The 72,089-nt window shown below is 37.1% G+C and overlaps 1 long non-coding RNA gene across 1 annotated transcript; it reads left to right on the top strand.

The window, feature by feature from the left end:
• The first annotated feature begins 26,911 nt into the window (after nucleotides 1–26,911).
• LOC140849625 (uncharacterized) lies at nucleotides 26,912–51,127 on the top strand. The gene is made up of 3 exons (XR_012131741.1): nucleotides 26,912–26,963; nucleotides 35,661–35,718; nucleotides 50,999–51,127. It is a non-coding gene; the product is annotated as an uncharacterized lncRNA (long non-coding RNA).
• The last annotated feature ends 20,962 nt before the right edge of the window (nucleotides 51,128–72,089 follow it).

Genomic DNA, 72,089 nt, shown 5'->3' with positions numbered 1-72,089 from the left:
AGAGTAAGATCTGTCGAAACTGTTGAAAAGTTGTCAACTGCTGAAAATGCCCATGTGCACATGATTTATAGGTGAAATTGATTTTAATGGAATATATATTGGGATATGTAATCTGTGTATGACTAAAGTATACCTCCTTGGGGAGTTCATATTACATATTTCTACCAAAATAATGTTCCAATCATGTAAGTCTATACAACTGTGAACCCACAAAATAGAGCTGCATTATGTTAGCTTGGAAAATTTCAAAGGTTTTGTTGTCCCTTTTTTTTAAACTCTTTATTGATGAACTATACTACGGTTGCATTTCTTCCATCTCACATAATATATGCAAGATAAGTGCCAATTCATGGCACCTGGAGTTTTATTGATTGCTTATATTCACAATTGGCTCAATCATGAGGATTATAGAGGGTGAAAAATGATAGAAAGAGTGATAAACAGTCAAACAGCCAGGAACTATCATTAGCCCAATCTCTTCCTGTTGACTAAAGATCGTACTTTAGTTAATGAGGATACAGATTAATGATACACAAACAGCTCATCCTTTGTTATTTTTCCAACTAACTTAGAGGGAAAAGAGCCAACCTAATTATAAAAACTGATGGAACTACATAAGTATTTGGCTGATTATTCTAAGCATTTTTAAAAATCCTCAGTGGTCTGGAGCCAAGATGACGTAGAGGTGGGGGCAAAACAACATATCTGAAAGCGCACTAAGCCACCGCCATTGTTATAGGGACCTGAGGCATCTGGGCATCTCTGATCAATCACATGTGATGTGAGGAGCTAAAAACCTAGGATCTGCATTGATATTAGGCTTACTAATCTCTGAGTTCTCTACACACCTTGTGGTCATAGAGCTGCAATACTACACATTTTTTTGTATGATTATGAACTTATTCTGGTCAGTGTCTTTTTCTTCGATTGAAAGTATTTTAGTGGTTATAGTAGTTCCTTCTATGAAATATTAAAACAACACTTTTTTAAAGATCACCTTAACTTAAAATCTTGCTTCATGCAAATGAGAAAGCAAGACATACACACACACACACACACACACACACACACACACACACACACACACGCACAGTCTTCTGCAGAAATTACTTAGATCAGATTTTCTTCATCTTGCTAGTGTCATCTCATCTCTACTAAATAAAGTGAGATAGGAGCACAAAGCCCTTCTCAATAGGCTTCAGCTGCCTGTGCCCAACCAGCAGCCTCCTCTCCATGCATTCACCCTGCTGGCATGTGACAGGTACACCGTTTGAGCCTTTTTTCCCTCGCTTGCTTAGAGGATGACTTCTATAGAACACATCAACATACCCTCTGGTGTCTAGCTGGATATGGCCAATGAAAGGAAGCAACATGAAATCAAATGTAGGAAGTGCAGAAGGTCAGGTTGTGTGTTCTGTACACCACCCCTGACACCTGCCACTGCCCCATCTTGGACCACAGTTTGGACAGTGCTGTGTTCCTCTTGTTCTTCCACCCAAGACCTCAGGTGCTTGGAAAGTTCCTTTCCTGTGTTTGCAGTGTTTGTGAGTTCCAGTAATACTCTCCAGCCTCTTTGGTCCAATGGCTTCCACTGTTGCCAGTGCCTGGATGTTTTCATCATTCTTTTCAGTTTCTTAAAATTCAGCCCACATCTCTGTAAATAGTCACTTCATTAAGTTTTTTTCAGTTAGTTCTTTGAATGTGCCCTGTTTACTGCTAGGAATTTGACTTATAGATTGCTTTTAGAAGTTTACTGCATCTGTCCTCTTGACAACATTTTGTTGAATCCTCTTGTAACATTTTTTTAGAACCTATTTTAATCATCTGTTTACATATTTTTCTTTCACCTTTGACCCTGAGTTCCTTAATGAAGAGGTCATGCATTAATTATCAATATACCCTTAGGAACTTACTCAGTGCATGCTAAATAAATGTGTGATAAATGAATGAATGAATGAATAAGTGAATGCACAAATTCATAACTCCATTCTATGGTGACCCATTTTAGCTAAAAATTTAAGCCATATCAAAGCCTTCTTTCTCTGAGACTGTTGCTTGATTTAAAACAACAGGATCATCACTGTGTGAGCCAACTGATAGTAAGTCCAGAAGAAAAGACTTTGACACTGAATCTGCTAACATTAAAACCAAAATCTGTGCCCCAGGCATTTAGGCCAGTACCTGGGAAAGGCTCGCGAGAGAGCGCTGAATGCCAGCATGTAATAATATTCCACAGGTTGCGAATAGGGTTTATCTGGAGCTATGTTCCAGTAAACAAAAAAATAATTAATGTGCATATTCTGTGTGTTATTTTTATGGTAAAGCAATGTAGAGGACATCCATATTATTTATGGGTTTCCAAGGAAAGGAGAACTCATTTACACCTAAACCAGATGCACAGCAAAAATTCGATGGCTGCAAATCCTGTATCCTGTTATTGGCTTTCCATTGGAGAGATTCACAAAAGGACAAGTCAATTCAGATGCCACCAAGTGATCTAATTTGTTCAAAAGGTACATTGTTGATCCCAGTATTTCACAATTCACCCCAGATGTTCTGAAAATCCTGTAACTGCTGACAAATAAATCTTGACAGCGGTATGTTAATACAGATAACTGGGAATTACTTAATTTGTCCAGTCATTGGGAGCTGTAGCCTGTAGTCCCACTGAGTAGTCATGGCCAATGGCTGAAATGAGATTTTTCTTAAGGAGTAAGGCTTCTTTCTACATCAAGGCTTTCTTCTTTCCGTCCAGGTCTTGTTCATTTAGACATTTCTCTTCTATAGCCAGTAAGACAATGGATTGAAACCAACTGGAGAGTGTCAAGATTATCCTGGATTGATCATTAGCAACATTAAAGCAGAACTTGATTTAAACACAGTTTATATTGTGTTTTTCCTACACATCGCCGTTGTCTTATGTTTTTTTCGTAAAAGAATCTTACTTTGGATAGAGTAGCCACCTCTCTCTCTCTTAAATTGCTGGGTGCCACAGTGGAAGCTCAGCTCTTCTTTAGCTTCAGGAATGAGCTTAATTCATCTAAATCTGTAGTTCTCAATGAGGGATAGTTTTGTCCTTCAGGGACATTTGGCGATATCTAGAGACATTTTGGGTTGTCAGAGTGGGGAAGGAGCACAGCATTTACTGAGTAACATCCAGGGATGCTGGTAAACCTCCTGCCATGCATTGGGCAGCTCCCATAAAAAAATTATCTGGTCCCAAATGTCTGTAGTGTCAAGGTTGAGAAACCCTCTTCTAAAGACAGTTCCATCTTTCTTGCTAGGTATTGGTTTAGAAATGATCATAGGACCAAATTCTGGTCAGTGTCTTAAGAGGAGAAAGTGAGTATAATCTTCAGGAGCAGTTCTTCCTCACTCATAAGCAAGAACCACAGGAAGCAGAACAGCAGAGTGAAGAGAGACCAAAGTCCTGAGTCTTCAGAGATGTGCTTAGTTCATGGATCACCCAATTCTAAAGTCTGCCTTGTCCCTCAGCATCTGTTTATGTGAGTTAAGGACACTGTTTTATGCTAAGGTTTCTTTTAACTCATATCCACAAACATCCTGAGTGGTACACATCTGCTCTGTGTGATGGTTTGGCAAGATTCAAGCTGGCTCTGGGGATCTGAGTGTTAATGCTGAGAAAGCAGGAGACAGGCATCAAGTCTAGAAGCAAGTAAAATATGAAGATGAAATGCTCTTTGGATTAAGGCAACGTAGCACCAGAAGTGAGAAGACAAAGGAAAGGAATTGGGCGTGGGCACCAGTTACTCATTCAATGAAGCTTTCTAGACCAACCCCATTTTATTGAAGGTTCAGTAGACAAAGGGGCAAGAAATAATACCAACACAAGCTTGGAATGGAGTAAATCTAGCAATTTCTTTAAGAGAGATACCATCTTAAAGAAATTTCTAAGTTCTCACTTCAGTTATGTTCCTCTTGTAAATCTCCAAAGAATCCTTGGAACTAGCAGTGTGGACGCTGCAGCAGCCCTGATCTGTGACTAGCCTCAGGCCTCTTATCATGGCTTCTTCTGCTTGTCTTTGAAACAAGGGTGTGCTTCTCACTAGCCTGCTCTGCCCCAGCTTAGTTAAAAACAAATTATTTCCTGTTGTCTCGGTGATTTCCAAGATTGCCGTATTAGAGTTGTGGGCTTATGTATCATTCCCCAACTACTTCAATCAGTCTTAGTTCAGCAAATTGTGGCAATATTACAAACTATCATTATTTCAATGCCAGATGTTTCCTAAAAGTGTGAGATTACTTTAGTCAAAGCAGACATATCTAATAGTTTATTTTCTTATCTCCTAGGGATAGACAGTGTTAAACTATGTTGAGACAGAATTATGGTGAAATCCCCTCTGCACTTAGGTTTCACAGCACTGGGAAATAGCACCAGCCTTCATCTTCTACACACTTTTTTTTTTTCTTAAAGAACAATCAAAAACAGTACAGATGAATATATAACCATTTTGTTGAACAAAAAGGAATAAAACCTGAAATAGCACTAAAATAGTTGGAACAAGAATTCAAATTTTTGTTTTAAAGACAATGCTATTAGTTATTGTTATTATAAGAAATACCAGACTTTTTTCTTGACAGCACTGTCCTGGGGACGATCATCACAGGTTCTGGTCCAAGTGTTACACTAACTAGCAAATAGCTTGGGGTTGGTGGGAGAGGTCAGGGAAGCTCTTGGGCCTTAAGTAATGTAAGCTTCAGGGTTTGGGGTGGGTAATCTCAAAGGCCATATTAGTGATACTGTGATGTTTTCATTAAATTATCAGCCAAACCGTTTGTGTGTGTGTATATATATATATATCTTACATATAAAATTTTTATGTAAAGTTGGAGGGAAGATGTTTCTCCCATATTCCAATATTTCCCTTTTGAGTACCCAAATTCAATTTGTATACCTCCTGCCTTTACTCTGTCCAGTTACTTTTTATATTCCAAATTCAATTTGTATACTTCCTGCCTTTACTCTGTCCAGTTACTCATTATATTCCAGGTAGATGAGGTGGTTTCTCCAATTGGTATAACTGATACTAATAAATGGAGCTTTGTGGGTCAGCTTCTCCCTCCTTCCTCCCAGGAGCACGCTGCCTACAAAAGACCATTCTATCTACTTTTGCATCAGTGGGCTCCACTGCTTATAGGAAGGCTTCTGCTCTCGTCCAGCGTTGTCTGTGACTTGGTCTCAATTCTGCTTCATTTGGGAATTAAGTGAGAAGATGCAGTTGAACTTCACTTAAACTGTTTTCTTAAATTAACCTTTATCAGTAATAAATGAGGAATTTCTCAGAAGAAGCCTCCCGGTGTATATGGACTGGAGTCAGCTATTTCCAAACTATAGGGATGTTTCCTCCATAAAACATTAGATTGAGAAGGACTGAACTCCAGCAAACGAAAAGGTGAGACTCTTTCACACCTGTGAAGGAGAGTGGAGGGATGCTGTACAAGAGATTCAAAATGCATGCTTTCAGAAAAAACAATTTAAAGATACCAGTCCTCCCAAAATTAATCTTTAGGAAAAAATTAAATTTCAATATTGCATTTTCTTAAATCTTGATTCAAATTTTAATGTCTATTTGGAAGAATAAACATGTTATCTAGAATAACTAAGTACAATCTGTTAAGAATAATAATTTGGCTTTGCTCCACAAGATATTAAAATGATTTATAGATTAACAATAATGAAACATCAGTGTTTACATAAGAATAGACAGACATATGAAATAGAATAAAAAATAAAAAAAGGAAGCAAAGAAATCCCAGTAGTCTGCAAGTTAGTAAATATTGTGCCAGTGTTAATTTCTTAATATTGTCAAGTGTCCTTAGAATTGTATAAGATGTCAACACTCAGAGAAACTGCACGAAGGATATAATAAGAACTCTGTACTACCTTTGCACTTTTTTATGAATCTAAAATTATTCCAAAATATAAATTTCATTCAAGACCTTATTATATGATAAATATGTTTCAAAATATGATAAAATATATGTTTCAAATAAGTTAACTCAGTAAGTTACAACTTACTGTACACAGACTAGCTATTTATTGGTAAAAGATGAAACCAAACAAGTAACAGAAGTTACATGTGGACTAATGCCATAAAAAGAAACATAAATATCTTTATATAACCTATGAGCTTTTTAGAAAACACTATAAAAAAAGATAAAATATAAACTGAAAAACACTTTCAGAATATGTAAGAATAATTAGTGATGCTCTTAATATACATATAATTATCCCAAGTTAATAAGGAAAAGATGAGTTCCACATGGGAAAGAAGATGAAGAATATAAATAGAAAAATGTTCTAGAGGGAAAAATGTAAATAGCTAATTTTACACACAGAAGTATAATAATTCTTATATCTCAGGAGAAGGCAAATATAATAGCTAAAAATATTTTTTCAACTATAGTATTAGCAAGACAAGAAAGTATGGTACTAAGAGTTTGGAAAAGGGTATGGAGTAAAGATCCTGCTAGAAAGAGTATAAATTAGAAAATAATCCGGCAGCTTGCATAAAATGTCAAAAATAGTATCTTCAATTCATTTCCATGCAACAGTTCCACTTATGGAAATGTTTTCATCCAAAAAAAGTAAGTAGTTGAACAGTAATTGAAGACAAATAAATGTGTATGTGTGTGTGTTTGTGTATATATATGTATATTTATTTATTTATAATTTATAATTATATATACACAATATTATATATATGTTAAGACATGAAGTAACTTAGTAACTTAATGTCTTTAAGTATTATGTATGTGCAATACTGTATACTATGTGTATTATACATACACTATTAAGTAAGTCACCCAGTGACCTACATGGCAGAGCTAGATTTGAACTCAGACGATCTTTTATATCTAAAAGAACCATGAAATTCTACCATGACAAAATTGAAAGGAAAACATCAGAAACTTATATTTTCTTTGATTTCTTTCAATTCTTTCTAGGAGTTCCATGTAACAGAAAAGTTCTATATAATAGGAAAGCAGAGATGAATGTTAGTGTATTTGATGGTTGTAACTTTAATCAGATTTCAGAGACCCATGCCCCAAAGGGTGAAGAGCCACTGGTCTAAACTGATAACCTCACCATCACTTGCTTGACTGGTGACAGTGGACTGCCAGCTGACACTCTGGCCTCTGGCCCCACTCCCTTTCTTTTCACTCTGTTGTTGCCATCTGAAACATCCACTCTCAAACAGTCCCACACTTTTCTCTCTGGCTTTCCAAGACCAAATCAAAGCAGTTACTTCTCTGAGGCCAGGGCACATGAACAGCTGTCACACAAAATATAAGAGGCAATCTTGGAAGGACTTAGTTGCAGTTTTCTCTCATTTACCAACAGTCAAGATGTTCTATTCAGATACTTTGTTTCATACTGAAAAGATTTCTAGTTGATTCAGAGAGCTTGAAATAAATAAAAAAAATTAGCACTTTTAATGATTCCTCTACAACCCATCCTACAATCTAATGCCTTTTCCCGGGTTTTACATACAGTGAAAGGGAACTAACTTAGACATTCACAAAGGTGAGTGTTGTGCTGTATAATGAAGTAAATACGGCAAACATGATTCAGTACAAATAATTGATTCAGTCATTCCCATTTTTATAAAAGTGGAGTTTTTGTTTTACTTTACTCAGATTATAATCACACTCCTTCCTTTATCTGATACTCAATTTAAAATGAACTCTAAAATAAGTTATGCCCCTTTCCATGAAAGCCTATTGATCAAGGGAGAAATTAAATATATAAGGAGAAGTGAGGGAAGAGTTTGGAAGAGAGGGAGATGTCATTGCCACAATTATGCAAATGTGTTTCTGTAAAATAATACTGTTAAGGTCATTTTGTTAAGACCCTGAATATTGTTAATTCTAAATACATATTACATTTTAATCAAACTACCTACTTCCCACTCTTTCCTGATAAATTTACATGCTGACTACATTTCGAGGGCAGTAGGATCCATCCAGCTAGGCTCTCAAATACAATAAGTATCAGGAAATTGTCCTGAATTATTCATGTTAATTATGCTGAACTAAACCCTGTAGATAGGAAAAGGTATTTCCCACTAAAATGTTTGTGTTAGAGAGATTTCTAAATTGATCACAGTCCCTTTTTCTTATGATAAGACCTAAGGGACTCTGGGATGGTCAGAAACTCATGTAATGAATTGAATTCCAACCACCGTCATGCTTTTTCAGCATAACCAACATCACCTGAATCAATTCTGCATTTGTACCCTCAGTTTCATAAATAATCATATCTAAGCTGCAGCCCAAACCAATTATTAATCATTGTTACACATATCTATTCCCATTATAGAGAAAAAAAATATTCTTTGGTTGCATTCTATTTTTATACATTCTATCTAATCTAAGAAATTTCAAAGCACATAAAACACATTATTCATTCATTTATTTTCATTTGTTCATTCACAAATTCATTTAGTTGTTCAGTTGTTCCAGAAGCAATTTATTGAGCAACAACTATGTGTCAGGTACTGTGTTGGCATTTTCCCCTTGCGTCTGATTACATTTTATGCTTTACTTTTTATTGTTGTTTTTTGAAAGTATTCCAGGGACTGATAATTATGCTAATCATCATTCTTATTTAATTACACACTATCATTATTTTATCAATTTTTCTCATTCCTTCTGAACCTGCAATCCCATTTCTAACCTCACCAGTTTCTTTATACAGACCATATGAAGACCCATTCTGTATATACAGATATGTTTTTAATCCATGGAAATGCTGTATTTAGTATTATTTTAGGTACACATAGGCTTTAATGTGGTAACCGGTATTGTACCATATGTCTCATTCTGTTTCAACTTTTTCACCCTACATAATGTGTAATGTGGATTTATTTAGTTGTTTCTGACAACTATGTGATATTCAATGACAAGCTGATTCTATTATTTTTTTAATTATAGTATGATTAACTGAAAAGAATTGTCCATATTTAATGCTCCCATATACATTGCAACATTATTTGCAGTAACAAAGGCATGGAAACAACCTAAATGTCCAAAAAGAGATGAATGGATAAAGACAATATAGTATGTATATACAGTGGAATGTTATTCAGTCTTAAAAAGGAAGGAATCCTGTCCTTTGCTAAAACATGGATGCCCTTAGAGGACATTATCCTAAGTGAAATGAGGCAGACACAGAAGAGCAGTGAACTATATGATCCCATTTATATCAGAAATCTAAACTATTCAAAACACACATTCCACTTTTTATATGATGGACACCAAAGCTAATTTCAACTCTGCTTAGAAAAAATAAGCTTAAGACCAACACCCAGTGAATACCTCTGTATGTCAGTGTAATAGTTTTAGTTACACAGATAGGGTAAAATTGGAAATACTCTATTTCATTGCCTAGGAAGGGCCAGATTGTTTTACAAGTTAATATATTATCAGCATTACAAGAGAATTTCCATTTCTCCACTACTGCCCTAGAAATTGACCATGCATATTTTCCCCAATAGAAAATTGAAGTGGCCTTTTAGTATATTAGTTTAATTTGTATTTCTCTGATAACCAGCCAAGTAGAGCATTTAATTGATTTTAGCCCTTCTGGTATTTCCTTTATGGCAAATTATTCACTCATATTGTTTGCTATTTCAATTCTATCAGATCTTTTGTATTTTCAGTGTTGGTTTTCCTGAGTTTCATGGTTATTTGTAGACAAAGCAAATGTCTATCTCAGTCTGTCACACAGCTTGTTTTATTTTTTTCAGAGAATTTGGGACTAGGAATGTCCTGGTGGTGTGGAATTTAGTGGGGGATATGGGATCTGTTTTCTAAGCAGATTTTGGACCAGTCCTTCTCTTTTTAACCCCATTTTTATCATCACTTCCAAAGGTGACTGGTTTTTCCAACTTATGACACTTTAGGGTATTGATCCCACTATAGATATATTGCTTAATGGAGTTCCCTAATTCAAGTTTAGGATTCAGTTTTTCTCAGGTCCACTAAGTCATTGTCATTATGCATCTGTTTTCTAGCTTCTGACATTTCCGTGCTGAATTGCCTTCACTCATTTTTCAGTCCTTGAGAGTATATGTCTTTTCAAAATCTCTTCTCATTTAATAAGTGTTAGAGGGGAGAAGAGTTAAACATACCTGTGCAATCTGCCGTCTTTAACTAGAACTCTCAACCTGTTTCAACAGCTTTTTAAAATTTGTGTTTCCTGAACTCTCTAGTTTACTGTCTGTTGATAGGTTTACTCTTACCTTTATATTCCTCAGGCACTTAATTCTATAGCAAAATATTTCCATTAAAAGCATAAGGAAACATGTATTAATATTTGCCCCACCAAATTCTGAGTTTTCACTATGTAGCAGAGACTTTTCTAAGAATGATGATGGATGAAAATAATAAGGCTATAAAAATTCTTTTAGACAACTGTGATATAAAATAAAATATACAAATGTTATTTGTACATTTAGATATACTCAGATAATTACCATTCAAAGCAGAATACTGCACAAACCCTGTGAGATTTAGTAAGTTATTTATTCCCCTTTCTATCCATTTTCTAAAGGTATGGGAGAAATGCTGGGGCAGGGGGAGGGAGAGAAACATGCCCAAAGAAAATAGATTATTTTTATGATCCCAAGACCCTTTATTTTGTCAGATTCTTAGTAGACTCAAAAAATGTTTTTGATTATTACATGTGTTCATGTGAAAAATAATTACAGATGTAAAAATATCTAAAAATTATATGCAATTTGTTAAAAAACATCCAGATCAATTCTGTTTTTTTCCTGATTGAGTCTGAACTTTGGCAGTACTAGCATATCTGACAAAACTTGTGACTGCTCTGTGTTGGAAGTTCTAAAACTCAACAGAAATGATATTTCTCAAACACAATTTCAACATTCAAAAAGGAGAAGAACTATGTCTTGCTGCTCAATTCACTCATCCCTAGGACTTCAATCCAATTATGTGTTACCCTAAATAATTTAATCATTAGAAGCCAACACTCCTTCAAGACATTGCCAAAGAGATAGTAAAGGAATAAGCCTGGCAGAATAACACAGTTCCAGAAGCCCCACTGTGCCCTACTTCTTACCAATTTATCAACCTTTGATCAAAAAACAATGACACTTCAGCATAGAAAAAATACAGGCTAATTCAGTCCCCATTTTGCCCTACAGAATATCAGCAGCTCTCTAGAACCCCATTATGACCATATCCTTGAGAATATCTGACATAAGAGCAAATCACTACCACTGTAGGAAGGAATCTGGACAGAACTACTGCTAGATTTACAGTTCTGCTGCAAACCCTGTCATTTTGATCTAGATGAATTTTCTGTCACTAAAACAGAAGGATATCTTGAGAAATCTTAACCTAGTGAACACCAGGAATGCCAATTGAAATGTCAGATTTTTATTTTTATTTTTATTTTTTTAATTTAATTTAATTTTATTTTATTTTGTTATCATTAATCTACAATTACATAAAGAACATTATGTTTACTAGGCTCTCCCCTACCCCAAGTCTCCCCCACAAACCCCATTACAGTCACTGTCCATCAGCATAGTAAGATGTTATAGAATCACTACTTGTCTTCTCTGTGCTGCAAAGCCCTCCCCTTTCCCCCACCCCCCACATTATACATGCTAATCATAATAACCCCTTTCTTCTTCCCCGCCCTTATCCCTCCATACTCTCCCATTCTCCCCAGTCTCTATCCCTTTGCTAACTGTTAGTCCATTCCTGGGTTCTGTGACACTGCTGCTGTTTTGTTCCTTCAGTTTTTCCTTTGTTCTTATACTCCACAGATGAGTGAAATCATTTGGTATTTGTGTTTCTCCACTAGGCTTATTTCACTGAGCATAATACCCTCTAACTCCATCCATGTTCTTGCAATGGTAAGATTTGTTTTCTTCTTATGGCTGAATAATATTCCATTGTGTATATGTACCACATCTACTTTATCCATTCATCTACTGATGGACACTTAGGTTGCTTCCATTTCTTGGCTATTGTAAATAGTGCTGCAATAAACATAGGGGTGCATCTGTCTTTTTCAAACTGGAGTGCTGCATCCTTAGGGTAAATTCCTAGAAGTGGAATTCCTGAGTCAAATGGTAAGACTATATTGAGTATTTTGAGGAGCCTCCATATTGCTTTCCACAATGGTTGAACTAATTTACATTCCCACCAGCAGTGTAGGGGGGTTCCCCTTTCTCCACAATCTCGTCAACATTTGTTGTTGTTTGTCTTTTGGATGGTAGCCATCCTTACTGGTGTGAGGTGATATCTCATTGTGGTTTTAATTTGTATTTCTCTGACAATTAGCGATGTGGAGCATCTTTTCATGTGTCTGTTGGCCTTCTGAATTTCTTCTTTGGAGAACTGTCTGTTCAGCTACTCTGCCCATTTTTTAATTGGATCATTTGCTTTTTGTTTGTTGAGGTGCATGAGCTCTTTATACATTTTGGATGTCAAGCCTTTATCAGATCTGTCATTTACAAATATGTTCTCCCATACTGTAGGATACCTTTTTGTTCTATTGATGGTGTCCGTTGCTGTACAGAAGCTTTTCAGCTTGATATAGTCCCCCTTGTTCATTTTTAATTTTGTTTTCCTTGCCCAGGGAGATATATTCATGAAGAAGTCACTCATATTTATGTCCAAGAGATTTTGTTTTTTTGAGAGGGCATCTCTCATATTTATTGATCAAATGGTTGTTAACAACAATAAAATTCTGTATAGGGGACTCAATGCTCAATGCACAATCATTAATCCATCTCAAGCCTAATTCTCGTCAGTCTCCAATCTTCTGAAGCATAACGAACAAGTTCTTACATGGTGAACAAATTCTTACATAGTAAATAAGTTCTTACATGGTGAACAGTACAAGGGCAGTTATCACAGAAACTTTTGGTTTTGATCACGCATTATGAACTATAAACAATCAGGTCAAATATGAATAGTCGTTTGATTTTTATACTTGATTTATGTGTGGATCACACATTTCTCCCTTTATTATTATTATTATTTTTATTTTTAATAATATGCTGAAGTGGTAGGTAGACGCAAGATGAAGGTAGAAAACATAGTTTAGTGTTGTAAGAGAGCAATTGTAGATGATCAGGTGTGTGCCTGTAGACTATGTGTTAATCCAAGCTAGACAAGGGCATTAAAACATCCACGGATGCAGAAGATTTCTCTCAAAACAGGGGGGTGAGGTTCTAAGCCTCACCTCTGTTGTTCCCCAATTTCTCACCTGATGGCCCCCCTGTAACTGTGCCTGTCTTAGGTTGTTCCTCCCTTGAGGAATCTTACCCGTCTCTGGCTAACCAGTCATCTTCAGGGGCCATACAGGGAGATGTGAAGATGGTAAGTGAGAGAGAAGCCATATTGTTTGAAAAGGTTAGCTTTTTACTTCTTTGCAGATTTATGCCCTGTGGCTTCTGTGCCCAGCATTTGTCTTTAGGTATCTTTACCACTTGGAGGAATTATGATACTCGGTAAATTCGATATGAGGCACGAATTCTATTTAAGGGTTGTAATTAGGAAGGAAGAAGAAAAGCTATAGAGGTAGCAGACGGAAGAAAACATGGGAGGATTGATTATTTCTTGGACATATCTTCTTGTAGAGTAACTTAAGCATGTATAGGTTTTAAACTACTAACTAAATTGTGCACACACAGTAACATAATAGGAATACAGTTACATAACCAAAGCATATCTATAGTTACCAGCCATCTCCAGTGAAGCCAAGAAAAACAGTTAGGCACCCTAGGCTTTTGTGAAAATTTGTCTATGATATGATGGATATTGTCCAACTGTACTTGAACAGTTTGAGAGAAATCAGACAAATTAAAACAACCCATTCCTGGGAACTGTTCACATCCCATATGTTCTTTTAACCGTAGATAGTCTGTAGTCGTAAGATTTTGGCGCGCTACAACTTGCACTTCTCCTAATTCTTGGCTGAGTTCCAACAGTATAGAGCCAGTCAAATTTATTGTTTTACTGTATGCACAGGCGAGCTTAGATATCTCCTTCTTCATTCCAATGGCAAGTCCAGGAAATGGTGGGATGGATGCAGTTAAGACTGCAGCATCTCCTGGATCTTTGTGGAGGTTTTTTGATGATCATCTTCTGGTATGAGTCTTCCAGAGAGTGCTGATGTTGGAAGTTCTTCTTCATATCGTATTTTAGTTCATTTTCTGGGTAGCCAAATTAGGCTTTGATCTTCTGTATAAACACAGACAGACCCTTTGCCCACACTTTGATATGCTCTTTATACCATTGTGTAGAACTCATTGGAGGTCACCACACAGGAACTGTTTTTTGTTCTTTTTTTAACAGGAAGGAATATTATCAGAAAAGTGTACCTCCATAGCCGATCATCTGACACCCTTTAAGTGATCAAAATTAAGGATATTTAAAGCATGAGTTAATCGTTGATTTACCATTAGTTTTATCCTATCAAGGAGTAATCCCCCTTTCTTCCTTCCTTCCTTCCTTCCTTCCTTCCTTCCTTCCTTCCTTCCTTCCTTCCTTCCTTCCTTCCTTCCTTCCTTCCTTCCTTCCTTCCTTTCTTTCTTTCTTTCTTTCTTTCTTTCTTTCTTTCTTTCTTTCTTTCTTTCTTTCTTTCTTTCTTTCTTTCTTTCATCTTTAATCTACACTTACATGAACATGAAGAATATTATGTTTACTAGGCTCTCCCCTATACCAGGTCCCCCCTATAAACCACTATACAGTCACTGTCCATCAGCATAGCAAAATGTAGAATCACTACTTGTCTTCTCTGTGTTGTACAGCCCTCCGCTTTCTCCCTCCCCCCCATACATGCTAATCTTAATACCCCTTTCTTCTTCCCCTCCCTTATCCCCCCCTACCCACCCATCCTTCCCAGTCCCTTTCCCTTTGGTAACTGTTAGTCCATTTTTGGGTTCTGTAATTCCGCTGCTGTTTTGTTCCTTCAGTTTTTCCTTTGTTCTTATACTCCACAGATGAGTCAAATCGTTTGGTATTTCTCTTTCTCCACTTGGCTTATTTCCCTGAGCATAATACCCTCCAGCTCCATCCATGTTGCTGCAAATGGTAGGATTTGCCCTCTTCTTATGGCTGAGTAGTATTCCATTGTGTATATGTACCACATCTGGGTCAAATGGTAGGTCTGTTTTCAGCATTTTGATGAACCTCCATACTGCTTTCCACAATGGCTGAACTAATTTACATTCCCACCAGCAGTGTAGGAGGGTTCCCCTTTCTCCACAGCCTTGCCAACATTTGTTGTTGTTTGTCTTTTGGATGGCAGCCGTCCTTACTGGTGTGAGGTGATACCTCATTGTAGTTTTAATTTGCATTTTTCTGATAATTAGCTATGTGGAGCATCTTTTCATCTGTCGGCCATCTGTATTTCTTTTTTAGAGAACTATCTGTTCAGTTCCTCTGCCCATTTTTTAATTTGGTTGTTTGTTTTTTGTTTGTTGAGGCATGTGAGCTCTTTATATATTGTGGACGTCAAGCTTTTATCAGATCTGTCATTTTGAAATATATTCTCCCATACTGTAGGGTACCTTTTTGTTCTACTGATGGTGTCTTTTGCTGTACAGAAGCTTTTCAGCTCAATATAGTCCCACTTGTTCATTTTTGCTGTTGTTTTCCTTGCCCGGGGAGATATGTTCAAGAAGAGGCCACTCATGTTTATGTCTAAAAGGTTTTTGACTATGTTTTTTTCAAAGAGTTTTATGATTTCATGACTTGCATTCAATTCTTTGATCCATTTTGAATTTACTTTTGTGTATGGGGTTAGACAATGGTCCAGTTTCATTCTCCTACATGTAGCTGTCCAGTTTTGCCAGCATCATCTGTTGATGAGACTGTCATTTTGCCATTGTATGTCCATAGCTCCTTTATCAAATATTAATTGACCATATATGTTTAGGTTAATGTCTGGAGTCTCTAATCTGTTCCACTGGTCTGTGGCTCTGTTCTTGTGCCAGTACCAAATTGTCTTGATTACTATGGCTTTGTAGTAGATCTTGAAGTTGGGGAGTGAGATCCCCCCTACTTTATTCTTCTTTCTCAGGATTGCTTTGGCTATTCGGGGTCTTTGGTGTTTCCATATGAATTTTTGAATTATATGCTCCAGGTCATTGAAGATTGTTGCTGGTAATTTGAGAAGGATTGCATCAAATCTGTATATTGCTTTGAGCAGGATGGCCATTTTGACGATATTAATTCTTCCTAGCCACGAGCATGGGATGAGTTTCCATTTGTTAGTGTCTCCTTTAATTTCTCTTAAGAGTGACCTGTAGTTTTCAGGGTATAGGTCTTTCACTTCTTTGGTTAGGTTTATTCCTAGGTATTTTATTCTTTTTGATGCAATTGTGAATGGAATTGTTTTCCTGATTTCTCTTTCTATTGGTTCATTGTTAGTGTATAGGAAAGCTACAGATTTCTGTGTGTTAATTTTGTATCCTGCAACTTTGCTCTATTCCGATATCAGTTATATTAGTTTTGGAGTGGAGTCTTTAGGGTTTTTTATGTACAATATCATATCATCTGCAAATAGTGACAGTTTAACTTCCTCTTTACCAATCTGGATTCCTTGTATTTCTTTGTTTTGTCTGATTGCTGTGGCTAGGACCTCCAGTACTATGTTAAATAACAGTGGGGAGAGTGGGCATCCCTGTTTAGTTCCCGATATCAGAGGAAAAGCTTTCAGCTTCTCACTGTTCAGTATAATGTTGGCTGTGGGTTTATCATGAATGGCCTTTATCATGTTGAGGTACTTGCCCTCTATTCCCATTTTGCTGAGAGTTTTTATCATGAATGAATGTAGAATGTTGTCAAATGCTTTTTCAGTATCTATGGAGGTGATCATGTGGTTTTTGTCTTTTTGTTGATGTCGTGGATGATGTTGATGAATTTTCGAATGTTGTACCATCCTTGCAGCCCTGGGATGAATCCCACTTGGTCATGGTGTTTGATCCTTTTGATATGCTGTTGAATTCTGTTTCCTAATATTTTATTGAGTATTTTTCCTCTACATTCATCAGGCATATTGGTCTGTAACTTTCTTTTTTGGTGGGGTCCTTGCCTGGTTTGGATATTAGGGTGATGTTGGATTCATAGAATGAGTATGGGAGTATTCCCTCCTCTTCTATTTTTTGAAAAACTTTAAGGAGAATGTCTTCTCTGTGTGTCTGATAAAATTCCGAGGTAAATCCATCCGGCCTGGGAGTTTTGTTCGTGGGTAGTTTTTTGATTACCGTTTCAATTTCTTTGCTCATAATTGGTTTGTTTAACTTTTGTGTTTCTTCCTTGGTCAGTCTTGGAAGGTTGTATTTTTCTAGGAAGTTGTCCATTTCTTCTAGGTTTTCCAGCTTGTTGGCATATAGGTTTTCATAGTAATCTTTAATAATTCTTTGTATTTCCGTGGAGTCTCTCGTGATTTTTCCATTAAAATTTCTGATTCTGTTGATTTGTGTTGATTCTCTTTTTCTCTTAATAAGTTTGGCTAGAGGCTTATCTATTTTGTTTATTTTCTCGAAGAACCAGCTCTTGGTTTTGTTGATTTTTGCTATTGTTTTATTCTTCTCAATTTTGTTTATTTCTTCTCTGATCTTTATTATGTCCCTCCTTCTGATGACTTCAGGCCTCATTTGTACTTCTTTTTCCAGTTTCGATAACTGTGGTTTTACACTATTCATTTGGGATTGTTCTTCCTTCTTCAGGTGTGCCTGGATCGCTATATAGTTTCCTCTTAAGACTGCTTTCACTGCGTCCCACAGAAGTTGGGGCTTTGTTTTGTTGTTGTCATTTGTTTCTATATATTCCTTGATCTCTATTTTGATTTGTTCATTGATCCATTGATTATTTAGAAGCATGTTGTGAAGCCTCCATGTGTTGGTGAGCCTTTTTATTTTCTTTGTAGAATTAATTTCTAGTTTTATACCTTTGTGGTCTGAAACATTGGTTGGTATATTTTCAATCTTTTGGAATTTACTGAGGCTCTTTATGCGAGCTAGTATGTGGTCTATTATGGAGAATGTTCCATGTGCACTTGAGAAGAATGTATATCCTGTTGCTTTTGGATGTAGAGTTCTATAGATGTCTATTAGGTCCATCTGTTCTAGTGTGTTGTTCAGTGTCTGTGTGTCCTTACTTATTTTCTGCCCGGTGGATCTATCCTTTGGGGTGAGTGGTGTGTTGAAGTCTCCTAAAATGAATGCATTGCAGTCTATTTCCCTCTTTAGTTCTGTTAGTATTTGTTTCACAAATGCTGGTGCTCCTGTGTTGGGTGCATATATATTTAGAATGGTTATATCCTCTTGTTGGACTGAGCCCTTTATCATTTTGTAGTGTCCTTCTTTATCTCTTGTTACTTTCTTTGTTTGGAAGTCTATTTTGTCTGATATCAGTACTGCAACCCCTGCTTTCTTCTCACTGTTGTTTGCCTGAAATATGTATTTCCATCCCTTGACTTTTAGTCTGTGCATGTCTTTAGGCTTGAGGTGAGTTTCTTGTAAGCAGCATATAGATGGGTCTTGCTTTTTTATCCAGTCTATTACTCTGTTTCTTTTGATTGGTGCATTAAGTCCATTTACATTTAGGGTGACTATTGAGAGATATGTACTTATTGCCATTGCAGGCTTTAGATTCGTGGTTACCAAAGGTTCATGGTTAGCCTCTTTAGTATCTTACTGCCTAAGTTAGCTCGCTTATTGAGCTGTTATATACACTGTCTGGAGATTCTTTTCTTCTCTCCCTTCTTATTCCTCCTCCTCCATTCTTCATATGTTGGGTGTTTTGTTCTGTGCTCTTTTTAGGAGTGCTTCCATCTAGAGTAGTCCCTGTAAGATGCCCTGTGGAGGTGGTTTGTGGGAAGCAAATTCCCTCAGCTTTTGCTTGCCTGGGAATTTTTAAATCCCGCCATCATATTTAAATGATAGTCATCCTGGATACAGTATCCTTGGTTCAAGGCCCTTCTGTTTCTTTGCATTCAATATATCATGCCATTCTCTTCTGGCCTGTAAGGTTTCTGTCGAGAAGTGTGATGTTAGCCTGATGGGTTTTCCTTTATAGGTGTCCTTTTTCTCTCTAGCTGCTTTTAAAACTCTTTCCTTGTCCTTGATCCTTGCCATTTTAATTATTTTGTGTCTTCGTGTTGTCTTCCTTGGATCCTTTCTGTTTGGGGTTCTGTGTATTTCCGTGGTCTGTTCGATTATTTCCTCCCCCAGTTTGGGAAAGTTTTCAGCAATTATTTCTTTAAATAGACTTTCTATCCCTTTTCCTCTCTCTTCTTCTTCTGGTACCCCTATAATATGGATATTGTTCCTTTTGGATTGGTCACATAGTTCTCTTAGTATTGTTTTGTTCCTGGAGATCCTTTTATCTCTCTCTATGTCAGCTTCTATACATTCCTGTTCTCTGGTTTCTATTCATTCAATGGCCTCTTGCATCTTATCCATTCTGCTTATAAATCCTTCCAGTGTTCGTTTCACTTCTATAATCTCCTTCCTGACATCTGTGATCGCCTTCCGGACTTCATCCCATTGTTCTTGCATTTTTCTCTGCATCTCATCCCATTGCTCTTGCATTTTTCTCTGCATCTCCTTCAGCATGTTCATGATTTTTATTTTGAATTCTTTTTCAGGAAGACTGGTTAGGTCTGTCTCCTTCTCAGGTGTTTTCTCTGTGATCTTGGGCTGCCTGTAGTTTTGCCTTTTCATGGTGATAGAGATCGTTTGCAGAGCTGGTACAAGTGATAGCTGGAAGAGCTTTCCTTCTTGTTGGTTTGTGGCCTTCTTCTCCTGGGAGAATAGCAACCTCTAGTAGCTTGTGCTGGGTAACTGTGCGCAGACAGGGCTTCTGCTTCCTGCCCGGCTGCTATAGAGTTTACCTCCGCTGTTGCTGTGGTCATGGCCTGGCTCGGGCTGCTGCTCCAAAATGGTGGAGCCCCATTGGAGTGGGAGTGGCCGGGAGGCTATTTATCTCCATAAGGGGCCTCTGTGCTCTCTGCTGCCCAGGGGGTTAGAGTGCCCAGAGATCCCCAGATTCCCTGCCTCTGGACTGAGTGTCCTGACCTGCCCCTTTAAGACTTCCAAAAAGCACTCTTGAAACCAAAAGAACAACAGCAACAACAAAAGAAAAAAAAATTAAATAAATAATTAAAAAAACAAAAAGAAAAACGCACGATTTTCTTTGTCCTCAGGCGCCGGTCTCAGGCACCTGCTCACCGGTCTTGCTGCCCTGTTTCCCTAGTATTAGGGTCCCTGTCCCTTTAAGGCTTCCAAAAAGCACACGCCAAAAAAAAAAAGAAGAAAAAAAAAGAAAAAAAAATGGCTGCTCCCATTTCTTTGTTCTTCAGTGTCGCTCTCAGGCACCCGCTCACTGGTCCTGCTGCCCTGTTTCTCTAGTATCCAGGACCCCATGCATACACTGTGTCTGCACTCTGGTCCGGATGGCTGGGGCTGGGTGTTCAGCAGTCCTGGGCTCCTTCTCCCTCCCTGCTGACTCCTCTCCTCCCGCCGGGAGCTGGGGGGAGGGGCGCTTGTGTCCCACCTTGCTGGGGCTTGTATCTTACCCCCTTCGTGAGGCGCTGGGTTCTCGGAGGTGTGGATGTGGTCTGGATGTTGTGCTGTGTCCTCTGGTCTCTATTTTAGGAAGAGTTGTCTTTGTTATATTTTCATAGACAAATGTGGTTTTGGGAGGAGATTTCTGCTGCTCTACCTACGCTGCCATCTTGGCTCCACCGCAAGTTTTTATTTTTAATCTCAAAAGGTACAGTTTCTTTATGTGATCTGATAAATATTTTAGAGAAATCAATTCCCCTGTGTTCCCACCTTCCCAAATAAAATTATTTTCTTTCATATTGTGTGAATCCAGGCTTTTAAAAAAGACCCTAATTCTTTTCAAGAGAAGTATTTAAAGACATCTCTGAGCAACTGATACCTCAGTGAAAGAAAATCAAGAAAGAGTTTCAATATAAAAAGAGAAAACCCCCATCTTTGAGTTCAGAATAGGGCCAGAAGGGGCAGGAGTATTGCTGAGATGCTTGGATACGGAGGATGTGATCTCTTCTATTTGAATGTAAGCAACAGTTTCTGTCACTGATGCTCACCTTGACAGTGTCTCATCTTTATTTCCTAAATGAAAAATGGCTAGTTTGATAGAGTCCCCCAAGCTGGTAAACCAATCAGGTTTAGATCTTTCTGAAGTAGTAGATGCATTATGAAGATGAACTTTTAGAAAAGTTTCCTGATTTTTTTTCACGTCAGTTTGGGAAGTCACTATGATGATAAGATTTCAGGCAGGATTATTGGGCTGGTGGTGGTGAGAACCTGCCATGGAATACAGTCAGGGCAGACGGAACCCCCTGGAGCCCGCAAACCGCACTGTGACGGGTGCTGCCTTCTTCTCTCGAGCATAGGGCCAGTTCTAATGACCAGTGTCCCTGGCCACATCAACACAGTGTGACAATGGTCCAGAGGCCTCATTCTTGGCTTCCCCATCCCTGAACGGCAGTGGAGGTAAACAGAGGTAGACCCAGTAGGAGAAAGTTTGGGTTTCCACACAAAGCTGGGTTACTGAAGAACTTCAAGCTAGACAGCTTCAGACTCATTGGTTAATATGTTATCATTATTATCCACATGGAAAATGGTGACATCTTTCTAAGTTGGTGAGTCAAAGACCAGAATAATGTTCTCAAGGAGACAGTCTGAAGCCTGGGGCAGGTGACTTGATACAGAAGAACTGTCTTGCCACACAGCCAGGCTTTACCTGTTTGTCATCACTGAGGGGAAGGCTTCTCCAAGAGCATGCCAGCCCCCTTACACACCAGCTTCTTTCTAGAAGCTGAAAGATTATGCAAAATGATAGTCACCCTAGCATGTTATTAATGAATCCATTTATTTATTCAATGGCCATAACAAACATGCTTTAAAAAATTGCAATTCATCAAGCACTCTGCTGGGTACTAGGTATAGAAATAAGACTTAAATAAATTCCCCACCCTGAAATAATACTTTTCTGGGGTTATTGGTTAGTCAGCCAAGACAATGTTCTCCCTTATAATGTATGAAAACATTAAGACATCAGTATTACTAGAAAATTTGAGTTTATCAATGCTAAATATAAAATTTAGAGAGAATTCCCCATGAATAATATGAAATCAGATGTTAGGAAAGATGTTTAATGTACTTGGTCCTGCTAGCTGGATTATAAATTAATCCAGCATGGGACATATGAGGTCAATGCTACCTGAAAGTCTGGTGCATTGTTGAGCCTGCTTTTCCTTTTCTTTTAATGGGATCAAGGTTTACATGGTCACTTTAGCCCATGGAAATTTTTTGTATGAATAGTAATAAAAACAACACATTTCAGTACATTCTGTTATATTGTACCCATTCCATTTCATTATTTTCTGTTCTATCACATTCTATTTCATTTTGCTAAATTTTGGCCATGGTGCACTAAGTCGATTTAATGACCCAATAACATGTAACACCTGCACTGCTACAGAGCTTATTATCAGCATCTTCTCCTGTCATAGGGGCATTTACACAATTCCAGAAATCTCTGGAAAGTTTGTCTTATTTTATAGGAAACAGAACTGGGGAGGGTCAGAATCTGAAATTTGTTGGGATTCCCCCTTTAAGAGCTTCCTCTCTTAAAATGCCAGCTGTAAACTAAAATTCCCTAAGGGTTGGCAGAAGTTAAAATGAAGAGAGTGAGGAGGGGTGACAAGCTAGAAGCCCAAACTGGGTTTTATCAACTAGCAAGCACAGACACACCACTGCAAATAATGTCATGTTATATAAAGATTTATCTAATAATAATTCAGCCATGAGCAGGTGTTCTGCATTTTATTAATATGTTTATTACTGAACACCTGCACACCTAAACTGTAGCATAGCTATGACCTCAGATGACCAATTTCAACCTGACTTATCTACCCCTGATACGCTATACTTGGCCTCCCTGCAACTCTGAACCATTACAAAAACATTACAACATTTACTGGATTGTCACGACTTATTATTTGTGTCTTAACACTTCATGTCCTCATCCATGCTACCCTAACTACATGCTAAGTTGTATATTAGATGCTCAAAAAATATTTAATGGGTCATTGAGCAACATCTGAATCATGCATTTTCACCAAACTGATAACCAGTCTGAGTAATATAATGTAACTGGTAAGAGGATTTCTTCTTATTTTCATTCTCATTTTCCAGAAACATAATCAGTCACTTAACATCTCCTTTTGTCACATTTTGTCAAATGGTGTTTGACATTTTTTCAAAAGGTTATCCCAAATTCATTATTTGCACAGTAAAAACCCATTGTAAAACCCATTATCTTCCCGTCTCATCTCTAGTTGTATTCTTAATCTCAGTAAAGGGACCCATCATTATCCAGTTGTGTGAATCAAAAAACCTACGAGTCATCCTTGTCACTTCCCTTCATCTCACCTCTCTTACCTAATTCACCATCAGCTTTTCTTATTTAAGTGTACTTCCAAAATATCACATAAATCATTCGCTTCTCTCCAGCTCCACCACTACCACTCTTGTCCAGGCTAAGGTATTTCTTGTCCGGATTGCTTTGAACCTCTGTCTTGTCCACCTGCCTCCATGTCAGCTCTCCTCTTTGTTCTTCACTGCATAGCCAGTGTCATTATCAACACACACAACTGACCGTGATTTACCCCAAGCTTAGCAACCTTTCCATTGTTCTTAGGATAAAAGCAACAGGTCCTTAACATGTCCTTGTGGCGATTTTTATGCATGGCCACACACACATTCCCTTTCTGTCTTCCCATCAAGAGTTGGGATCTCTCTTCTCTTTCCTTGAATCTGGATGAGCTGGTCACTGCCTTGTAATGGAAGATACTAAGACTGACACAGGATGAACTCCAAGACTAGATAACTGATGGTCATGCAAGTTTCTTATTGTTGGAACACTTGCTTCTGGAGTACTAAGCTGACAAGAAGTTGGACAACCCTAACACTAACATACTGGAAAGCCCACATGTAGATGCCATTTGACAGCCGCTGATGAGCCATTCTTCAGCCATTCAAGTTCAGTTGCTAAATGTGGGAATGAAGAAACTATCTTATAAGTGGGTCTTCCAGGCCCAGCCACATCAGCTTCCATCCATTTAGGTCATTCCAGACATCATACAGCGGAGGAAGGCCTTTCTCACTGTGCCCTTTCTGAATTACTGATACACAGTATCTTTGAGCATAATAAAATGTTTATTGATGTAATGCCTCTAAGTTATGGGGTGGTTTGTTATTCTCTAATAGGCACTGAAGCAGCCTGAAAGCCACTACCAGGTATGGCTGTTACCAGGCTGTTCGCCTCCTCCAACACCATGTTCCCCTTCATTCTCTCATTGAAGGCAGTCTGTCTGTCTGCCTCTTGAACTGGGAATGGTCCTTTGGAGCTGAGGGACATTTTCCTGCCTCTTTTTCCTTTTCCTATTCACTCCTCAGAAACTTCACAACACTCATACCTCAAGTCGAAAAGTACTTTCTTATAGAAACTTTCCCTTCTCTCACTAGGTCATATTCTAAAATTATAGTCTTTAATAGGCCATGAACCCCTCTTCAGCACTTTTCAAAACTATGGTATTTTTATGTATGATTTCTTGATTAATAGTATTTCCCTATTCAACACTTAGCTTCAAGAAAGAAGAAAGAGATTATGTCTTATTTGTGCGAAATGTTGGATACTCATTGTTCAAAATCATATCTCCTGCAACTGTTATAGAGCCAGGCCCATGTTAGGTACTCAGTAAATATTTCATTTCTGGCATGTAAAGCATTAAGCACTTTTCAGAGGAAAATATGTATTTGCCAATTTTAGGAAGGAAATTTGGAAACTAAAAGAGAATAGTAACATGTGTGAGTTCTTGCTCCTATTTATCACATTTACTCTGCCAGTCTCTTTGGAAAACAAACATACTAGGGTAGGAGAATAAGGGAACACTATTACCCTTTTCCATTTCTAATCACTCTCACACTAAGAAATGAGGTGTTTTGGAGATTCAGGGAATCAAAACATGAAAATGATATTCACCGGATCCTTACTTGGTGCCATTGGAAGCGAAACTTTCATCAGCCCCTAAAGGGATTTCCCCACCTCACAGATGAGCGAACAAATGGACTCAGAGAAGTAGATGACTGGCCCGCTGAAGGCCGACCAAGTGGCAGAGCTGAACTTTTTTTCCAGCAGCCCGTTTGTTTCTGCTACACTGTATTAGCTCCACATCAAGAGGCCAGCAAAGAAGAGGGGAAGAGTGCAATCAGGAGAAGCAAGTGAGGGCTTCTGCCCCCAAACTAGTGGGTCATTCTCTTCTCCATAGCTCCATAGCAAAGTCAAAAAGGATTGGGGTTGGAGCATGGGAAATGAAGCTAATAATGGATTTCACTGATTCCAAAATGAACTGATTGTATAATAGTGAAATCTTGTATTTCCCCAATACCAGATACTTCCTTAAGTAAATCTAAGGACGTCACCAATCTTCACTGTAGTAGAGAAAAGGTGCCCTTAAATCTGAGTGCTGTTTAATGAAAAATGGTACCACTGATACATGCCCATCAGATAGAAAATTATTTACAAGCTAAATTAAAAGTTAATTCTAATCAAAATATAGTTGTGAAGAGTCAAAAACAAATCTAATAAAAGAGTCTTCAGGTGGTAGAAACAAAAATTCTTGACAGCACAGTGAGACTGAGTTTTGCTTTGTTTTTGTGGTGTGGAGAAGGAGGCTGTTTGCTTTTACCTACGTATTTGAACTGCTAAGAGTGCCATATAATGACAGAGTGAGGAAGAGGAGTTCGTCTGGGGTCACCAGCTGCACTAGTTGAGAATCTGTGGACTCACTGCTTTTTCCTGGACTCTGGCAAATCACTGAGAGATGTGCTTGCATCTCGCTGTTTCCTGGCTGTAATTCAGAGAAGGGGATAAGAGTAGCACCAAATGCATAGAAAAACCAATGGCCAAGCCACACAATTTCTTTTGCCAGGAAAGGGTCTGGATAGACTTCTCTCTCCCACAATCTCAATCTCTCTGCTGAGAATGAGAAAACAGGAAAAGTCAGCATGAAGAAAGACTGCACTACAATGGAAAGGACAGTAATTCTGAAGATTAAGAGAAGGAGTAACTCTAAATTTGATTTCAGAGAGTTTTACAGAGCAGTTCAGTATTGTCAACAGAATGTAAGAATACACAGCCTCAGTGATATAGAAGCAAAAAGCAAATTTTAAAAATCAGGTTAAAAAAACACAGGGAGGAAAAAATCCAAGAAAGCTGGTTAGAGATTTTTCATGTATTTATTAACCATTTTATTCTCTTGGTACATGATCAAATGAAAATACCTTTCCTTACAAAATGGCAGCAGACTCAGAGACTCCAAGAATGGGGTGGCAGGTAGGGAGGGAGGGAGAAGGGGACTGAGGGGTATTATGTTTAGTATGCATGGTGTGGGGGATCACAGGGAGAAGAGTGTATCACAGAGAAAGCACATGGTGGATCTCTGGCAACTTGCTGCACTGATGAACAGTGACTGCTTTGGGGGTAGGGACTTGATAATATGGGTGAATGTAGCAACCACATTGTTTCTTCATGTGAAGCCTTCATAAAAGTGTATATCAATCATACCTTAATAAAAAATTAAAAAAATAAAAGACCAAAAAAAATACCATTCCTTCTATAGAACTACTTTAATGTTTTTCTTATTTTGTTATTAAAAATATTTTTTATTGGGGAGGCAGAGCGAAGATGGCTGTGTGAGTAGAGCAGTGGAAATCTCCTCCCAAAACCACATATATCTATGAAAATATAACAAAGATAACTCTTCCTAAAATAGAGACCAGAGGACACGGGACAACATCCAAACCACACCCACACCTGCGAGAACACAGCGCCTCATGAAGGGGGTAAGATACAAGCCCCAGCGCCATGGGACCCGAGTGCCCATCCCCCCAGCTCCCGGTGGGAGGAGAGGAGTCAGAGTGGGGAGGGGGAGGGAGCCCAGGACTGCTGAACACCCAGCCCCAGCCATCCGGACCAGAGCGCAGACACAGTGCATGCATGGGGTCCTGGATACTAGGGAAACAGGGCAGCAGGACCGGTGAGCGGGTGCCTGAGGCCGACACCAGAGAACAAAGAAATGGGAGCAGCCATTTTTTTTTCTTTTTTTTTTTTTGGCGAGTGCTTTTTGGAAGTCTTAAAGGGACAGGGACCCCAATACTAGGGAAACAGGGCAGCAAGACCAGTGAGCAGGTGCCTGAGGACAAAGAAAATCATGGGTGTTTCTTTTTTTTTTTTTTTTTGTTATTTAGGTTTGGCAAGTGCTTTTTGGAAGTGGTAAAGAGGCAGGGCAGGACACTTAGTCCAGAGGCAGGGAATCTGGGGATCTTGGGACACTCTAACCTCCTGGGCAGCAGGGAGCACAGAGGCCCATTACAGTAATAAATAGCCCCCCGGCTGCTCCCCCTCCACAGGGGCTCCACAATTTTGGAGCAGCAGCCCGAACCAGGACACCCCACAGCAATAGCGGAGATAAACTTCATAGCAGCAGGCCAGGAAGAAGGAGCTCTGTCTGTGTGCCCCTGTCTGCACGCAGCTGCCCAGCACAAGCCACTAGAGGTCGCTGTTCTCCCAGGAGAGGAAGACCACAAACCAACAAGAAGGAAAGCTCTTCCAGACTTCACTCGTACCAGCTCTCCAAACTATCTCTATCACCATGAAAAGGCAAAACTACAGGCAGACAAAGATCACAGAGACAACACCTGAGAAGGAGACAGACTTAACCAGTCTTCCTGAAAAAGAATTCAAAATAAAAATCATGAACATACTGATGGAGATGCAGAGAAAAATGCAAGAGCAATGGGATGAAGTCTGGAGGGAGATCACAGATACCAGGAAGGAGATCACAGAAGTGAAACAAACCCTGGAAGGATTTATAAGTAGAATGGATAAGATACAAGAGGCCATTGAAGGAATAGAAACCAGAGAACAGGAACGTATAGAAGCTGACATAGAGAGATAAAAGGATCTCCAGGAACGAAACAATGCTAAGAGAACTATGTGACCAATCCAAAAGGAACAATATCCATATTATAGGGGTACCAGAAGAAGAAGAGAGAGGAAAAGGGATAGAAAGTGTCTTTGAAAAAATAATTGCTGAAAACTTCCCCAAACAGGGGGAGGAAATAATCGAACAGACCATGAAAATACACAGAACCCCCAACAGAAAGGATCCAAGGAGGACAACACCAAAACACATAATAATTAAAATGGCAAGGATCAAGGACGAGGAGAGAGTTTTAAAGGCAGCTAGAGAGAAAAAGGTCACCTATAAAGGAAAACCCATCAGACTAACTTCAGACTTCTTGACAGAAACCCTACAGGCTAGAAGAGAATGGCATGATATATTTAATACAATGAAACAGAAGGGCCTTGAACCAAGGATACTGTATCCAGCATAACTATCATTTAAATATGATGGTGGGATTAAACAATTCCCAGACAAGCAAAAGCTGAGGGTATTTGCTTCCCACAAACCACCTCTACAGGGCATCATATAGGAACTGCTCTAGATGGAAGCACTCCTAAAAAGAGCACAGAACAAAACATCCAACATATGAAGAATGGAGGAGGAGGAATAAGATGGGAGAGAAGAAAAGAATCTCCAGACAGTGTATATAACAGCTCAATAAGTGAGCTAAGTTAGGCAGTAACATACTAAAGAGGCTAACCTTGAACCTTTGGTAACCACAAATTTAAAGCCTGCAATGGCAACAAGTACATATCTCTCAATAGTCACCCTAAATGTAAATGGACTTAATGCACCAATCAAAAGACACAGAGTAATAGACTGGATGAAAAAGCAAGACCCATCTATATGCTGCTTACAAGAAACTCACCTCAAACCCAAAGACGTGCACAGACTAAAAGTCAAGGGATGGAAAAACATATTTCAGGCAAACAACAGCGAGAAGAAAACAGGGGTTACAGTACTAATATGAGACAAAATAGACTTCCGAACAAAGAAAGTAACAAGAGATAAAGAAGGACACTACAAAATGATAAAGGGCTCAGTCCAACAAGAGGATATAACCATTCTAAATATATATGCACCCAACACAGGCACACCAGCATATGTGAAACAAATACTAACAGAACTAAAGGGGGAAATAGACTCCAATACATTCCTTTTAGGAGACTTCAACACACCACTCACCCCAAAGGACAGATATACCGGGAAGAAAATAAGTAAAGGCCACTGAACAACACACTAGAACAGATGGACTTAATAGACATCTACAGAACTCTACACCCAAAAGCAACAGGATACACTTTCTGCTCAAGTGCACATGGAGCATTCTCCAGAATAGACCACATACTAGGCCACAAATAAAGTCTCAGTAAATTCAAAAATATTGAAATTCTACTAACCAATTTTTCAAACCAGGAAAGGTATGAATCTAGAAATAAATTCTACAAAGAAAACAAAAACGCTCACAAACACATGGAGGCTTAACAACATGCTTCTAAATAATCAATGGATCAATGAACAAATCAAAATAGAGATTAAGGAATATATAGAAACAGATGACAACAACAACACAAAGCCCCAACTTCTGTGGGACACAGCGAAAGCAGTCTTAAGAGGAAAGTATATAGCGATCCAGGCACACTTGAAGAAGGAAGAACAATCCCAAATGAATAGTCTAACACCACAATTATTGAAACTGGAAAAAGACTAAGAAATGAGGCCTGAAGTCAGCAGAAGGAGGGACATAATAAAGATCAGAGAAGAAATAAACAAAATTGAGAAGAATAAAACAATAGCAAAAATCAATGAGACCAATGGCCATCCTGCCCAAAGCAATATACAGATTTGATGCAATCCTTCTCAAATTACCAGCAACATTCTTCAATGAACTGGAACAAATAGTTCAAAAATTCATATGGAAACACCAAAGACCCCGAATAGCCAAAGCAATCCTGAGAAAGAAGAATAAAGTAGGGGGGATCTCACTCCCCAACTTCAAGCTCTACTACAAAGCCATAGTAATCAAGACAATTTGGTACTGGCACAAGAACAGAGCCACAGACCAGTGGAACAGATTAGAGACTCCAGACATTAACCCAAACATATATGGTCAATTAATATTGTATAAAGGAGCCAGGGACATACAATGGTGAAACGACAGTCTCTTCAACAGATGGTGCTGGCAAAACTGGACAGCTACATGTAGGAGAATGAAACTGGACCATTGTCTAACCGCATACACAAAAGTAAATTCAAAATGGATCAGAGAATTGAATGTAAGTCTTGAAATCATAAAACTCTTAGAAAAAACATAGTCAAAAACCTTTTAGACATAAACATGAGTGACCTCTTCTTGAACATATCTCCCCGGGCAAGGAAAACAACAGCAAAAATGAACAATTGGGACTATATTGAGCTGAAAAGCTTCTGTACAGCAAAAGACACCATCAGTAGAACAAAAAGGTACCCTACAGTATGGGAGAATATATTTCAAAATGACAGATCCGTAAAGGTTTGACATCCACAATATATAAAGAGCTCACATGCCTCAACAAACAAAAAACAAATAACCAAATTAAAAAATGGGCAGAGGAACTGAACAGATAGTTCTCTAAAAAAGAAATACAGATGGCCAACAGACTGATGAAAAGATGCTCCACATCGCTAATTGTCAGAGAAATGCAAATTAAAACTACAATGAGGTATCACCTCACACCAGTAAGGATGGCTGCCATCCAAAAGACAAACAACAACAAATGTTGGCGAGGCTGTGGAGAAAGGGGAACCCTCCTACACTGCTGGTGGGAATGTAAATTAGTTCAACCATTGTGGAAAGCAGCATGCAGGTTCCTCAAAATGGACTTACCATTTGAATCAGGAATTCCATTCCTACGAATTTATCCTAAGAACGCAGCAATCAAGTTCGAGAATGACAGATGCAGCCCCATGGTTATCGCAGCACTATTTACAATAGCCAAGAATTGGAAGTAACCTAAATGTCCATAGGTAGATGAATGGATAAAGAAAATGTGGTACATATACACAATGGAACACTACTCAGCCATAAGAAGAGGGCAAATCCTACCATTTGCAGCAACATGGATGGAGCTGCAGGGTATTATGCTCAGTGAAATAAGCCAAGCAGAGAAAGAGAAATACGAAATGATTTCCCTCATCTGTGGAGTATAAGAACAAAGGAAAAACTGAAGGAACGAAACAGCAGCAGAATCACAGAACCCAAGAATGGACTAACAGGTATCAAAGGGAAAGAGACTGGGGAGGATAGGTGGGTAAGGAGGGATAAAGGTGGGGAAGAAGAAGGGTGTATTAAGATTAGCATGCATGGGAGGGGTGGGAGAAAGGGGAGGGCTGTGCAACACAGAGAAGACAAGTAGTGATTCTACATTTTGCTATGCTGATGGACAGTGACTGTAAAGTGGTTTATAGGGGAGACCTGGTATAGGGGAGAGCCTAGTAAACATAATATTCTTCATGTAAGTGTAGATTAATGATAACAAAAAAAAGAAAGAAAGAAAAGTTGGATTACTCCCTGATAGCATAAAAGTAACTGTAGATCAACAATTAATGCATGCTTTAAATATCCTTAATTTTGATCACTTAAAGGGTGTCAGATGATCGGCTATGGAGGTACATTTTTTGATAATATTCCTTTCTCTTAAAAAAAAAGAAATGGCAGTTCCTGTGTGGTGATCTCCAATAAGTTCTTCACAATGTTATAAATGGCATATCAAAATGTGGGCAAAGGGTCTGTTTGTGTTTATACAGAGGATCAAAGCCTAATTTGGCTACCCAGATAAAGAACTAAGATACAATATGAAGAAGAACTTCCAATATCAGCACTCTTTGGAAGAGTTAAACCAGAAGATGATCATCAAAAATCCTCAACAAAGATCCAGGCAATGCTGCCGTTGTAGCCGCATTCATCCCACTGATTCCTGGACTTGCCATTGGAATGAAGAAGGAGATATCTAAGCTCGCCTGTGCATACAGTAAAACAAGAAACTTGACTGGATCTATACCTTTGGAACTCAGCCAAGAATTAGGAGAAGTGCAAGTTGTAGCACTCCAAAATTTACAACTACAGACTATCTACTGTTGAAAGAACATCTGGGATGTGAACAGTCACCAGGAGTGGGTTGTTTTAATTTGTCTGTTTTCTCTCAGACTGTTCAAGTTCACTTGGACAATATCCACCATATCATAGATAAGTTTTCACAAATCCCTAGGGTGCCTAACTGGTTTTCTTGCTTTCACTGGAGATGGCTGGTAATTATAGGTCTGCTTTGGTTATGTAACTGTATTCGTATTTTGGTAATGTGTGTGCACAATTTAATTAGTATTTTAAAACCTATACATGCTTAAGTTACTCTACAAGAAGATATGTCAAAGAAATAATCAATCTTCCCATGTTATCTTCTGTCTGCTACTCCTATAGCTTTTCTTCTTCCTTCCTAATTACAACCCTTAAATAGAATTCGTGCCTCTTATCGAATTTATCAAGTATCATAATTCTTCCAAGTGCTAAGTATACCTCAAGACAAATACTGGGCATAGAAGCCACAGGGCATAAATCTGCAAAGAAGTAAAAAGCTAGCCTTTTCAAACAATATTGCCTGTCTCTCACTTACCAACTTTACATTTCCCTGTATGGCCCCGGAAGATGACTGGTTAGCTAGAGACAGGTAAGATTCCTCAAGGGAGGAACAACCTAAGACAGGCACAGTCACAGGGGGGCCATCAGGTGAGAAACTGGGGATCAACCAAAGTGAGGCTTAGAACCGCACCCTCCCTCTTTTAAGAGAATCTTCTGCATCCGTGGATGTTTTATTGCCCTTGTCTAGCTCGGATTAGCACATAGTCTACAGGCACACACCTGATCATCTACATTTGCTCTTTTACAGCACTCAACTATGTTTCTACCTTTATCTTGCATCTACCTACCACTTCAGCATCTTATTAAAAATAATAATAATAATAATAAGGGAGAAATGTGGGATTCACATATAAATCAAGTGTAAAAATCAAATGAATATTCGTATTTGACCTGATTGTTTATAGTTCATAATTTTGATCAAAACTGAAAGTTTCTGTGATGAGTGAGTGCCCTTGTACTGTTCACCATGTAAGAACTTATTCACTATATAAGAACTTGTTCACCATGTAAGAACTTGTTCGTTATGCTTCAGAAGATTGGAGACTGACGAGAATTAGGCTTGGGGTGGATTAATGATTGTACACTGAGCATTGAGTCCCCTATACAGAATTTTATTGTTGTTAACAACCATTTAATCAATACATATGAGAGATGCCCTCTCAAAAAATAAATAAATAAATAAATAAAATAAAGGGACATTTAAAAAGACCTGGCATGTGTTAAGGAAAAGTACAGTTCTCTGGTTCTGAACTTGGAGAAAGCATTGCCTTCCCTGGGTCAATAGGAGCAGAACCTTGGAAAAGTAGCTTTAGGGAGGAGGCCATGTAAGAAAAACTGTGGCTATTTAAAGGGAAAGGAAGTCTCTTCCCAAAGGGAAGCCAGAGGGCAAAGGATGGTGTGACCAACCATCCCACTTTGCCAGGGACTGAAAAGTTTCCTGGAATGCAGGATATTCAGTGTTAAGATCAGAAATGTCCTGGTCAAACCAGGAGGGTTGGTCACCCTGGCAAGAGAGCAATTCATGGAGGCCAGCCTTCTGGGTTTGATGAAAAATTGGAAAATGAATTTAGAGGAGAATTCAGGAAATATATACTGTGGGACTACAGTAAATATTTATAAATTTGAAAAAAAACCATGATTATGATTAAAAAATATATATTTTTTATTTATTGGTTCTTAAACTATCTTTGATTACACTAATATAAATTATAAAAATGAAGAAATGGTTATCTATTTACACCTATTAAGACAAACGCTGTTAATATTGGGGGTCTGTCCTTCCATGTCAGCATAGTGGTGAGGTTTAGGGGAGTACTGGTGAGGCAGGTTTTAATTATGTGACCTCTGGTAAGTTACTGAGCTGTGAGGCATCAGATTTATTACTTGAAAAATAAGGAAAGCAGTATTATCTAATTCAAAAAGTGTTGCACATATTAAAGTAACGCATTTAAAATTTTCTGAAGATAGCAAGATTCAAATAGAAGTAACTGTTGCATCAGTCAAAACGTTTCTTAATAAATACCTATATTTTTTCCAGCTTTATTGAGATACATTTGGTATAATATTGCATAAGTTTAAGGTATGCAATGTAATGACTTGATACATGTATATGGCAAAATGGTTACCACAGTAGGGTTAGTTAACACATTTATCACTTCACATAATTAACATTTTTGGGGGAGGGTGAGAACATTTAAGGTCTTCTCTCAGTAATTTTCAAGTATTTAATATTGAATTGTGTTAATATTGCAAGTATTAAATCAACTTTTAAGATAGTATTGTTCATTATATTTACCATTCTGGACTTAGATCCCCAGAATTTATTCCTCTTATAACTGAATGTTTGTACTTTTTGACCAACATCTCTCCATATCCCGCTCCATAGTCCCTTGAAACCACCTTTCTGTTCTCTGATTCTGTGGGGTTTGCTGTTTTATTTTTTAGATTCCACATAAGTGAGATCATACAGTATTTGTCTTCTTTGTCTGACTTAACTTAATTTAGCATAATACCCCCAAGGTCCATTCATGTTGTAACCAATGACAGGATTTCCTTCTATTTTATGCCTGTTATTTCTGTATTTATATACATTTATGTGGATAAAATTGCAGTATTTCCAGAATCTCTCACCTTGCCTTAGTGCATCTCCATATCAATAGTTAATTACAAGGGGGAGTGAGGGCATATCTGGACTGGAGAGGTTGAGTGGGGAGCAGAACTGAATGACTGCTTGTAGGAAATAAACGGGTTTCTCATACTTAATTTTTCCCTTTGACTGATATCTGTTGCAAAGGTATTTTGCTTCAGGACTTTACCCCTGGAGTTACAATGTATATGTCACATATTTCTTTATCCATTCATCTGTCAACAGACACTTGTTTCCATGTCTTAGCTACTGTAAATAATACTGCAGTGAGCAAGGGGGTTCAGATATCTCTTATAGATAGTGATTTCATTTTCTTTAGCTGTACACTCAAAGTGAAATTTCTGGATCATATGGTAGTTCTATTTTTACTTTTTTGAGGAAATTCAACTCTGTTTTCCATAGCGGCTACACCAATGTGCATTCCCACCAACAGTGCACTAGGGCTCCATTTTCCCTTCATCCTTGCTGGCACTTACTATCTTTGTCTTTTTGATAATAATCATTCTAATATGTGAGAGGTGATATCTCATTTATATTTTGATTTGCATTCCATGTTAATTAGTGGTGTTGAGAATATTTTTATGCATTTGAACATTTTTATGTCTTGGAAAAATGTCTATTCAGGTCTTCTGCCCATTTTCCAAACAAATTATTTGGATTTTTATCTCTTGAGTTGTATGAATTCCTTATGTATTTTAGAAATTAACCCTTTATCTGATATATTGCTTATAGATATTTTCTCCATTCTGTAGGTTACCTCTTCATTCTGTTGATTGTTTCTTCTCTTGTGCAGAAGCTTTTTAGTTTGAGGTAAGTCCAACTTCACTATTTTTGCTTTTGTTGCCTGTGCTTTTTGTAACATATTTAAAAAGTAATTGCCAAGACCAATGTCAAGAAGCTTTTTCCATATGTTTCCTTCTAGGAGGTTTATGGTTTAAGGTCTTAGATTTAAGTCCTTAATCAATTTCACATTAACTTTTCCCAGTGGTATATACAGTGGTACAGTTTCATTCTTTTGCATGTATATATCCAGGTTTCCCAACACCATTTACAGGAAAAACTGTCTTTTCTCCATTGAGTATTCTTGGCTCCCTGGTCAAATATTAGTAAACCATTTAAGTATGAGTTTATTTCTGGGCTCTCTATTCTGTTCTATTGGTCTATGTATCTTTATGCTAGTACCATAGGCTTTTGGGTATTAAAGTTTTGTAGTACAGTTTGAAAGCAGGAAGCATGAGGCCTCTAGCTTTATTTTTCTTTCTTGAGATTGCTATGGCTATTTGGGTTTTTTACAGATCCACATGAATTTTTGAATGTTTTTTTCTATTTCTGTGAAAAACACTATTGGAATTTTGATAGGGATTCCTTTGAACCTATAGATGGTTTTGGTAGTATGGACATTTTAACAGTATTAATTCTTCCTGATTTTGTTTGATTATGTTCTTTTGCTTTTCATTGAGGTTCTTTTAGATTATTATTTTGAATTCATTGTCAGAAAATGTGTAGAACTCCATTTCTTTGGGGTCAGTTACTGGAGCTTTATTAGTTTCCTTTGGTGGTGTCATATTTTCTTTATTTTTAATATTCCACATAACTTTGCACTGGTGTCTATGCATTTGAAGGAACAAATACCTCTTCCAGTCTTTAACAGTTGGTTTCAGCAGGTTAAGACCTTCTCTAGTCTGTTTCTCAGGCTGTTGGGATTACTTCTAGAATTGCAGTTATGCTGGGTTGAAGCTGATTATGGGACTGTCACCAGGTCTGCAGTATTACCAGGGGCCAGGGCAGGCATGGATTCTGTCTGATACCTTAGTGGATGAGACTGCATCCAGTATATCATTCAGTAAGGCAGTGCTGGGGCAAAGGTCTGCTTCAGGGTCCACAGTTGGATCCTCAGAAAGCAGTCCTATTACCAGTTGTATGGCAGGTGCTGCTCCCACCAGATCCTTAGTAGGGCTGCATCCTGGTTACTGGATGGGTCCTTACTGGGTAGAACTGACTCTGGACATTGACTGAGAGAGACTAGAACTGAACCCCATGGCTGTGTTAGGCTCCACTGTCAAGACTGATACCTGCAGATCTAGCTCTGGAGACACAGGTGGGTATGCTTCCTGCCAGATCCCTGGGCAGACTAGGCTGGTCTTTGACCATGGCTGGAAGGGCTGGAGGCAAGCATAAGGCCCATTTAGGATCTGAATCGCAGTTGGGAGTGCCTCCCATTAGTTCCCTGGTCTTCCAGTACTGTTCATGAACTGCGGCCGGGAGGGGCTAGAGCTGACTATCGGATCCTTCCAGGAGCTCCAGGAGCACAGACATGAGTGTCACCTCCTGGTATCCCTGGGCTGTCAGGTCTGTTGGAAGAATGCAGCTCTGTAGGGCTCTTTTAGTATCTCCAGGGATGTAGGTGGGAGTGGATCCTGCTGGGTCCCTGTGCCAGGAGGGCTGATCGCAGAGTGGCTGGGATGGGCTGCAGCCCAGTTACTGGGCCCTTTCAGAATCTACAGTCTGACTGATTTTGGTGGATTTACCTTTAGGGGCTCGTGGACCACAGTCAAGAGGGGTTGTATCTGGTTTATGGGCCACTTCAAGGTCCTTAGCCAGGACGGAGATCTATATGTCTATTACCCAATGAATGAGTGATACGACTCTTCTGAGTCCCTTGGGGTTTGGTGCTGGAGACAGAATCCTTCCTCAGTGCCGGTGACAAAAAAAGATGGGAATATCAGCAGAGTCCATCACTGCCTGTTCATGTGCTCAGTGAAAACATGGGATTTTTTGTTACAAGAAAGAAGGCAGAGAGACTAGCAAACAGTGGTGTCTACCACAGATGTGATAACCAAAAGTGATTTTGGACATGTTAATTATTTTTTTCAACCCCTCCCTGGACATACTAAATTTGAGATGCCCGTTAACCTTCCAGTGAATATATTGTATCGACAGTTAAGAGAGAGTTAAGCTAAAGATGTGAAATTGGGAGCTATAAGCTTATAAATATGCACACACGCATGTATACACACACACACACACACGCACACATATATTGAGATAAAAAACATAAACACCTTCACTTTTTTTCTAGTTATGTATAAATACCATACTGACTTAATTGGGGTAGCTTTCTAGTAAGTTTTACTAATTGGTAGAGCAAGCTCTCCTAATAATCTTTATATTGCTCAAGTCTACCTTAGCCATTCTTAATATTTACATTTCTATATACAAGAAATTCCTTCAGAGCTTGAGATATAGCTAACCTTTATTTTAAGTGGTAGAACTAAGCACATTCTTTCTACTACACCACAAATGTTCCTACATCCTTAGATGTCCATTCTTGGTTACAGAGCCTGTAAACAAGATAATTTGTTTCTATGCACTGCATTACCCCCTTGTAAGGGGACTGGTTTCTCTTTCTGTCCACACTGGTCTCAGTATCAGCCAGCACAGTTACTCCTTTAGAGAATCTAAGATACCAATTACCAGATCAACCAAAGAGGTCATATTTCTTCATAACTACTTTAATAACCTTATATCTGCTAAATAAAAAGGAAGGTCAGCCAAAACATTTAAATATAACACTGTTGCCCATAGTAAAGAACTGGAATGAACAGAGATTATTATTAATAAGCCACTAAAGACATAATTAATTGCTTAATTTAATGACTCCCATTAATTTTCAGACCATAAGCATAGGTGAAATTACAACCTGTATGTGAATCTCAGTAGACAACTTTGCCTTCATTTTATTTCAAGACTCCTAAATTACTGACTTGAGCCTTTCTGGATTGGAATATGGGCAAAATCAAAAGTTAGGTAAATCACTTTCTAAAATATAGTATGGTAACAATTTCAAGGGAATATATGAAAGGGTATATCTTAACTTTTTATTTTGAGACCATTGTTTATTCACATACAGTTGTAGTAAATGCTACAAAGAGATCCACAGTACCCATTACTCAGTTTCCCCAATGGTAACATTTTGCAAAACTCTCGTACAAAGTCCCAACAAAGATATTGACAATATAGTTCAGATTCTTTCACCACTAAGATCTCTGGTATTTTATTTTTATAGTCACACTTACCTACCTTCCATACCCTTTTGTACCTGTCTGAACCACTGGCAGTTCACTAATATGTTCTCCATTTCTATATTTTCTCATTTCAAAAAAAAATGCTATATAGGTGAAGTTATGTACTGTGTGTATGTGAAATTATATAGTGTGTGTATATGTATACACACACACACATCACACACACATATATATATCTATATCTGGTTTGTGTGTGTGTGTGTGTGTATATATATATATATATATATATATATATATATGTATACATAAAATACATTTTTAAGTTGTAGCCATTTTGTTAGTGTGTAGTGACATATCACTGTGGTTTTAATTTATGTTTCTTTAATGGTTAATGATGCTAAACGTTTTTCATGCACTTATTTCCAATCTCTTTGCCCTTTTTAGTTAAATGTCTGTCTGGTCTTTGCCCATTTTCTAATTGGGTTGTTTTTGCTTGTTTGCTTCACTGTTGAATTTTGAGAGTTCTTTACATATTTTGGATACAAGTCCATTGTTGAGTATGTGGTTTGCAAATATTGTCACATTGTCTGTATAGCCTGTTATTTCACTCTCTTCACAGGATCTTTGCACACACATTTTTTATTTTGACAGGATCTTTAATGTCTTTTTAGCTGAGGAACATGACATGATTCTATTTCTCAGAGATTTCCTGCAGTAGTGTTTATCAGTTCTATGAGGTTCAAGAAGAGTCTTAGGTTGTTGTCATGTATAGTAAAACAAGTCTCTAAGCTGAAGGGCATGTAGTGGTTCCTGTGGTTTATCCTTGAGAAAGGTTGCCTGCACCTGTTAATCATAAACTTAATTACACTGAAGTAATCCTTTATAGTGTTTGATTATATCAGCATATAAAAAAAAAAGTCATGGATAGGAGATGGGATTTCCACATGCATAAGGTATCTGGTGACTAGCTTTTCCATTTTATTTTGTGTACTATCTTGGCTTAAATAATGCACTTTAATCTGATAAAATTGGAGTATATCTCTAAGATTATGGTAGAAAAGTAAAAGCATATTCTGAACAATATTTAAGAAATATTGTTCAGAAATATTGTTCACAAATACTGTTGAATTTGCACTGTGTATGTAAATAGACAGTGTCAGTCTATGTGCAATGGATGTATTAAACAATGCTGGCCAGGACTGGTAATTTAATTTGTGGGGCCCAGTGCAAATGAAAATGTGGGGCTCCTTATTAAAAAATTACCAAGAAATTAAAGATGATGAGAGCACCTGGAAACCAAGCACAAAGTTCCCTTTTCATCATGAGGATGGTGCCACAGCACAGCTTGCATGTTCAGAAAACTGGTCCTAATGCTAAGCATAGATGGTCTGTTGCAAAATAAGCATATGTTTTGGGGATTGACAATAAGTTGATATCAGGGTTGGCAATTCAGGGAAGTAAAGAAGTGCAAACCTATCCATGTCTCTTAAGTGTTCTACAGAGCAATATCCTCACACATTTGCCTCTTTGACAGGCAGAAAGGAGCATTGCTAGGGATAGCACAGAGGATAACAAGCGTACCACAGTGTTCTCAGTATAAGGCTAGTTTTCATAAATGCATAGCCAGTTCAGTTGAATTTGTTTAAGGATTTGTGTGTGTGTCCCACATCTGGGCTGTTAATGTCTCAGGGACAATGTGGGACAGACTTAAGATCTAACATGCCAGTAGGGGAAGTATCAGAGTAGGTAATGAATTTGTGTTATCAGATGGCTGGGGATTCTTCTTCTGGGATTTCCAGAAACTATCCTGTTCACATTTAAAGGCAATCTACATACATAACAAATCGCATCCCACCAGATTAATGGTGTCTGGAAGGCATTCTGCCTACATGAGTGGTTTCAGAAAATCGAAAAAGTATGTGGTAAAGATGGAGCTTTAAGAGTGATTGAAATTGCTTTCCATAAGACAGTGATTACTCCAAGGAAGAGGTGACAGGATGGTGGTGGGATGAGTGACCAAATTATTTGCTCATTTGTCCGCTAGGAATGAGATCCTTTGTCCCTATAATTGTACAGATATTTTCCTTTTAGAGAATCACTGTTTTGTGATAGTGAACACAGAGGATATAGTGCTTATTTGGACAACCCTCGTTTAGGGAAAGGGCATCATCCTGCTCATTTTTTTCTGCATTATTGAGCCAGTGCTGGGCAATTAATTTTTCATTGGTCCTTTTCCTTTCAATAGTGCCGAATGCCCTTATCTATTTTTCACTTAGATGTGGGATGACTTTCATTTCATGAGTTATCTAATTGTTTAATATGAATAACCATTAGTTTTGCCTGGAGTTTCCCTTTCTTTGTTCATATCCTCAAATCTTCTCCTGCAACTTAGTTGAAGAAGCAGAAGGCTAGGTGATAACTTTGTTTTTTAGTGATTCCATTTATTGGAAGTTCTTGAACATTTGTACAGAACTTGGAGAGGGGTGGGAATGTCTTTTTTCCTTTTCCAGTCCTGAATATTCCTTACACGTTTGTGACAGACCAAATACTCCCTAAAATTAGGAACAGATTCTGTTCTTTGTTTGTAAGATTGGATTTTGGACCATTCAGTATTAGCAAATAAGACCTAGGGGATCACAAGAAGGAAGTTGACTATCCTATCCTATTTTAATTCCTTTATATACACATATGTATCTTTCAGTTAATGCTGTATCAGGTTGGACTAAACCTTTAGGTATGTTTAATTGGCTTTTTCTAACCAAGCTATAACCCCATGGGCTTATTTAATTGGTCCCACCTCATGCCTTTGATACCAGAGTAGTTACAATGGAAATCAGCAGTAGTAGCCATGTTGGAAATGTACAGCTTTGCAAACCTGCAAGTCCTGCTGGGAATACAGCAGCTGGATCTTAATAGATGCACATGAGATGGGAGATCTGGGGCAGCCCTTGTAATTAATGTATGTCTAGATTCCTTTAAATTTTGACTTGAAAATCTCTAATTTACTTGAAATAGCCAATTACAACAAATACGTTAAAGTTTAATTTGACATTGAATTTAATGATTGTGATGTCAGATGGTAGGGAAATCTATTATTTCCCTACCATCACTTACTGAATATGTTTTTCAAAACTAAGGTGCTAATAGTCATAACTGTGATGATAATTTATAGAGCAAAATGAGCATTTCAGAGTCTTTCAGATAAATATCCAAGATTGCTTTGACAAAAACATGACAAAAACATGGGTCCATTAGATGAATAATAATGTCAACAAATATATAGTATAAAAGCATCATGACACAATCAATTAGAAAGCAAATGCAAAGTTGTATTTGTGAATAGTAAAAGATATACTTGTTTCCCTGAAAGAAAAGTTGTACAAGTGCTTTATGAAAAAAAATAAAACTTTATTAATAAGAAGATGATTATCTCTTATCCTTTAATTATGTTGTAAACAGACTGGTATACATGACAGTGATTCTTTGATATTTAAGATTTGTTTTGCAACTAAGACATGAACATTATTTGTAAGTGTTCCATGTGTGTTTGAGAAAAAAGTGTATTCTCTGATTGTTGTTGGGTAAAGATTTCAAAATGTGTCTATTAAATTAAGCCTACTTGTACTGTGCAAATGGTGTGTGTGTGTGTATGTTTTCTTCTTCCTAACCTCTCAATTTCTGAAAGAGAAGTGTGGCTGATTGGTACTTTTACAAATTTTACATTATATATTTTGAGGTTACTTTTCATACCACCTAAATATAGAACTTCTGTTTTATTTTTTCCTGCTTTATTGAGGTATGATAGATGAATTAAAATTGTATATATTACATTGTACAGCATGATTTTTAAAAATGTGAGGATTTAATATACTTCTCCATTGTGAAATGATTACTACAGTCAAGTTAATTAACACTCCTATCACCTATTTTCTTATTCTAAATTTTACTTTCTACAAAGTTTGAAAGTTACATATTTCAGTATTCAGTCTTTCAGCAGTTGCTTTGAAATTCTACCATGCATACTTAAATTTATAAAGATCCAGTCGAATTAATACCTTACATCTTTTTTTAAGAAAATAAAAGATTAGAATATTTTAACTCTGATTGACTCACTCCCAAGATAGACTTTACAGACCTCAGCAGACTTTGTCATAGGTTTATATTTTTTCACTCAGCCTTGCATTTCAAAGCTTCCTACAGTTAGGAACTGCTTTTGGTCACAGGTAAAAAGTGTCCTGACTACAGTGACCTAAGTAAATTGAAATTTTATTTTATCATGTCAGAGAAGTTTGGAGCTAGGAAGTCCACAGAGTCATTAGACATTGTTAAAGAAAAATTGCACTGGACAAGATGAGCAGACAGAATTTGATTTATTTCAGTACTATTGCCACCAAGAGGAAAGAGCACAGACAGTCCAGATACTCAGCTCGGCTTAAACAACGGGCAGCAGAGTGTTTTAGGAACTGTAGTGGGGAGATCACAGGCCATCTGTGTTTGCTAATTAGCTTTACACAAAGGAAAAGTAAAGTTTCTCCTCTCTGACTGGCAGGAGGTAGTTTTTCAAGTTGGAGCAAAGTGCCCACTGAAGTGAGGCTTCTGTCCTTGCACAGAGACTGGGAGATAGGGCTAGATCTTCCTTTGATGTTTATATTTCAAAGAGATCCAGGTCTTTGACCACCTCCTAGGGTCTTAAAACTAGCAAAAGGCTTTAAGGATATTTGGACACAGACCAAGGGGGTAGAGAAAGGATTTGCAATTACAAGTTTTCCAAAGTAAATGTGCCAAGAAAAGGGGGTTCAGGGACTTTTATAATTAGGAAGAAGCCTGTCTAAAGTTTAATCAGAAAGAACATTAAGGCCGTCTTGGTCAGAATCTTTTTCTCTTGTTTCCAACCTCTCTTTAGTATGTTGCTTCCAACTTCAGTCACAAGAAGGCTGCAAGACTCCAGCCACAATGCTTTCATTACAAATTGGAAAGAAAAGGGAGAAAGGCAAAATGGCAGCCCTCACGTATGAGTCACCCAACTTAAAGAGAATTATTAGAAGCTCTACCCAGAAACTTCTGTTTACATTTCCTTGTTCATTTTAACACAAGGAAAAAGAGGCTGGAAAGTGCATACTATGAATAAAATCAGCCCAGAATAAAGTAAGAATTCTGTTTTAAAGAAGGTGAACTGGGATGTTTGATAACCAGTATAGTCTTTGTGACAGCCCCTCTCTAACTACTTACATCTTTATATGCCCTCCTCTCATTCACATATATACTTATTAACCTGCCAAAAGGTAACGATCTAGTTTCTGTGTCTGGTAATTGCATTGAGCACAATGTCCAGGTAATGTGCAGCCCTCTCCTTCAGGTCTACATGAAGCTTCCATAGTCTGGCCAATATCAGTTAAAGACATTTATGTGCTCCCCACTCAGGGGATACCTAATAGAAGAGGGGAAAGTGTAAGAAAATAAATAGCTATAGTAACACCTTCCATTTGGAAAAGAAAAAAAATGGAAATCATACAGTCATCACTGAGCCAGAACAATTAACCTGTCTTGTTTGAAAAGAATTGGGAGAACTTCCTGTCCTGGCAATGGAGTGGCTTCTATGGTTAACCCACCTTTATTTCAGTACTATTGCCACCAAGTTCTGCATTCCCTTTTTCTCCATGGTCTCTGGCTCTTCCATCTGAGAGTCACATCTGTCCATTTATCTCTCATGGTCACAACAGGGTGGGCATTGGTAGGTTGTCCTTCTTGGAGGCCTCACAACTTTCGCAGCTTCATTCCTATTGGTGGAGGTTTGGAGGTTGGGATGGTTTTGGTAATTTACAGTGAGAGGCTGATATAAGCCTAGCACAGACATTATTTAGAAGTATTATTTCTCCAAAACCTGCTAGGTTCTCAGTGTTTTTGCTTCTGGTCAGGGACATGCCCAAGTAAATATAACCAAAGGTCTTGACTAAATACGGTTTTTAAGGCTAAGAACCCATTTTTAACTTACTGGCCTCTAAATTCTGCCTATTCCACTAGGAATAGGTTAATGGTGGCTATTTGAGACTGTTTGAAATGAAAGGCTGTGCAAAAAGTAATACTGTTAATCTGACCATTGCCCCTTTGCTGTATTGGTTATGGTATCAAAAATTCTACCATTTATTCTGTTAGACTCTGAAGTATTTATATTTTTAAATTATCCCTGTTACATCATCAATGTCCTTGAGGAGTGTTATGGAACTACAGGTACTTCATCTGTGAAATGCAGATAGTCCCCACATACATCCTGGCATTGTTGTATTTTGTACGCTTTGAGGTGACACACAAACAAGACAGATTATTTGTTCTGATAAACTGGAGAGTTGAGAGAGCAGCGATAAGAGAAAGAATAACTACAAACAGTTTCAGTTTCTAAAAACAGTGAAAGTTTCTTTTAGACATTTTTATTTGTTATCTTCTCGGTAATAAGTAAAAAGAACAAAATTGAATTCAGATGTTTTATTTAAAAAACTATGTCTAAATGGGATGAAAATTGTGATGATGATAATGATAAGACAAGTCTCATACCTGGGCAATGTGCTAAGATCCTTACATGGAATATGTCATTACTTCTCATGACAATCTGCTATCTTACATTTTAAATGGTAGCTACTAGAATCTCTGATGTGGTTCCAGAATAAAACACTTAAATTACTCAATTTCAGTATAGTTCCTGGTCATTTACCTAAAAACCAGGTCTACAGTCAAGAAATAAAAGGCTTGGAAGTATCAGTTGACACATTCTGAAATGTTTATCATCTGTGTACTTTTTTGGTTGTTATTTTAATTTTGGGCATCTCTGCAGCACTTTGAGACCTCACAATTCTCTAAGGGCTGTTGATTTAAATCCATCTAGTGTTGATCCTTTTCTAATGTGCAGCTCTGCCTGTTTCAGCTGTCACTGTGGGAACAAGATGTGTATTAACCATGACTTTCAAGCTAGAAAGTTTCACATTTGTTTTGACAACCTACAGTGAATTCTCTACCAAAAGCAATTTCTTGTGAGAATATTATGAACAAGTCCTTGCAAAGTGGAAAGTTTGGGGACCTTCTGATGTGAGAGCTTACCTTCTCTGTATGGAATAGCATTGCATTATTGACCAAGGCTGTTGTCTAACAAATGACCCATTTTATAAATCCAGCTGGTGTTCAGGATGGTAGGCTTATCTTTCAAAATATCTTTTTGAATTTGAGACAGCAAAAATGTAGAAGACAAGGAGAATTCTGTCACTTGTGAAGTGTAACCTGTGCTAATGATTTCCTTGTCACAAATTTTCTTTTGGTATAGGAAGTAAAATAAAGGCTGGCTTAAGAGGTATACATTACCCTGTTATGTGGAGAAATACATCATGACAGTGCAAAAGGTAGAAGGCACACAAAAAGAAAATGGGAATATTTGGCTACATAAAAAGTCAAAGAATGAACTTTGTATGTGTGAGAAAGAGAAATGCAAATCACAAATAGGACAAAATGCTTGCAGCATTTGTATAGACAAATGTTTCATATCCTTTACTATTCAGATAATGTATTCAGCATTCATCACATGCTAAACATTGGGTTAAATATTTTTTACACATGATTTTGTTAAATCTTCACAGCAACCTATTGTAACAACCCTAGGTATTATAAGGAGGTTATATTGTACCTCCCCAGGATTCTCATGTTGAAGTCCTGAACCCCAGTACATCAGCAGATAACCTTATTTGGAAAGAAGGTAATTGCACATGTAATTAGTTAAGAATATATAAAAAAATCTTACTGGAGTATAGTGGGCCTCTAATCTAATGCCTCTGTTCTTATAAAATGGACCTGACTCTAGGGGTTTTGCCAGCTTTATTTTTCTAAACATTGCATTGTTTAGAATCTAACATAGTTTTATTTAATTCTGTGTTTGCTTGCTGACTGTTTATTCACATATAATGTTAATTCTATGAGAACTGGGGTTTTATTCTCATTTGCCACACCTAAAGCAGTGCCTCCCAAATAGTAGGCCCTTAATAATTATTTATTACATAAATTAATCTTAAAAGTAGTGGTAGTTGAATCATTCTAAATTAATCCTTCTCTCTCTCTTCATGTATTAAACAGCTCAAGAGATTGTTCTAGATAGAAAGCTAGACTATATTGGCCCTCAACTAACTATGGAATAAAAATTTAGGTTTCTTCAGCAAACAAACTACTTGAAGTCATTCAGCTAGTACTATTGTTCCCTGAGTATCATTCCAGGTCAGTTCCTATCCCAAAAACATATCTTAATAGATTTTTAATAAAAATTCTGTATCAAATTCTGAACTCATATCTTACAGAGTTGTTATACTACCTTTGGGTTACCTTTCATAATAATAATATCCTTGTTTTTATTTTTAATTAAAAAATTATATATAAACAACAAAGCAAAACTGAAGGAGCAAAACAGCAGCAGACTCACAGACCCTAAGAAGGGACTATCAGTTATCAAAGGGAAGGGGTTGAGGAGGGTGAGTGTGGAGGGAGGGAGAAGGGGATTAAGGGCTTTATGATTGGCACACATACTGCAGGGAGTCACAGGGAAGGCAGTACAGCACAGAGAAGACAAGTGGTGACTCTAGAGCATCTTCTCATGCTAATGGACAGTGACTGCAATGGGGTGTGTGTGGGGAACTTGATAATACGGGTGAATGTAGTAACCACATAAGATTGTATATCAGTGATACCTTAATTTAAAAAGTTATATATAGAAGTTATCATTCATAATTTTTATATTTATACATTTCTGTTTATAGACATCCTCTGTGGAAACAGGTGTATATGGCCAGGACATAAAGGAGAATTAAATTTATTCTTATTTCAATAGCTATTAAACCAGTTCTTTTGTTTTAGGTCTCTGTTGCAGTATCAGCATATCAGCCTACCTGACTATGAATGATTTTTATGTCCCATACAATAGGTGCCTTAAGTTGATAATTGGGAAGAGGGCTAAATATATAACATTTATGCACAGATTCAGAATTGTTCAGTGTTTTGTTATTTAGCTCTGTAAGGTTACAAGAAGTAGGAAATTGCAGGTTACATTATGAAAGAAGATAGGGAATATGGATAGCATTGACCATCATGTCATAGCTTCATAACTACTCTGGCTCTGGAATCCTGAAATATTATTAATGAAACAATAATTTAGTATTATTTGAGACTTAGTTTAAATGACTAAATTTGCTTGGTGCTTGTTTTTCCCAGAGTTGGACAGTGTTTATGACACACTTGTTCTGAGATGCTTAGGATCCCTTATGGTAGATGATTGCATGTAGCTCAAACTCACTTTATTTATTTGGTCATCTGAGGCCAGTGTAGTTATACTGATTTCATCAAGCATCCATGAAATGACACATTGCAATGTAATACAAAAATTACTGCTTAGGTTCCCTTTTGTAGTAGCACCTTATAGGCACTTTATGGTCTACTTTCTAGTTCATGAAAACCTTCAATAACTTGTGGTTGAGTAAGTGCAGGAACAAGGAGTAGAGTAAATTTGACTCTCAGGTACCTGTGAATGAGGAAAGAGGAACTGGTGTGAGGTGGCACTCTGTAAAATGATCTCAGCACATCTGCTTGCAGCAAGACCCACATTCATGGGCCCATAGTTAGTTGAAGGTCCATTTGGTATCTTTTTATCTAGAGCATTATGGGGCCTCTTATTGAACTCAAGATACTATCCAGAATGAAAAAAAGGGGTTGAGTGGGAGAATTAATTTAGAATGACAAAGCCCACATTTTGCTTTGATTCATTCATGCAGTAATATCTATTGAGATCCTAGTATTTGTTCAGGTGGGGACAATGTTTCTAGTAACCACATGTAATAACGGGAAATGACTTTCTGGCCTAGAGCTGTGATTTGTCAAACAGCTTGGGCTCCTAAACCCCGGTGTGTGAAAGGGAATATCACTTTGTGAAAAAATGACTTACTATGAACTTTTTCTGCATGAAATGGGAATATAAACAAAAAGAGTCCTTGGTGCATTTCTCCTAAAACCACTCACTCTGAGAGCAGAGGGATAGTCTCATCTCAATTCCTCAAAGAAACACTATTGACAGAAACCTGTATACCTTTCTTCTGGGTTTGTGTTGTGCAGCTGAGAGTCCCTTGCCAAGTTCTGGGGTAATATTAAACACATGCCCCACAGTATGCATATAGATGTTACTATGAATCTTCTGATATAGTCAATAATGCAGCTTTCGTTTTTTTCTCATAGCAGTTAACAATGATAAAGTCTAGACCAGACTTTGAAGTACCCTTAAGAGAGGTTCTTGACATTATCCCTTTTATGGTTGAGTTATTGAAAAAGGAAAGCAGACCACTCCTATTCCTACACCAAATTGGGTAAACTGATCAAGGTTGCATATGCCGAAGTTACACGGAGTTGCAGGGCTAATCATAAATAAGCTCACAGCAGTAAAATAACCACTAATGGAAGGCTTAAAAAGCTCTAGGAAAATAAGGAAAATAGGTTTCACTTTGGCAAGTGGCTAGTAGTCCCTAAGTTTGTCCTCTGCCAATATCTTACAAAAGCTCATAGAAGAAAAAACTTCACCCAAAGAAGAAAGAATACCAAGGGACAGCATAGCAGAATGTGGAGTAATTGCAGGAAATACTGAATATGGGTAGAATTGGAATGTGAAAAACCTGTGCAATCATCAGAATAGCTCTGGCTAACTCCATGAAGCACCACTTTAAGAAAGCAGACCCTTCATTCAGTTCCAAATGTGCTGCAGATCCTTCTTGAATTCTTCATTATTGGTACATATGCCTCTTCATGATAAACATCTGTATTTGAACTAACTTGATTGAGTTTCTGTACCTTACAGCCTAAATTTGTAACTGAAGCACATTCTTGCTCTCTTTTTTTCCTGTTTTTAATAGCTCTCATTTAATGGTATTAAAAAATTAATTTCCTAACATCATGTATGTTGTATGCACATAATTACACACAGCACTCACACAACAAACCGCAGACCAGTTCTAAAGGCCTGCCCTAGTGATTCACCCAGGAGCTCAACAGTTTGGAGAGAAGAAATTATGTAAATCCTGAGAGTAGAAGTTGAATTGGGAGAATTGAATGCACTGAAATGCCTTCTGCCTATGTTTTCACTCATCAGACAGCTTTCATTCTTCATGACTCACCTTGGGTGTCAGGTTTTCTGAGAAGATTGCTTTGACAGCCCACTAGCCACCCCACAAATGTACCACACGCTGAATTAGCTGCCCTGTGTTTGCACCATGAAAATAGCGATGTCAGTAGTAAGATCAATAGCTAACAATTTTGAGTACTCAGTGTGTGCCAGCAATGTACTAAGTGCCCTACACACGTTATCTCACTCAATCTTCACTCAAACTTCGTGAAGTGAGATTAGTTTACAGATGAGAAAACTCAGGCTTCAAGCACTGTATTCAGCACTTTACATTTATTGTTTCATTTTATCATCACATGGATAGTTTGGAGCTGTTGTGATCCCTACTTTAAAAATGAGAAAATGAATGCTCATAGGACTTGTCTAATTCCTTGCCTTTATCTCCATTATATCTATTATAGATTTTATTCAAATGGAAGTGATCTGTTTATGTGTCCATGTCTCCTATGATGCAGTAAATTCAAGGATAAGGGCTGTACCTTACTCACTTTTCAATTCCAGAATATGTGCTCAATAAATACACTCTTGTCTATGCAGACTCTTCCTTGATGTTAGTCCTAAGATCCTTAGGTTTTAAATGTATTTCAGTAAACAGATAAATGCAACTGTCCTTCTGAAAAAGACCCTGGTGTTTTAATTTTGCTACCACATTGCTGTCTGCCCTGCAAAAGATCCCCAAGGGATCACTCTTCTTGTGGGTCTGGTCAAAGCCAGGTTGACCACTGCTGATGCCCCTGCAGGCCTTAGAGTAGAAACTCAGCTCTTCTGGAGCCTAAAGCTTTAGTCCTTTGTTGCTTATATGCCCACTAAAGGACTCTAAAACCATTGCCATTCATGCTGGTTGTTCCAATAATCCATGCACAGTTTTGCACTGATGCAGGTAATGCTGTGATACTGAGGAAGTAGCAGAAATCTTGTACTGACCATCCTACACCTGCACCTGAGAAGCTAGGGAAAGCTCACCACCTGCACTGGACCTCTTCAGCCATCTGCAGCCTTCATCTCAAGCTTCCCCTGCCAAGAACACAGAGAGAAAACAAACTCCAAGGGCATGCATTGTCAGTGTCCTCTGACCAGTTCCTTCGCAGCAAGGAGAAGAGCAGGACCATCATTTCTCTACAGGGAAAAAGAGTGTGTCATTGCCTGTGGCCCCCAAAAAGGAATAAAAAAAATACCAACAAACCTCAGATTCTTCCATTTTATCACCACTTACCGTGTCACCTTCATGTAACAGCATGGACGTGCAGTTAAAATGGTCATACCTAAAATCGTATAATGTAAGTTAATAACAATGTGTTGACAGACTACTAACTATAGTTGTAATGAAGAAAAGCCCATTTCCTGTAAAGCACAAATGTAGGTGATAAACCACCAAGGCACTCCTGGTCTGTGGAGTGATGAAAGTTTGTCACTGGTGCCAGGCAGCATTAATTCTACTGCTTCAGTGGCAAAAAACACGTCATCAAACTGTCGGGACGTCACTGAATTTTCCCAAAGTGCTTTTCCTCTTATTTCGATTGAACACCTAAATCTTTTCTCTACATGATAAACAAAAATGAATGGATGAAAAATGGCTTTAAATCTCTTTCCAGGAAGCATGGGCATTATAATCTTATGAACGAAGCTAGGCCTCTTGTGCTCTCAGAGTCTGTAGGGACTGATTTATAAATTAACTGGTAATGCATTGATCTTTGTTCATTATTCTTTCAATAAATCTCTTTTGGTGAGTTATCTGCACACTAACCTCAGAAAGGCACCTTTCCGTGTCTGGAGTCTGGCTTTCTCTGTGGTGCAGCAGTCAACATCCCTGTATAATAGATTACTATAGACCTTTCTGTTCTTCAAATAAATTATCCTAAAGTCCCTTTACACATTTGTGTGATGATTTTTAGGTCACCAGTAGATAATTTAGATGGCGTCAGAAAACTAAGATGTTAAAGATATTTTATATGTTTAGTCAATATGTTTTATATTATAACAGATTTTGGATTTTAAGAATTAATGTACTTTTCAGCAATTTGTGCTTTTTATCTTCCCAGCTACATCATTTCATTTCTGAAGTAGATTGTGTAGGGATTTGTTAAACAGGTTAACACTAAGCAGCACTGCCTCACAATTATGCAAATGAGAGATTCAGAGAGATAGATGTTCAAACCGAAGCTGATTACATTCCTTGAGGAGGTATATTTACACTTCATGACACTATTAGGATATCCTTCTGGGAGTGAACGCTTCATTCTTCTACCTACACTTTGGGAAGGGAAAGGGAACTTAGGGTTTATTTTTGTTGTTGTTATGCTTTTTTGCTTTGCATTAAGATGCTATGATCTGACATTTGACATGAACCCAAAGATCTAGATGCTCTTGTTGAGTTCCAGAAAATGGGATGGGGGAAAGTTTTCTTGGCAAAGTTTTTTATAATAATGGTTTGATTTTTTTCCCCCAACACGTGCTTTTTTGCCCAGTATTCTTATCACTTGCTGTGGGTGGCTTATTTTACATTCATGCATATTAGTTACAAGCCTTTGTCATCTGGTGAACTGAAAATTATTGGTTAATCAAAAAAAGCGTTTGAAAGAACCTCCTGGTATAAGTTTTTGCTGTTTTCATTGTGTTGCTTTTTAATTCCAAAATTCTAACAGTCAGCCTCCTGGGTAGGCCAAATCTGGCTTGTGGGACCACGCATCTATCATTTTAGGCAGATAGATAAAGGGAGCATAAGTTAATGTCAGCATAGAATATACTCAGCAACACCTTTAAGAAAAAGTGGCAGCTTGAAGAATGGCATTTGTTCCCTTTTCTCCTTTTCTTCTCTCCATTTCTCATCTTCCAGATTAACAGGAGACATTGCTTAGGAGATGAAAGAGTGCTGAAAAATATATAAAGTATTTAAGGGTGGAAATTAAAAATAAAAACAAAGAAAATAATCACGAAATTTAAAGTAGAATGTAAATATTCTCATGAAAACTGGGGCCAGTTCAGGGTGATGTAAGATTGTAATAAAAGAAACCAAGAATATTGAAATTTCTCTTTCTTAGATGGATATGCATTTACTCAGTATCATCTCTCATCAAAGTGAGCAAGCCCGATATATGATTTAGTGCATTTTCCAGGATGGGGTAAAGAGTGAGATGGGGCAAGGAGTCACTTGGTTGTACATAATATATTATAAGCACTGGAGTTTGGGTCAGAAATTCTACTTAATAATATAATATTAATTTGTTTCTTTTTTCCCCCATGTGTTTGTCTCCTCTGTGAAACTTACTGGGGAAAAGATGACCTTAGTCTTGAACAGAAATAAGGATATTGGCCTTCAGTGCTTAGAGCTAAGATGTTCTAGGCCACACCTGCAGGCACAGCGAGAGACAAAGGGACCCATTCTATCGGTTCATTTGGTCCATAGTGACTTACTGGGACCCACTCTGTATCCGAGACTTATTTAGGTACTGCAGACACATGGCAACCTAAAATGAGACATGGTCTCTGCTCTCATGTGCTGCTGTATGCTGGCCTTTTCCTCTCTGGGAAACTCGATCACTTTTCCCTAACTGTACCCAAATTCCATTATTCCTCATCCTTAGTGTGGCAAGGTTGGGATAAGAAAGAAAGAAGAAACCCAAAGGATTTCTTCAGCACCAACTAGAGCCCAACAGTTCAGCTGATTGGGGGAGACTAGGGGAAAGATGGAAAACATGAAGATGCCAAGAGTGAAGCTTGGTGTCAGTAACCACAAATGCAGAGATGCCACACTCCATTCTTAAACATCAATAACCACAAATTGTATGAAGTATGTAATTAAGCCATATGCTATCTATTTAATGTAATAAAAAGTAAGAGACAAGGATTGTCAAGGAAATATTAAAGGAAGAAATACTAATTTCAAATAAAGTTGAGCTCAGAAAATGGATATTTGAAAAAGTGGTGATCAATTTCTTAACAAAAGGAACAGCACAAAAATTCATTCATGAATAAAATTGCTTATTTTTGAAATAAATAAAAGAAACATTGAGGGAAATGCCAAAGGGAACTGACAACAATATTATTTTAAAGGGTGCTTTCATCATTCATTGCTCTGTCATTGTTAGGTCTCCTACTTGTTCATTCGTGGCAGGTATCTCCTGAAAACTCACTCAATGCAGGTAATGGTGTTCGGCATGGAGATACAGTGATGAGAAGACAGTAATGGGCCTGCCGCGTGGAGTTTAGGGCCTTGTGGTTGAGACATTCCCCTATGAAGCTGTTAATAAAAGTAAAAAAAAAAATTGTTGGTAAATAAGGAGATGAGCAGGGACAGGATAGGACAGCATGAGACAGGCAGACGGAAACAGCCTTTCTGGGGAAATAAAATTTAAGTGGCACCTGAAGGACAATTATGAATCATACAGGCAAAGAGCCAAAGAACAACCCTTCCAGGAATAGCAAGAGTGTGAGCGAAGTCTAGAAAAGGCCATGTGGCGAGCATTGTAGTAGAGAGTGCAAAGTGAGATTAGAGAGTTAGATGGGAGTCAGATCCTGAGCCTTAATAGGTGTTGGGAAGAAGTTACAATTTTAATCTTACCGCAACAGAAGCCATTAGAAGATTGAACAGGTGGTTGAATTTGTACATGTGTACTGTGATATTATGCTGGATACTGCAAGGGGCACGGGTAGAAGTGGGGCAAGAGTGGAATTAGAGTCACTCACTAAGGCTTTTTCAGTATTCCAGGTGATAGATATGAATGGGCACAGCTTAAAATTTGATGTGAAAATAGCAGGCCTGGAGATATTTCAGATGTACCAAGTGGGAGGGGAAAGATGAATCACCTCTCCTTTTTGAGCAGTGAGGTGATTGTTGATGCTGCTATTGAGATGGGGATTTCTGGGTTAGAAACATGTTGGAGTTGGAGAATCAAGGATTCATGTTTGAACATACTAATGTTGTGATGCCTAACAGAGAAATGAGATAGAGATCTCAAGCACAAGGGAGAGGTGTGCAATAGAGATAAATATATATAAGTCATCAGGATATACTTGGTATTTAAAGCCATGGAAATTAATTACTGAGAGAATGAAAATAATACAAGAATGCAATTGAACCACAAAACAGAAATAGACTTATAAACACAGAAAATAGACTGGTGGCTGCCACAGAGGAAAGGGATGAAGGGATCAGTGAAATACATGAATGAGAAGAAGAGGTAGAAAACTCCAGGCGCAAAATAAATTAGTTGTGGGGATGAGAATACAGCTTAGGGAATATAGTCAATAATATTGTAATTTCTTTGTTGACTACTCTTATCATGTGAGCATTTAGTAATGTATATAATTGTTGAATCATTATGTTGCACACCTGAAACCAATACAATGTTGTATATCAATACTAAATTTAAAAAAAATGGTTTGGAAGAAAAAATGTGATTTTGAAACTAGAATTATTCTATGCCTATTTAAGCAGTAGTTCAAGTAATAAGTGTAAATAAAGATATAGTCAGACCTGCAGCCACTTAAACATTCCAGTACAGGACATTCTGCACTGGACTAGGACTGGAACTGTTCACAGGAAGCTCCTGGTTGCAGGTAAAATTTTCAAGTATTTTACTTGATTGCTAGTAACAGATGTCTCAAAATAGTGCCTTAAACAAATTAGTCTTTCTCTTTCTCTGTCTCTGTCTCTCTTCTCCCTCCTTCATTCCTGCTTTCCCACTCTCCTCTCCTTTTTCTCTCTTCACTAGCCCTTTCCAGAGCATCTTCTTTTAGAGAAAAAAAATCTGGAAATGTTTTTGGCTTCCCAATGTACTGCCCTAAGGTTGTATCCACGATTCTTCTTATACTCTCAAGGTACCTCCCAAAAGTCCAGGACAAAAAAGTGCACAGTAACTGAAGGAAACTGTTGCAAACAGTTTTCCCCAAAACATCCAAATAACTTCTGGCTTTGTTTTGTTTTCTTATTGGCTGAAGCTGAGTTCCTCATGTCAGTGGAGACTGAGAAGTGCATATGTTTATCTTGGAACATTGTCAACCCAAATACAATTGGATTCTCTTACTGAAGAACATATGAGGATAGGTATTGGGTGCCCCCAAATAGTAGTAAAGTTGTTTTGGATGCTAGTAATTTTTAGAATAAAAAAAAGCAATCCACTGTTCTGTGCTTTTTATGCCTGGAGCACATTTCTTCCATGGGCTTCAAAGTCCACTGAATTTGGGGGAGGTGATGTGAGATGTACAGAAGAAAATGGGATGTGGCATCCATCCACTTGCATTCTTACCTCATTTGTGTTCTTTGCTCAGCCTGTTTCCTGCTTCAGGATAAAACAAAGTGAAAACAACCCTGAACTCTACAAGCTATTCTTCTGCTTCAGCCTTTAGCTTAAACTCCACTTTATAACTTTCTGAAAGAATTACCTCAAGATAAAATTCAACTTGACGAAAAATGAGGGTAATGAATACAAGAAGCATTAGTACGTAAATGACAACAAATGCTAGTAAAACTTAGACTTATGTCTGAATACATGTTCATTATTTAACATTTAATATGAAAATTTTTTTTCCAAATACCTGGAACTAAAAACATGGAGTAGAATGATATATAGCAATTTTATGATATATTGTTATTTTTGGAAATGAAAGTAGAGAAATAGGATTTAGGAGGAAAACAAGGGTAAATTTACATTCTACATAAAATTTTATTTCACACACACACAGAGAGAAAATAACTGCAGTGCTGTAACCAAAATAACAATTATTGACATTAGTATATTCTTATCTCATGGATATGGTCATAATAATCTCTATGCATTTTGAACTTTTTAAACATTTCAGTGAGTGGTGGGGACTTGATAATGGGGGGAGTCTAGTAACCATAATGTTGCTCATGTAATTGTACATTAATGAAACCAAAATGAAAAACAAAACAAAACATTTCAGTGACACAAAAAATGTAAAGCCTCATAAATAATTTAAAACACAAATTAAACATTATAGTTCCCTTTTTTTTTTCCTATCATGTAGGTAAGTATGTGAGTAGTATTCAGAATTTTGGTTCCTGTAGAGGAAGAAAGTATTGCTGGCACATTTGATACAGCCTTTGTAGAAGAAATGTTTAAATTCTTTTAATGCAGAAATGTTTATCCAAAGACTTAGTAATGTACAAACATTTTAATCTAGAAAATCAACTTCTGGGAATTTATCCTATGTAAATAATGAGAAAGGTGTGCAAATGAACAAGTATGAAAGTGTTTATCAAAATGTTGTTAATACTAGTAAAAAACACTGGAACATCCTAAATGCTCCCAGAGGCAAATATTTAACCCTGGCTTACTGATTCGATATAATACAATATAACCTTTAACAATGAATTGTTGGAAGTTTATGTTCTCACTGAAACCCTTACCCAAAAAAGATATAGAAAGTGTTAATGGAACTTATCTCCAGATGGTAGAATTATGAGAACTTTATTATCTTAGCATATTTTTGTATTTTCTAAATCCCCATAGTAAATACGCAGTGCTTTAGTAGTACAAAAAGTAAAGTTCTTAGGAAAAATTGCTCTTTAGAATTAAACCCATTTTGGAATAATGCAGTTATTCTGTTAAGCTTTACTTGTGTAAAAGTCCACTGTCTACAAAAGCTAATTTAAATTTAAGTATATTATGTAATTAATTTTATATAAGGTATTCCATTTTTAATTTGCTAACCATTTATTTAAATTTTGATTATTATTATTATTGCTTTTAGTTTGGCATCATAAAAATAACCATGATCCAATGATACTTTATTAGCTCTGTTATAGTCAGAAAAAAAGTATAATTTTATTCAGTTTTTTAAAATAGAGAGACCATCCATTAAACTCAAGGTCCTGTCCACTCCATTATTAAAGCTCCTGAGGCCAAAATTAAACAAGGTTCACATATATCAGTTATTCATTCTTTTCCTAGCACATAATAGGAAGTATTTTCCAGCAGGTATTAAATTCTACCCCTTAAAGATTCCAGAGATCTCCATAAATGTGTGCAAATTCCCTAAATGTATATTTTAAATGCAAATTTCTGTGACAATTTTATGAACAGCTGTAGAGTTCAAAAAAAGTGCATTTCCTAATTCATACTATCTATATGCAAAGTCACGAAAAATATCAGATGTGATATGCTATAGCTTCTTTCAGTAGAATATAACCATTTATATTTATAGTGCACAGCACCCCTGTTTCCCAAGCACCTCTTAAACCCAAAGAGAAAAGTTAGTAAGCCTGCCATTACAAAAGAACCATCTCCAGGATGAAATAGTGCCTTCCTCTCAAAGATGAAGCAATAAGCTGCTTCAAATTGAAGGGAAGAAGTTATGGCTGATCAACTGCAAGAATTTTTAAAAGGCTGAAATGAGCTTAAATTTCACTGAGAAACCAATGGCAGTGTACTTCAGTAAGAATCAGACTGAAAGTCAGAACTATGTATGTGTCTAGCTCTGAGAGTAGGGATCCAAATAGCCGTGAGCATATCATTTGACTTTGTGAGGTCTCTCCTAAAACATTAAGGAAGAACCTAATCAGTGTCTAAAATTCTGTCTACTTCTGTATTCCATGGTGGTAAATAACATTCTTCTGGCACCAGTCTGGTCTTAGCCACAGGCATGGACACATCCTGATCCAGAGGGAACAAAATAGAAGAAAAGACAACAGTGGGAAGGGAACACTGTCCCTTTTCTCATCAGTAGAGTGAAAGGAAGAAAATATTAGAAAATGAAAGAGTCATTACTGTAAAGATAAATATACTGACCACCCATATCCTAGACCTTCTGTTTCTACATACCCTACATTAAATTTAACAACCAGTTAACAAATAAATATCTACCAAAAAGGACTTATTGAGTATGTGCTGCACTGGGTGCTGTAGGTCATGGTAGATTTCTTTTGGAACAGAACCTGCTACCAATCAGTGTTACTGCAGGAAGCTGGGCAGTGTAGTAGACCTGCAGTGACACTCCCAGACTTAGCATGCTTCAGAAACTTACCCTGGTGCAGAGCTGGCTAGCTTGGACTCTGGCAAAAGATTAAAGCTTAAACAGGTTCATAAACACTTAAAAAGTTAAAAAAAAAGCATAAGTTAGGCTGATAGTATGATGCAGATATTCATATGTCCCCAATCGTTCTTGTTTCTGGGTATTCTTAGTGTCTCAGTAAATGCTTCCTGGAAAACCTAGGACAAAAAAATACCTAATGGTTTCATGTGTTAGGAAGTTAGACCCAAACAATTTAATATTCATGTATTCCCTTAATAGATTTTTGAAAAAATATTGCACAAAAATTAAGAGAAAATATATGTATAAACTGAAAGAAAAATGGTATTTTTAGTTGATTCTTAAATAACCATAGGTACTTACTGGCAGGAAGCATGCTCCTCCTGGGCACTGCAGAGCTTCTCACATCTTGGAATCAGTTTGGACACTACCACCTTCACTTTCCATTCCGTACTGATTTTCATACAAGGTTTGGTTTTGATTGCTTCATCCACAAAAACAACAAACATTTCAATAAAGACATGACACCATTGAAAGGAATGTAGCACAATTTAATATTGAAACTGACAACTACTCCAATATGGTAGTTGGTGCAGTTTTGAACATAGGGCAAGTGTTGTGCTTTACTAGAAGTGTTAACTATGCCCCTGGAATTTTTTATGGAACCTGGGGTACCTTGGAACACATTTTGAGAACTGCTCAAGTGGTGGGATTTTATCAGAAAATGTGATTAGTATGTAATTCCTCTTCCCTGTCTGAAGTTACCATTCTGTCTTGCACCCCATTGTCCTTTTCACCCCAGCTTTCACCTCTCATACAGAGCAACAGGGTCTAAGCGGCTAAGTTTTAAAGAAAAAAAAGCCACTAGTCAGAGTGTTATAAATTCTCAGGGAAAAACTCAGAAGTGTTTTGATGATCAGAAAAGATTCAGACTGAGGAAGAGGAGGAAAGGAGTAGGGGGACCATGAAGACAGAAGAGAAAGTGGGGAAAACCTTGGCCTTTGGTAAAGAGGAGGGCACGCAGGTCCTCCAGTCCCTAACATCCTCTTCCTTACGTGAAAGGGATCACAGTGGCCTGCAGGCAACTCAGGGTGTCACGGTGGGATGTAAAAGAAAACTTCACCCCCTGACCACATGGGGGCTAACCGGATATATCAGACATCAGTCTCTGAGCCAGGAGGACCTTGAGTGCAGCACCTTGATTCCATTCATTCCTTAAATTTGGAGGGGTGGGGTGTGTGGGTGGGTGATTTGTTCCAAGAATGTAATCCTCATATCCCCCTTCTTCAGTATCATTTCTCACAGTAATTAGTATCTGAGAAGCTGAAATTTGTCATAACAATGTTACCTGTGGAGCAGAAAACCCCAGAACACTGGGGTAGTGGAGCTTATGATAAGAAATTCATATATCTTAAGTCATAGAAATTGTCATTCACCCACTGCAAATTTTACTTTCATGGAAAATTGGCAAATATATGGTTCATGTGCCACCTTCCCCACAAACCCTAGTAGGATCACCTATCAATCAGGGCATGCTTTCTCAGTGATCCTGGAAGGAATCTGACAATCATTCCCGATAACCTATGCCAGATACTACTTCTCCACTGTGTCAATACTTAGAACTGAAATCTGTTTTCCAACATAGGCCTATAATGAGGGGATTGCTCATCATGAAATTCAGCATCTCTCCCGCAGTACAATTCTGGGTACAAACTGCTTTGTCTTTTTCCTCCAAGTCTCATTTTTTTCTCTTCTTCCACTTCATTCTGTAGCAATGATCTATTTGTGTGAATTAAAGCCACTGATTATGATTAAAGCAAGTTGGTATAATAGTGGATTCTGGTGGGTGCTGGAAACTTCCACCCACCAGATGTTGACCTAATGAATTTCTCTTTGATAAAGTTACCTTAATTTTACATTCAAGAATGACAACACATGCTCACCACTGCACTGACTGCATTTTAATGGTCAGGAGAAACTTAAGGTTGCAAATAAATCCAAATCCAGCAATTTTTCTTCCCCTTCTCAATTCTGGAAACTCACCCTGAGAAAAATACATTCACTGTGTCAAAACTCATGTGAGATCATCAGAATCTTAACTACCATGTTTCATGATAAGAAATACAATAACTGTATGAACATTAATCTATTAATCCATCATTTTCCCATTGGACAGCCTCCCTTAGGAATTCAAGGGAAGCCAGGTAGACTATTTGGAAAGGACTTGGATTAAGAGTGATCAATGTAACTAGCAAGCAACACCATAGAATAAATCAACCAGATGCTGTCTTTGGCTGGTCTCTGTTTTCTCTGCCAGGCAGTGCTATAATATAAAAGTCCTCCAGTTGTCATCTCAAATCTTTTGGTGACTGGGTAGAATCCTCATCTCTTCAAAAAAAAGCTGCTATAGATGGTAATATCAAACACATCCTGACTTCAGAGGCATCTGCCTGTCAAAAGCATTAGGACAATTCAAATAGGACAACCTAATAACAAAAATGTTTTAAATAAACCTGAGCTGACGTATCTTTTTCTCCTCAAAGACAAAACATTCCCATATTTTTTTTTGAAAATGCTAGTTATATTAAGTATATGCCACTGGAACTACAAAGATTTTGTTGTCATTGTTTACATGACACATGTACCACTCTTAAGACACATTTCCACTGTGCTTTAATTAGTATATGCACAAAGTTTATAAGTAGGATTTTTTTTTCAGTTTTATGAAAATTAAACTTTAGCTAAGTCTTTCCTATTTTAAATGTATAGAACTTAGCTAGGTAGTTTTCTCCCATCCACATATATAATGGTCTTACACGTAAGCAAAAGGAAAAATACTTTCCCTGTCTGAAATCCCATCATCGATAGTAACAAACACTTTAGTTTATCCTAGAGATTGGTATACACTTTCTGTAAAGGGTCAGATACAAAGACATTTGCAGCTTTGCAGACCCTGCAATCTTTGTCTCTACAACTTAGCTGCATCATTACTGTAGTGCAAAAACAGCTGAAGATAATGCAGAAACAAGTGCATATGGCCATGTTCCAAGAAAATTTATTTGCAAGCAGTGGTAGTCTGGGTTAGGAATAATATATCACATTTTCTTTATCCGATCACTAATCTCTATACACTTAAGTTGATCCCATGTCTTGGCTCTTGTGAATAATGCTGAAAGGAACATGAAAGTACATATATATCATGTCAAGATAATGATTTTGTTTCCTTTGGGTGTATGCCCAAAACTACTGGAATTGCTGGGCCATGTGATCATTTTTTTATTTTTTGAGGATCCTTCATATTGTTTTTTCAAAATGGCTATACCAACTTGCATTCCCCCAACAGTGTACAAAGGTTCCCTTTCTCCACATCCATGTAAACACTTGTTATTTTTTGCCTTTTTGATAGTACTATCCTAACAGGTGTGAGGTGATACCTCATTGTGGCTTTGAGTGCATTTCCCTGATGACTGACTAGTGATGTTGAGCATCTTGTCATTTACTTATTGTCTATTTGTAAATTATATATATATATATATATATATATATATATATATATATATATATATATATATATATATATATATATATATATATATATACAGGTGTTTTTCCCATTTTTTAAATTGGGTTATTTTGAATTTATTTTTGTATATGGAGTGAGATGAAGGTCCAATTTCACTCTTTTGCATGTGGGTAACCAATTTTCCCACCAGCACCACTTATTCAAGATACTGTCCTTTCCCATTGGTGTTCTGGCAACTCTGTCAATGACCATTTGACCATAAATGCATGCATGGATTTATTTCTTGACTCTCAATTTTTTTTTTGCATTGGTCAACAAGACTATCTTTCATGCTAGCACCATCTATTTTTTATTACTCTAGCTAATATTAACATTTTAATATTAGGTAGTGTTATGCCTCCACCTTTGTTTCTTTTGCTCAAGATTGCTATTCATGGTCTTTTTGGTTCCACATGATTTTAGGATTTTTTTTTCTCTTTCTATGAAAATACCATTGTAATTTTGATAGCAATTGCTCTGAATCTGTAGATCACTTTGGGTCATATGGACATTTTTAACAATATTAATTTTCCAATCTGTGAACACAGGATATCTTTCTTTTTATTTATGTCCTCTTTGATTTGCAATCATATGTTTCTTAGAGCTACATCACAGGCTGTAAACAGAGAGTTTTCTCTAATCCTACAGTGTTCCCCAGTCTTTTTCACATCATGCCACACATAGAAATCACCATAGTCATGCGAACTGGGGTAAAGCCTGAGGCCCCTTACAGCCAGCTGCTCCATACTCTGTCTCCTGCCTTAGGCGATCAGTGTCTCAGGCCACCAGGAATGCATCATGAAACACCAGAGCCTCAAAGTGCTTATTAAGGAATTCTGCTCCAAGGATTGGGGGTGGGGGTGGGAGAACTAGGAGAAAAATCATTACAACTGTCAGAATAAAATATGATTTCTCTGATTATCAAATATACAGCAAATGCTTTTTCCAGGATTTTGATATGGCTTGTTTTACTTTGTACACTATGTCTGTTGCCCATGTGAAAATTTTTATTTTAATGCTGAAAGACTTATCAGTCTTTCTCTTTATAGATTAGAAGCTAAGGATCTTTAATTATGCATATAAATGTATTCTAATGTGTTTCAGTTTTTCATTATGTTTATTATATATTTAAATCTATATTAAATACCAAACATATATAAAGAGTAGGATCTAATTGTGTTCTTCCCCCAGAATACCAAACCAACAATCTTGTCACCACTTACAGAATAATTCATTCTTTAAAACCACTAATTGGAAGTGCCTTCTGCTTTATATAGTAAAGTTCATATAAATATAAATTCATTTTTCCTGTATTTTTATTTTTCATTCAGATTCACTTATCTACCCATTTGCTTTGTCACCAGTAGCATACTTTTATGATTATGGTGGCTTTATAGCATATTTTGATAATTAAAAAGCTAATCTCTACCCATTATGATTCTTTCATCAAATATTTTCTGACAGTTCTCATGTACTTGTAATTATAATTATTCTCATAGTGATTTCGGATAACTTTTTTAAAATTACTTTTTATAACAAAATATAAGTCATTTAGAAAGGACTAACATCTTTCCTATAGTGAACAATCCCGTAGAACCAAATGAATCATCTCTCCCTTATATAGTTCTCTCTTGGTAAAGTGTTGCGGTTTCTGTAAAGTATTACGGTTGGGCTCAACAATTAAGTTTATGCCTAACTGTGTTATTCTTTGACAGATTATCTGACTATAGGCACAGCTGGTATTGATGTGGTTTTACTTTTATCATTGGGCTTGGACTTACATGCAGTGCTGTGTCCTGTAAAAGAATCTGGGCTAGTCCTTTTTTCTGTTTATGGTTTTATTTTAAATGGAATATGAACTATTTTCCCCATTAGATTACATTGGCCTGGTACTCTAGGGAATAGGAGACTAGTTATTTGGCAACTTTCTTAATTACTTTCATATTTATTGGCTGCTTCAGAGATTTTATTAAAAGTTATTTATATACTACTAAAAACCATTGATGCCATCAAGACTTTTAAAATGTTAGCCTAATTATAATATTTAATTTGTTAATATTTGTTATAATTCCTTTCTCACTCCTAATTTTGTGTTTTTGTCAGTACTTTCACCCCATTTTTAATTTTAGTTTTAATATTTGGTGGCATATGTGCTTCATTTGTCTGCATTAAAATTTACTCTAGGATTCAGCCATTTATTTTTCAAAAAATTAAGAAAGTTTTACGGGCTAATTTCTCTTTTTCTTTTTTCTTGTTTTACATAGGTTTAGTTTTATCTTTTAATATAATCTCGAATCAATATTATAATTCATTTATATTATCTTTGGTAGGAAAACTTTTATACTTACAAATTTTCCTGCATGTGCAGCTTGGCCACAGTCTTTAAGTTTTGATAAGTATTGTGAACATTTACATCATTTTCTACGTATTCTGAGATCATTGAGATGATTTAAGATTTGATTGAAGAATTATTAGGGAGAATTTTCATTTGGTTGAAGTTTTTGCCTTTACTTTTAGAATTTGACTAAATTTGGATCAGAAAGCATGACACGTACAGTTTCTACTTTGTAGACAATTTCCTTGCGAATTAATACACAGTAAATTTTTTTATAAATATCTCATGGAAGCTGAAAAACAAATTTCATTTCTGTTGTAGAGTACAAAGTGCCCTTCCCATTGAGGAGAGAGTCCTGTGAAGTCAGAACATATTTCCTAGCAATTGAGTGCCTGCTTTGTCTCCCCACAACACAAACTAGCAAGATGGACATACTTACATCAAACATTCACTGAAGTGAAAATGAAAGACGAATGAAAAGAACACTCAGCAGTAATACTGCATGATTGCAGTTTATTTCTCGGTCCAAAGACTAGATAAGACCAGATCTGTTTTGTGTACTCACTTAATTTGTTTCAAAATGAAACGTGTCAATTTGCAAAATCCTCTCCTTAACTCCAGCTACTAATTAGGCAGTTTTTATCACCTTAAAAAGAGAACCCTAATGAAAAACAGCCACATTCAAACTTTTTAATCTTGGATGCTGGATGTGGCATTCAGATCTTGGTTTTTATTTTATAAACCCCCGTCAGTGTGGTCACCTTTTGTTGAAAATAAGCTGATGCCATATTCTTCATATTAGGCCTGATCAACTCTATAGACCTATGGGCAAATTTACCTTTAGAATTTCTTTTGTTCTTTAGTGATTCATATTTACTTTAAATTAACCCAAGTTCTCAAGATCTCTTTTCTGGATTATTACAATCATTTCTTGACCTGTTCGCCTCTTTCTTCTCTTGCCTCCTAGTCTCCTAACAGAACAATTGGAATGATCCTTTGGACAAGAGGATTTGCATTTTTCAAACACCTGTCTTTCAGTGTTTGCGCTATTTACTTCCTCTGCCTGAAATATCTTTCTCTTATATGAACATCAGCCTAACTTTCTCACTTCCCTCATGTCTTCTCAATTTCCTCTTTTCAAGGAGGCTACGTTGACATTTTTAATACTACATGAAATACCAGTCACCCTTATTCTGCTCTCCTTTTTCAGTTTTCTATAGCATGTATCACCTTCTGACATACTATGTATATTTCCATTTTATTGGCTCACTGTCCCTGTTTGAATGTAAGCAGCAGGTCAGGTGGCCCCATCTGTTCTGTTTGCTGTGGCATCCCAAACACTAGACCAGTTACTTCCATACATTCTGCGCTCAGTAAATTTGTTGAATAATTCAGTAATGTTATGATTTTCAACTCACTGGGAAAATGCATTCTTAAAATACAACATTGTGAAAAGAAACAATCAGAACTTACTTTCATAATTTAGAAGTCCAAACTTTCAAATATTTAAACATGCAAAAAAAAGAAGCATTAAAAAAATTCTAGTCTTATGATGGCCTGGTGAAACATGTCACATATTTATCCACACGGAAGTGAGAGTATGCATGGCTGGAGTGTATATTCCTGATGCCAGATACAGCTCTGTCTGGGACTGTGCTGTGTAGAGAAGCTCCAGTACAGTGCTGTACTCAGTGGTGCAATTTTATAGGAATAGGCATTCATGAACCCGGATTTAAAAGAAGCATATAAAAACACAGAAGAGTCACACATTTCCTAATCAAGGCCACATTTTTATCAGTTCAGATCTGTACACGGACACTGCAAGAAAACTTTTGTTGTGAGGTTTTCATAAACCCACGTTCATCCTCTCCCACTGGTAAACAGATGGCTCAACTCCATCGTGTCAAAATATGGCAGATGACACATTTGAGTGTGTTTATTTTAAAATTAGAGACTCAAAAATATTAAATGGAAATGTGAATCAAATAATTATAGAACTGTTTTTTTTTTTTTCCGTAATTGCCGGAAATAATAACAGACATGATGTTTGCTGTTACTATAGTCAGATGGGAATTGTAAAGAATTCCTTCAACAGTCGTATCTTCAAAAACTGATTTTTAAATCTCAGGATCTATAGCCATGTTTGCATACTCGTGGACATCAACCAGAAGCAGCAGACACCACCGGTATCCCGCCCACATTCTTCAGACTCCATGTGCTCTGGCCAGCTTCCAGTATCCAGGGTCTCCACCTCATTTGCCTGCAGACATTTTTTTTTCCTGCATGTTAGGAAGGTTTCTTTGTCTTCAGAGGCATATCACAACCAGTGGCTCTCAGGGAACTAAGTGTCCTATCTCCTTCATCCTTGTAGTGATTCTAATACGAATATCTTACACATTTCCCAGAGTTTATCCAGAGGATTAAGCTCCTTCTTGGTTTAAAGTAACATACTTCTTTAATGCCTGTCTTACATTACAATTACCACTTACTCATTCCTCTGTGTTTCCTAAACATTTCAAAAAAGTGCTTCCACTCAAATCATGAAGTTACCAGACAATTAAGCTACAGGCAGCATAAACCACTACCAGTAGTTGAAATTGATACATGGAATATTTCCCTAACTATTTTTCTATACAAATAGGACACAATACAATGACACTGTACACATTTTATTAATGTAAATGTGCTGGGTATCTTCATTTTTCCCTTCTAGTTATATCCTACCCTTTTGAATCCTGTTGTGTTTCCTGCTTTCAGGATAGATCTACATGGACTACACTGACCAGCTTCCTTGACCTCTGGCTTCTGGTCAATTAGCCAACGGGAAGAACTTAAAAGGTATCAAGAGTGAAAGGAGAGTGGAGTCAGGGTTTTCATTCCCCTGGTACTTTTCTTCTCTTCCACATCACCACTGATTGGCTACATTTCTCTCCCGCAGGCTATCTACCTCTCAGGCTGCTCCATTCACACAGCTAATCTTCCCACCTCTGGTGACCACCCTCTCATTTTCCTTTAGATTAGGTGTAATGGCTCCCTACTGTTACTAAGTTAGGGTATAACATTACTCTGGGTACGAGTGGAGGACCAAATTTATTATCAGTAGTCCCAGTATTAAATGCTTCATAGATTACTTAGAACCAAATTTATTATAAATAATCCCTTTATTCAGTTTGAATATGCCTTCACTTCATGACAAGACTCTGACTTTTATAGTAAGAAATAAATGCACATGATAAAAAAAATTACAATTCCAAACCATACAGAAAGATGCAAAGTTATTCTGTTCCTTTCCACAATTTTCATTCCCCGGAGGTAAACATCTTTAGCTGTTCCTCTCTAAAGACCGTATCTTCACTTACATGTTTCTGGTTAGTCAATACCTAATAATATCAATTGACTCCTTGTTTTGAAATACAAAAACCTAGCTCATCCTTATTACCTTAGTTCCCTGTGTTCTATTATTGTTGCAAGTTGTATTATCATGTTTAGATCTCCTTCTATCTCCTTCTATCTGTAAATATATGTTTTGAGTGATAAAATCCAACTTTTCTTTAATGATTCATTTTCTTTAGAAACTATGTCTTCCCTCCCCATCATAAAAGATGAGAAAATTAGTGGCTCCACATTTCTGTACTTCCTTTCACTTTCCCCTTCATTTCCCAAATTCTGTTAGCTCTACTATAGGTTTATAACATTTATAGTTATTTCAGAATTCTGACCATTAATTACTCAAAACACCTTTTAGGTTTTTCTGAAGTTACAATGCCTTTTTTATGTTTTCCTATTAAAATATAATTTTGCTTTTTCTTTATCACTGAATTCATTCAGCTTTTAACCATATAATTCATTAAAGTGAATACAGTTCACTTTGTATCTTTACTAATTGATACCTATGTTACTTATCTTAGCTTCTCATTGCCCTCCTCTTATGTGTCATTATTCTTCCTTCTTGGATTCCATTCAGTATTCCTAGGGTATATCCTCAATTATTTATTCAGGGAAAAAAATACAGAAAATAAACTTCCTGAAATGTATGCAGAAAATGTATTTTGTATTCATAGTTAATCGTTAGATTGGATATAGAATGCTCGTTCAAAGTAATTTTCTTGAAAACCTTTGAAGACATAACAGTCTGCTATTATGATTGCAGTGTTGCTGAGGCAAATATGTTGCTTTTTTTCCTTTCTGGAAAAGTTTTAGATTTTATTGAATTTGTTTTGTGTTCCATTGTTTTTTCTTCCTTTGATAATAACACATTTTTAATTTCTAAGAATTTTATCTTCTCATATTGTTCCCTTTCCTCCAGCAGTCCATGTTTCTTTAAAAATGCAGTGTCTTTGTGCATAGCTCTGAAGTTGCTTAATAAATTTTTAAAAGAGATATTAGTCAATGCATGTCCTACACATTTCTTCAGGGTCTGTATTTTCCTTGTTTATCTCAGGCTTCTCTGTTGGCTACTTCCTTTCCATGAGTACTTACTGCTCACTGGCTATCAGTGAATTAAGGACTAGATTGATTAAATTCTAGCAGAATTCCTCTTTTCTTATATAAGAGTGCTTTCCAACAGTCTTTTTAGGAAAAGTCAAGGACGATCCCAATTTCCATGTCCACTGGTTGGCATGTCATTTGGGCTCTGTGTATACTTGTTGGGTATACCATATGGAGTTTTCTGTGTGCATGAGTTCAGTATGTTATGCAGTAGCATTCTCTGCACACTTCTTGGTCTTCTTGTATGGTGGTAGGGTTCTGTGTACACTCACTGAGCACGTCATACCATTTACTGCTTGGGTAATGTTCCTTGGTTAGGAATGTCATTTGGAAGCTTCTATGCATGCTGGTTGGGAATGTCATAGGGATGTTTCCAAATACACCGGGCAGGTCATATGTAGTTTATTTGCTGCTCACTGTTGGAAAGAATTAGGCAGTTTGGCCAAAATGAGGAGAGGTTTAATCTGTCATATTGATGCTCAAACCAGAAGTCTAGCACTATATACATATAAAATTTCTTAAAAATAGCAATGCCTGGTTTTATCTTGGGATTAAATATCAATTCTGGCTGTCACTCTTTTTATGAAAATGATTGAGGGGAACAGGATAGGGCCTCATGAACACAACTGAATATAAAATTCCCAAATACCAATCAGTGTGAAGCTAGGAACCTCCTGGAGAACCAGCTTCCATCTCTGCCACTGTTGTCCACTCTCTATCTTCTGAGCACTGTTCCCTTCATTTCATTTTCTCTGACACTAATATTGTATTCACTTTTTGTCTTCTTATCAAAATGTCTGGCCTACTGATGGTCCTCCATTTAATTTTCATCATGATTATGGGTTTATTTCCTTTTCTTGGAGAGAAGCTGTGGCTTGGTGGTTAAGAGTATGAGTTAAATTTGAATTCAGGCTCTTCCATTTACCCCTGTGTGAACTCAGGAAAGTTAGTTGACTTTCATATACCTTAGCCTTCTCATTTGTACATATAAAAGTGATTTATCAGAACAGTAATAACAGTAATAGCTATCTCATAGGCACAATGAGCATACTTATCTCAGTGATTTAGTACTCATTAAATACTTAAAACATTCCCTAGCACATAGTAGATACTAGATAAATGTTCGCTATTGTTAGTCTGCATTATTTAATTTATGTGGGATTTAAATAGGATTTTGAGAAGAAGAAGAAGAAGGCTTGGTGGCCATTCCCCTGGCTTGAACCACAAGATGATAAGGTAAATATTAAGTTCAAAAATACTATTTTAAATAAGTGTTGGGAAAAACCACAAACTGAATTTGAACATAAAGCATAAGTACTTATTGTGTCTGTGAGTCTTTATTTCTCCCCAAACACAACTGAATATTGACATGCTTTCTAGAATTATCTATCTACCTGTGCCACAGCTACTGTAGTGAAATTCCATCATTTTGTAATAAAATTCCAAGAGGATTATTAAGAAGCTTCTCGTTCTTATCAGACCGAAGTTCCCTAATTTCTCATTCTGATGAGTCTTCAAGTTGAGAGTAAAGGGAGCTCTGAACAAAGAGTTCTTTACTTCTTTCCCATTTATACTAAATTGATTAAAATATTGTACTTGATGACAAATTCAAGGTCTCTACTTATCATTCATCTTTTAGCATACAGTAAGATTTTATTACTGAAAGCACCACAGCCTTGCAGCATTACAGTGGCATAAGTGTTTCTTTTCTGAAATATTCATAGAGGTACCAACTTTTGTTTTTCCTGTTGAACATGTTTAAATACAATAAGACCACAGAAGAGTAAACTTTAGCATATCATTTCTCATTGATTTTTTTTTTACAAATACATATTACAGTATTTTTCTCATTCCACAATACTCAAAGTGTTGCCATTCTGAAGGGATGTCTGTTTTCAAGTAACATAAATTTATAATTGAATTATTTTAAATAAAAGGGATGATTTTTCTAATCCGACTGGGGTTTTAATTCAGCAAACCTATAGTAACCGTTGTCTTCAATTGACATCATTATTATCTAAGAGAAATTTTGCCCTTAAGAGTAAAAAAGCAACATAGATAAAATGGCATCATCTTTCTTAGTAGAAGCTGATATTTCAGACAAAAGTTGTTCTGCACATTGTTTATATCATTTAGTTTATACCCAAGATTCTGATACAAAAATGAAAATTACCATAACATTCAAAAAGCCCAAAGCATCTGAATTTGAATAACATCAGAGAAGAGAGGAATGAAAGAAATGAGGAAAACAGTCATATCTTTAGCCCAGGTTTTTAAGGAACAGTCTCAGAGCCCCAGTGCCTTCCTCTCTAAATGGCAGCAGCAATGCAGCCATTCAACTAGGCAGGAAATGAGCATGATTTCCAGGTGGCCTTCGTCAATGGAATAGCATTCAATTTAAATTTGCCAGGAAGTGAAACATTTCTCAAATAAGAAGCCTATACAATTGAAATTCTGCCAAGGAACTAAGGAGGGAAGATTTGAAGCTGATACCTCCTAGTACTATGAAGCATTCCAACATTTTTTAAATGAGCAAACTTAATGATAGTGAAACTAATTTTACCACATCATCCTGGGAGAGGAAGATTTTCTATA

This window comes from Manis javanica, chromosome 1, assembly GCF_040802235.1.
Source record: "Manis javanica isolate MJ-LG chromosome 1, MJ_LKY, whole genome shotgun sequence".
Classification (NCBI taxonomy): domain Eukaryota; kingdom Metazoa; phylum Chordata; class Mammalia; order Pholidota; family Manidae; genus Manis; species Manis javanica.
The sequence above is the reverse complement of the archived record's forward strand: the minus strand, read 5'-3'. Positions and strand labels throughout refer to the sequence as shown.